The 72,089-nt window shown below is 36.0% G+C and overlaps 7 protein-coding genes and 1 pseudogene across 12 annotated transcripts; 3 read left to right on the forward strand and 5 right to left on the reverse strand.

Moving 5' to 3' along the window:
* Positions 1-8,465: 8,465 nt before the first annotated feature.
* On the reverse strand, positions 8,466-9,428 carry LOC113352880. The gene has a single exon (XM_026596639.1). The coding sequence runs from the start codon at positions 9,426-9,428 to the stop codon at positions 8,466-8,468; it is 963 nt and encodes a 320-aa protein (XP_026452424.1).
* Positions 9,429-9,884: 456 nt separating this feature from the next.
* On the reverse strand, positions 9,885-14,216 carry LOC113350563 (phosphoenolpyruvate carboxykinase (ATP)-like). Its single transcript, XM_026594710.1, has 13 exons — positions 14,098-14,216; positions 13,691-13,973; positions 13,419-13,609; positions 13,168-13,321; positions 12,994-13,078; positions 12,106-12,206; positions 11,699-11,997; positions 11,386-11,559; positions 11,210-11,275; positions 10,939-11,117; positions 10,673-10,842; positions 10,346-10,514; positions 9,885-10,250 (listed from the first exon to the last, which is right to left on the reverse strand). Exons 2-13 carry the CDS (start codon positions 13,966-13,968, stop codon positions 10,107-10,109), a joined length of 2,010 nt encoding a protein of 669 aa, XP_026450495.1. The 5' UTR covers positions 13,969-13,973; positions 14,098-14,216; the 3' UTR covers positions 9,885-10,106.
* Positions 14,217-16,642: 2,426 nt separating this feature from the next.
* LOC113352881 (F-box protein CPR1-like) lies at positions 16,643-17,806 on the forward strand. Its single transcript, XM_026596640.1, has one exon. The coding sequence runs from the start codon at positions 16,643-16,645 to the stop codon at positions 17,804-17,806; it is 1,164 nt and encodes a 387-aa protein (XP_026452425.1).
* An 873-nt stretch (positions 17,807-18,679) lies between these two features.
* LOC113352883 (F-box protein CPR1-like) lies at positions 18,680-20,420 on the forward strand. The gene is made up of 3 exons (XM_026596641.1): positions 18,680-18,766; positions 18,910-19,363; positions 19,894-20,420. Exons 1-3 carry the CDS (start codon positions 18,680-18,682, stop codon positions 20,418-20,420), a joined length of 1,068 nt encoding a protein of 355 aa, XP_026452426.1.
* Positions 20,421-20,915: 495 nt separating this feature from the next.
* Positions 20,916-22,361, forward strand: LOC113352884 (UDP-glycosyltransferase 91C1-like). The gene has a single exon (XM_026596642.1). The coding sequence runs from the start codon at positions 20,916-20,918 to the stop codon at positions 22,359-22,361; it is 1,446 nt and encodes a 481-aa protein (XP_026452427.1).
* A 107-nt stretch (positions 22,362-22,468) lies between these two features.
* Positions 22,469-24,655, reverse strand: LOC113350564 (uncharacterized protein YfhR-like). Of its 2 annotated transcripts, none has more exons than XM_026594712.1 (7): positions 24,513-24,655; positions 24,141-24,253; positions 23,941-24,023; positions 23,708-23,829; positions 23,330-23,494; positions 23,069-23,138; positions 22,469-22,817 (listed from the first exon to the last, which is right to left on the reverse strand). In XM_026594712.1, exons 1-7 carry the CDS (start codon positions 24,550-24,552, stop codon positions 22,616-22,618), a joined length of 795 nt encoding a protein of 264 aa, XP_026450497.1. In that variant the 5' UTR covers positions 24,553-24,655; the 3' UTR covers positions 22,469-22,615. The 2 variants fall into 2 exon arrangements, with proteins under 2 accessions (XP_026450497.1, XP_026450496.1); XM_026594711.1 differs by having other exon boundaries at positions 23,069-23,159.
* A 5,025-nt stretch (positions 24,656-29,680) lies between these two features.
* On the reverse strand, positions 29,681-33,748 carry LOC113354569 (bidirectional sugar transporter SWEET1-like). Of its 5 annotated transcripts, none has more exons than XR_003361957.1 (7): positions 33,349-33,748; positions 31,659-31,748; positions 31,448-31,503; positions 31,295-31,331; positions 30,930-31,025; positions 30,421-30,519; positions 29,681-29,932 (listed from the first exon to the last, which is right to left on the reverse strand). XR_003361957.1 is itself a non-coding variant. In XM_026597866.1 (7 exons), the coding sequence occupies exons 3-7, from the start codon at positions 31,479-31,481 to the stop codon at positions 30,513-30,515; spliced, it is 240 nt and encodes a 79-aa protein (XP_026453651.1). In that variant the 5' UTR covers positions 31,482-31,503; positions 31,659-31,748; positions 33,349-33,748; the 3' UTR covers positions 29,681-30,512. The 5 variants fall into 5 exon arrangements, 3 of the variants coding, with proteins under 3 accessions (XP_026453651.1, XP_026453649.1, XP_026453650.1); XM_026597866.1 differs by adding an exon at positions 30,671-30,736 and having other exon boundaries at positions 29,681-30,519; XM_026597864.1 differs by having other exon boundaries at positions 30,421-30,736.
* An 851-nt stretch (positions 33,749-34,599) lies between these two features.
* On the reverse strand, positions 34,600-45,045 carry LOC113352885 (annotated as a pseudogene).
* Between the last annotated feature and the right edge of the window lie 27,044 nt (positions 45,046-72,089).

Raw genomic sequence — 72,089 nt, forward strand, 5'->3', positions numbered from 1 at the left:
TGACAAAGGGGGAGATTGTTAGAGCATTGCTCGGTCGAACTCGCAGGCATTGCTATATAAAGCTTGTTTGTCAAGTTTAGTTGCCAAAACTATAAGTCTTGATTTCTAGTCTACTTATAGCTAATTATCGGATTATGATAATAAGTGTAGTTGAGCTGTAGACTTCACGGAGTTCATCGAATGAAGACGAAGAACTACTCAAGGGTACTTGTGGAAATTCATCAACAAAAGTTATATGGAGACTTGAACTCATCTATCACTCAAAATTCTATCTACTATATCTTCTATTTGAGACAAAAGTCGTATTGCTATATAGACTTCAATTATACACATTTGATATTTCGAGCCGAGTTTATCTTGCTTATCTATTTCTCGAAATGTGTGTTGGTAAGCTTTTGCTTTAACCAAATTCATCTTTTATTCCTGATGAAAGTCAAAAGATGATCATGTGAAAATCTCCTTGTAACATGTTACATGATTTGTGTGAGACAATCATTTGATGTAGACTCAGAATGTTTCGTATTGATCATTCGATCACTTGAAAATTGATTTGAAGCTAATAGTTTGTGTGAGACAGCTATTTTCGTCTTCCAAGAATGTTTCAATGATTGGAATGAGGGTTTAGAACATGTAACCATGATTGGATATAAACATAGTGTGTATTCACATGTGTGTAAAGTCCAAAACTAGGAACCATGGTATGCGTACCCATACGCGTACTGGTTGGTTGTTGGAAGTCCTGGAACTAAGTATGCGTACCCGACGTGAGTTCAAGTTCTATGAATTTCTGCTGGAGTTTGGAAGTGTAGTATGGTATGAGTACCCGTACGCGTACTGGCGTAACCAAACTCAGTCCGACTACTTAGGTATGCGTACCCGTTTGCATACTTAAGTATGTTATGTTCTAAAATCGGTTTGTTCATGAACTAATACATTTATATAATAAGGAATGAAATCTTTTGAAAACCGTGGTTATAATGTTTATGAAATGATTCGAGTGAATCAAAATCGATTTTGCTTCAATTGTTTCTTGTATACTTCTATGAGAATATAAACAATTGAACAACTCTCTAACTAGTTTCATTTGAGTCAATTGAACTAGTTGTGATAAAGATGAATAAGGTTGATATGAAAGTGCTCATATGGCTAACCATTGATTGACTATTGTTGAACCAACTAAGTGTACACGTTTAAATACAATTATCTTTATCTAAATGATGGTACATTTTATTTGTGTATAACAAGCTAAGTTCGATATAACGATTGAAAGATATTAACTTGAATCTACTCGGGTTTTTATCCAATAGTGAATATTGAATGCTTTTTAGCAAGGTAACATTGATTGCAAACCCTGATTTCGAGACTATATAAAGGAGAACTCTAGCAACTGGGAAACCTAAAATCCCCACAACTCCTGTGTGATACTAGTTGCGACTAATGTCGATTCTCCTTTAACCGTAGGTTTTTCCCAAAACCCTGTAGGTTAACGACTTGAAGACTTCATTGGGATTATGAAGCCAGCCCAACTATTTTCTCTATAGTTGCGTCTTCTGATCTTGTTGTTTTCTATTGTGATTGAGTACTATGTTCTTTAAGATTTGCTCGAGATTTATTCTCCGATAGGAAAGATTGAAAAGTAGTCACAAACATCTTCGCCTCATCGTTTGTGATTCCACAATATCTTATTTCGTTAATTGATTAAGATTATTGTGAGGTGATTGATAATACTAGGCTGTTCTTCGGGAATATAAGTCCAGTTTATCAGTTAGTTCCTGTTCACCTTGATTTATCTAAAGATGGAACAAAAACACATTTATCTATTCAATAGACTTTTCTGTGTGATACAAATTTGTTTATCAAGTCTTCGACTTTGGTTCGTAGCAACTCTTAGTTGTGGGTGATATCAGCTAAGGGAATCAAGTCCGCAGAATCCGGCGTGGTTCAAGAGGCGTAAGGAACGCGACCGTACCTTGATCAGTGTGAGATTGGTTGGGCTCAACTACATTCAATTCCGAAGTTAACTGGTAGTAGGCTAGTGTCTGTAGAGGCTTAATACAGTGTGGTGTTCAAATCTGGACTAGGTCCTGGTTTTTTTTTGCATTTGCGGTTTCCTCGTTAACAAAATTTCTGGTGTTTGTGTTATTTCTTTTCCGCATTATATTTGGTTATATAATTTAAATATCACAGGTTGTGCGTAAGTTCAATCAATTAGATAATCCAACCTTTGGTTGTTGATATAAATTGATTGACACTTGGATATTGGTTTTTATACCATCCAAGTTATTTCTTATATTCAATTCGTCTCGCAAATTCCTATTTGTTTGATTGCGGATTGAATTGAGAAATTGATATATAACTCTTTGATATACTTTTCTTAAGATTGAGTCTGACTGTATAGTTGATTCTATTGAAAGTATATTGGAGTTAGTCATACAGATTGCTAAGAGAAATATTGGGTGTGGTTGTTATACCCCCGTTTTTTCATATCCAATAATATTAACCAACGTACAACATGTGATATTTCAATTATAAAGATAAAGAATATAATGCGGAAAAATAAATAAAATAGACACTAGAAGTTTTGTTATGGAGGAAACCGCAAATGTAGAAAAACCCCGGGTCCTAGTCCAGATTAAACACCAAACTATATTAAGCCGCTACAGTCACTAGCCTACTACGAATTAACTTCGTACTGGAATTTAGTTGAGTCCTAAAAGGTATCCCACCGATTAAGATACAATCGCGCTCCTTACACCTCTTGAATCCCAGCATGACTCCCTGCAATTAATTTTAGATGACGCAACACCAACTAAGAGTTGCTTCAACTCAATCGAAGACTTTAAACCAAATCTGCCTCCCATAGATTAAGCCTATATAATTTATTTTCTGATTACGACCGAAACAGGTGATCAAAATCAAACATAAGATCAAGGTGATGGAAATCGATATCAATTTGACAAAGGTCTAGCTATCCTCAAAATCCGGACTTATGCAACCCAAAGTGCATCCTAGATTATTATTCACCTCAAAAATAAAACTTGTGGATTCACCAAAATATGAGACGAAGAGAACTTTATCAATATCTATCTTGGTCGTTGGAGCGAGCTCTACAAACAATCAAGATCAGGATAATCAAGTTATCAAGGAAAGATAACTGGACCACGAATCTCGATGAAATCTTTATAGTCGCTAAACCCTAAAAGGGTTTATTGAGAGGAAGACTCTAGATATAACAAATATTTGTGTCAGGATTCAAATATCCCAGTTGCTTGGAGTTCCCATTTTATAGACATTCAAAGCATAGGTTGCTCTAGGTTTAAGCTAAGAACCAAGAAAGCAATATCCACCGTTAATGAAACTTTGAATCTGATTTACATAAACAAGATATACACTATGGTTAGGTGAGATCGGATGCGAACCCTGCACAAAGACTATGTTCAACATGGTTAGACGAAACTAGCCAGTTTGAACTTAAAAGTTTAATCTTCATTTTTCATGAACACATAAGACATTAACTTTGAGTCACAAACATGTGACCAATTAAGTCTAGTGTTTATATAGAATTAATCAAATGTTAATTATCTCAAAGAAATAATTTAAACACACTTGAAATATAATCGACATGAATAGTACATAAACAAGATATACACTATGGTTAGGTGAGATCGGATGCGAACCCTGCACAAAGACTATGTTCAACATGGTTAGCCGAAACTAGCCGGTTTGAACTTAAAAGTTTAATCTTCATTTTTCATGAACACATAAGACATTAACTTTGAGTCACAAACATGTGACCAATTAAGTCTAGTGTTTATATAGAATTAATCAAATGTTAATTATCTCAAAGAAATAATTTAAACACACTTGAAATATAATCGACATGAATAGTAGATATACGAGTACAAATACATAGTAGTTCGTGAGTCAGTTTAGTCACTGTTCGCAAACCGGTTTGAAAACTTTAAACCAAAACTGAGTTCCGGAGTTCATGGAAATTTTAAGGTTTGCGTACCAGTTTGCAAACTTTCCACCAAACCTAAGTTCCGGAGTTCATAGAACTTTTAAGGTTTGCGTACCGGTTTGGAAACTCAAAGACTGTCGTCGGTTCCGTAGTTCACATAACTAAATCATTTTGCGTACTGGTTTGGAAACACTACCGAGTTCAGGTACACAAAATTGTTTTATTTCGCAAACCCGTTTGGATACTCACCCCCGGTTCCCGTAACCATAGTTCAAGAATGGTTTGCATGCAAGGATGCACACTGATCCGGTTCACAGTCACACAAATTTTCATATGATATACATAAAAATATGTTTACCACTAATATGTAAGTCGATATGTATATATCTACTCCGCTACTTGTACGAATACATGTAATACGGGTTCATACTTATAAAAATTTTCCTAGTAAAACTGATACCACTGTATTGAATCTGAATCAATAGTAGTTCTATATTTCTCTAAATTGATTCGAAACATTCCTCAACAACATCAGTGACACATATTACTGTTTTAGGCTATTTCTGAATGATAAAAATATCATTTTGATTCCGAAAAATAAATTGTCCTTAACCGAAATTCATCAAGTATGAACAAATGTTCATTAAGCTTAGCCATTATATTTCAAGAAATTATCAAGATAAACTTGCATGACTCGAAATTCTTGTCTATGCATACTAGTCTAATTAGTTATGCGACATCGTCTCAGATGATAGAAAGTGAATATAACTTGAGATATATGTGGTTCAGTCTTCACTTACCTTTTGTTGATGAAGTTATCCAAAAGCTTCGGTTGATCTTCGCCTTCAAACGGTAGAATGCAATGATGACTGTTGTAATCCTCTGTTTATCAACTACATTTCTATCCTAGTCTGAGACTTAACTAATTGTAGACTAATTTTGAAAACTAAATTTGACAACAAGCTTGAGATAACAACACTTGTGAGTTCGACCGAGAAATTCTCTAAAAACTTTAATGAATATCTTGATAATATATTCGGTTTTGGAATTTCCTTGCTGTCCAAACAACCTTGGTCTATAAATACTTGAGTTTTCATTTCATGCAAACTATCCTAAGAGCCAGGAAAACTTCATTCGTGTTGTTTCTGGTGGAGCCGCCTATCCAGAGAGGAAAGTACTCTAATTAGGTGAAATCTCTTACGACCGCTCGTTTAAAGACTTTTGTGGGATTAAGAAGCTCTACGAGTACCGTTGGTGGAAAACTAGATAATTACATTGTTACTTTAGTTTTCGATTATTGATTTGATTGACTAACTGTTGTTGAAACTTTGATTGCACCTAGTTTAATTATTCTTAAGAGCCTTCTCTTCTGACAAGGGTCATCAAACTAGATCACATTATCGACGAGATCTTTAGAACCATTTTCGAATCTAAATACATCTTGTGATATTCCATTGTTAATAGACTATGTTCTTTATGTAATTGATCACAAGAGGATTCAAGTTTGTGTTGTGCAAGTTATTGAGAAGGCAATTGAAGATTTGAAGACGAAGATGATTTTCTTATTAATTTTCGTATCTTGTGAATTTGTGCACACATATTGTTCGGATGGGATCCAACTAGATCTTGTTTATCTTTGATAGACTTGTGATTATCTAGTTGATAAGATCGACATCACTTTATAGTTATTCTTTGGGTTCTATATTTATTGATTGCGAATTCAGAAATTGATTATTTTGGTAGTCAAGTTTTGGATTGATCTAACCAGACAAAGGAATTTATTAGTTTAAACGGGGACCCTTTGTTGACAACTCTCATATCTTTTACCAAATATTGATTAGAGTGGTTACCAAACAAATTCGTTCCTTTGCTGTTTGGAATACGATCTAAAAGAGTGGTGATTCACGTGCGTGACTCAAGAAGTCGAAGACGCAGGAATACTAAGGAAACTAAGTAGCTATGGTAATCTATTTGGTCTAAACTATACGAAATTGGCATCAAATTTTGTATAGAATCTTAATTATGAGAGTATTCAAAATCGGACTAGGTCCCGGAATTTTTCTTCATTTGCGGTTTCCTCGTTAAAAAAATCTTGTTGTGTTATTTACTTTACTTCCGTATTATAATTGTTTTATATTTAAGTCGAAATAAGAGTTCAGAATGTAAAAACCAACAACTAACATTAATATTTGGAATTTCGTTTTTTCTTCCAGCTTCTTAATATTTTAATTATATAATGCCAATTTTGGTTAAAAATTTAAAGATCAAAAATAAATTATGTCGAAACAAAACGACGTGTGTATCGTCAATATCTAATTATTTAATATCATCATCCTTCTTCATTATTATCGGAGGGATAACATGCACATTTGTAACATAAAGTTGCTGAAGATGACTTCTTTGAGTGTATCATTTTTGAATTTGAGTTTTTGATGTGGATATTGTAAAGCATATATCGATTTATGCATATTTGTCGTACAAAATTCTTGGAGACGACTTCAGTAAATGTATGGGTTTTCATTTTGAGTTGTTAATGTTGATGTTGCGCGCATTTTTGCTACAAATATACACTTGTGCATATTTGTTGCACAAATTACTAAACTTGATTTACATGAGTGTATGAGTTTTTATTTGAGTTGTTTAGTCCTTATTGTGCATATTTGCCAGACAGATTCGCTTGTGCATATTTGTTGCAGCGCTCAAGTTTTATGTTGTTTTTTGAAGTACATTAAGTTATATGTACGTCGTAAAGATTTCCCAACCTCCTAAAAGCGGATAGATCGGTACACATACACTTAAGCTAATTGAATTCTCTTTGAGCTTCACTTGGAATTCTGCAAATTGGTGAGAAGGTTGTTTACAAACTCATTTGTCCAATAAATATTGTTTACTTTAACCTGGAGACTTCTTGGTTCATCATGTGAGTGTTAATAGGAAAAGGTTTAACATGATTCATGAACCGTTGTATTTGTTTTATTTGTGGATATATTTTGCACAAATCTAGTTGTTGTATACTGGAGTTGTTAAATTTTCTATTTTCTTGTGGGTTTGTGTATATTTTCTTCGCTGATGTAATCTATGGATACTTTCTACAAGAATTCCGATTATGGCTAGTTCCTGCAGGCGTTTAATTTTTTTCATATGTATCGGTCACCAAACAATCAATGTTGCTTATATAGATGTATTGATATTCCTTGAATATATAAAATATCTGGAAAATCAAAAAGAATTTTTTAACTCTTACAGAAAGATAATTAACATCCTGGATAATAGATGAAATCTACAAAAATTGTATGAACAAATATAGAAAATAAAGAAAAATCGTTTAGACAATAAAAAAAATTCTAGAACTTGAAAAATTTGATGTTCGTATTTATGCTCATTGAGTATCTCTTTTAATTAAAAAGCTTTCGGAATATCTAAAATTTATCAAATTCCAACGTATGATTTGTGAGATATGTATGTTTAAGTTTGCTTGACAGTTATACCTTGAAGTATATACACAAGAGTATTCCTACATTATATCTTATTTGATGACATCATCAAACATCTTTATTCTGATTTTTAGTATATCTTTCTTGACCTTCTATTTCAAGTGGGCTCAATTTTTCTGAAGCTCTTTTCAATCTCAAGACCATGAGAATGAGAAAATGTGAGGAGAGGGTCAAATACTTAATTCCCATTTTTATATTAACGTCATACATTTGATGTATTTTTGTTTTATGTTACTAATTTTTACAATTTTGACACTACCAAAAATATTTTCAATATTGTTATACATATTTGCCCTGCAAAAGAAATAAATTACAAAAATATTAAGCTTTAAATAATAAGTGGAATTACAAAACCGAGTGTGATGGTAGAAATCAAGTGGTCGGATGGTGTTCATGCTCCCTTACACTGATTACCAAATAAACTCCCATTCGAAGATCCCTCTGTCACTGTATCCATGAACAAGAGTATCAGTGACTCTAGTGAAATCCTCCGGGTTCATTGCATTGAAGATTGATTCCGATCTCTCTCTCTCGTCTAATAAGACTTCGGTGGGCCTAACTTTTGGTGGGCTTATGAATGAATGAACCAGTGAAAACCTCAAGTACTTGACGGTCGGAATTCCCAGATTTTTCTGAAATTTTCGGTAGCCAATAAGAAGGGTAATCATGGTAAAACAAAAGAGATTTTGAATACCTTGTTTTTGCGAAGGATATAGAGAGATGGAAAGATGGTATTGGACCATTGGTATGAGATGACAAATTGCTAGCCATGGAAACATAACTACATGAAGTTTTTTTTCTTGGAGATTTGGTGTTTGTAATGCATCCATTGATTGATATGATATGGAGGAGAACAGAGGAATAAGTTCTCGAGAATATTTTGAGCTATGATTCATGAGAAGTGCCTCCCATTGTTATGTTGTGGTCTACCAGAAAGAGTGTACAACATAGACAAATAAATTCTCTTAAAAACACACACATAAATTAGTTAAACCAGTAATAAATTTTTATTAATGAGAAGTGTAGATGACAACAAAACAAGGAAGAACAGCTTCTGGATTAAAAACAAATAGTTCATCAAATTTGCCAAAACCTCTTTCGTAACAACCAGCACCAACAGCATCATAACTTTCCTCCACCGCCACATTGGTGTTTTCATCCTCTTCTGTGACATCCTTTACTCTACCAGCAATCACACGACAAACAAGCATAGCTCTTGAATTATTCCAATCCACACCACCAAAACTACTATGTGCCTTCCCACATGTTGCTGTAGTATGCACTCCTTCCAGTCCTTTCATATTGCACCCGGGAAATCCATGACTTAGTACTGAACAAACACCACAATCTACAAAGTCGCATAAACTAGTAGTAGAATGACCGACCGAACAAGCTAAACTTGTGCACTGAAATCTCAATTGTTCATTGCCATCAGCTGCACATCTTGGATTTCTGTTTGCGTTGCATCTACTTAGCTTCTGAGCTGATTCTCTACATTCTTCAAACTTTTGGATTCTGGTTTGTGTATTATGGACTTTTAGAATCCGTTCGATTTTGCAGATCGGCTCGTCTTTCCTTAACCAGCTTGATTTGAATATCATCTCTATTGTATCCCGACCTAAATCTTCTGGTCCCAACTCTGACACTGAAATAGAAGAAGTTGTTTTTGAATTAGGGTAAGCCCCATTGCCATGAAGACCAACATTCTGAACTGGACTATGATCATCCATATGATGAACTCTATTATTTTCATGACTAACATCTCTACTGAGCTTACAAGTAGAAGCACAAGAAGAATTTAACTTCGAGTGCGCACCATATTGCACTGGTATACATGCTATAGATTTTCTGATTTGGTTCCACGAAGATAAGGAAATTAAACTTTTGATTTGCTTCCATGAAGATTGGGGTTTTCTCAGTCGTGGGGTTTTCTTTAGACTACTACTAGTATTAGGTTTGGGTGAGAAAGCCATGAGCAAGAACCAGAAAAGATGGTGAACCAAGAAGAGAGAGCGCAAGAGAAGTAATGTGTAATGTGCTCTGGGATGTAGTGACTAATGGGTTTATATATGTGAAGCCAGATTATGGTTAGTTTCTATATTTCATATCCCATTCTTCTTGATGCCCAAGTTTTAGTCCGGTTTCTGTATTTCATGAGTTTCTATATTTCAACTCATCACGCGGTTTGCAAACGTTCGAAAGAGGAAACGCACAACCAGGAAATAAAAAATGAACAACAAAGGGGAAAGAAAGAGAGGGTTTCGCTGTTTTATATGCTTCATTACTACTGCCGAACTGAATTCTTTGAGATCCAACATAAGAGAAACGCGCAACTATTGGGTAATATTAAGTTATTATTAACAACTCAAAATGGACATAGAAAACATTGATGCTTTCATTACATATATTATTAATCATACAGTAGCGAACGCTTGCGAAAGCATGTTTTACATATATAAACTAAGACAGACTCCAACATAACAATAAATAGAGAACATTACAAATCGACCAACAGTCCTCCACCAACAAACTCTAATCACCAATCTCATACTAACAAACAACTAATCTTATTGTCTTTTCATCATTATCTTTTTATTATTATTACATTCTCCTATCTTATGATCTCACGTAGTCATCGTCTAAAAGATTGATCAGAATACAGGACCCGCAGCAAGGATCTCTTCTGTAAGCTTGTTGTCTTTACCAATCTTGTAGTTTGCAAATACATCAAAGTTCTTCCTGAATAGTCCACCAAGCTTCAACAAGGTCTCCTTGTAGGCAGCTTTATCTGACCACTGAATTCGCAACAGAACAATCAAAAAGGTGCACATTGTTAATTTCATGTAAACCATTCAAGAGTCTGAAAGAGAAGAGGTAAAACTGCTCTTACAGTGTTCACTGGGTCCAAGATTTCTGATGGAACTCCATCGACTTCAGTAGGAATCTCGAGTCCAAATACTTCGGTCTTCTTGAACTTTGCATTCAGGAGACCGCCAGAATGGATTGCGTCAATGATCTTTCGGGTGTAGGGCAACCTAATGCGGTTACCTGAACCATAGCTGCAAAAGAAGGAATGATGTTTTAAGATATCACGGTGGTGAACAAAACCACATATATAATCTACCAACGGGTGTTCATGCATAGGGTAGGATAGGATGATTTCTAACATCCCAGGGCTTTAGAATTCTACTGAACACAAATCTGACTTATGACCTACCTTCCACCAGACCATCCAGTGTTGACGAGCCACCCCGTAGCACCGTGCTTCTGCATCTTCTCAGCAAGCATAGCAGCATATTTGGTAGGATGCAACATAATGAATGCTGCTCCAAAACAGGCCGAGAATGTTGCCTGTGGTTCCTTGATTCCTTCCTCTGTTCCAGCAACCTGTTTCGAAATTGTTAAAATCAGATACCTAGTAAGTAGAGAGATTTCCCAATAGCATTACAGGAAAGTAAGTGGTAGAGTCGTATAAATGTGTACCAGAGCAGTGTATCCACTAATAAAGTGATACATGGTTTGCGCCAGGTTCAGTTTGCTCACTGGTGGGAGCACACCAAAAGCATCACATGCCAAAAGAATGACATTCTTAGGGTGTGGACCGACACATGGTATCTTCGCGTTGGGGATGTATTCAATGGGGTACGCAGCACGAGTATTCTCTGAAAGAAACAAATAGATTGGATAGAGGATGTTATAGCGCCATTATAGGATGTAAACTAAATTGTGTACGCTTCAGATTCATACTATTTACCTGTCACAGATTTGTCTGTATAGTCCACCTCTCGGCTGTGCTCATCAAATACAATATTTTCCAACACTGTCAAAAACCCACAAGATATTGTTAATAAGTACTACTAACAAAGATCACAAAACCATGATACGTATCAAAACGGAAGTTGTTAATGAATGACTGTAAAAGAGGAGTACCTGCTCCAAACTTGATAGCGTTGAAGATATCGGGTTCTTTTTCTCCCGAGAGATCAATGCACTTGGCATAGCATCCACCTTCAATGTTTGAAACACCATTCTCACTCCAACAGTGCTCATCGTCTCCAATTAAATACCTATTGTGGTCGGTAGACAAAGTTGTCTTTCCAGTACCTACAAATGGGATAAACAAATTAAGGATTAATTAACAACAATGCTAAAAATGGGAATAGCGATAAGAATACTTACGCAGAGAGCAATCAAAGGGAAATTGATGGCTCAATGTCACGTTGATCAATTGTTAATACTGTACCTGATAAACCAAAGAAGAGGGCGACATCGCCATCTTTTCCCATATTGCAACCAGAGTGCAGGGAGAGAATTTGGCGCTTGGGCATGAGGTAATGCATAACGCTGAAAAGACCCTTCTTCATTTCCCCGGCATACTGGGTACCGAGGATAACCATTTCCCTCCTATCAAGATTAAGATCTATACTAGTGGAGGAAGTCATGTAATGTGTATAACGATTACATGGAAACTGACCAGCATTGTAAATAGTGAAGTCTGGAGTACCGAAATCCTCCAGCTCTTCAGGTGTGGGTCGAATACACCTGCCAACCCACACAGTTATCATTTGTATACTAAACCTAGTCATGCATACGAATGTAAATTTTGCTTCTGCTTCCATAGCTAAAGATTACTCGTCAATTTTGACTTACATGTTGTGCATAAACAAGGAGTGATAAGCTCTAGCTGATACAATACGGACTTTGATTTTGTTTTCAGGATCCCAGTTCAAGAATTGATCATTCACAAACACCTGAAGTCCCATAAACAAACACCTTAGAAATTAAATCAAAAATCGATTATATAGTACAACACCAAGATAACTAGGTCACATGATCAAACTCAAAGTCCCATAAACTGCTGCAATGAGTGGAAATAGTAAATTAGAACTGGACGTATATCCGTGATCTTCTGAAACTTCGATACTAACTGATAAAGCTGCCGCAAAAGGTCAGCTTAATTAGAAATGGAGCATAACCAGACTGACTGGGTAAGATTTTGCACACAAAACAAGGTTTCGAAAATCAAAGCAGCTGACACCATTTTATCAAAGCAGCTTACACAATAGTAATACTACTACTGCTGTTACTATCTCTAGTGTTAACGTGTGATTTCCTGTAACAAACTTGTTGTCATGACTCATTAGTTCAACTCTTTGGCATTTATTTCTTCAACCATTTTATCTAGATTTTTCTGGTTTCCTACTCATTGAATTCTTGGGATGGAGGAATTTTGTCATAACTAAAGAAATTTATGGGTCACCATATTCGGTCTATTATCTTTAGAACAGGACAAATAATGGGAGTGTGGTCAATCAACTGATTGAGGGTAGTATTGTCCCTATATTCAGAAAAAGCCAAGAAAGATACCATCATAGACGGTAGACACCACAATAGTAAATAAATAAATAAAACTGCTAATAAGACAGAGCTGAGAAACTGCTACGCGTTCTGTTCATTATTTCATGGAAAACCCCAATATAGAAAGCGTGTGATGTGTACTAAGTAACGCAATCCATTTTTATTTTTTTTACTATATACCTTATCCAGTGAGTTCAAGTAATCCACCGCTCTTTCTCTGTTAACCAAGAAGGTGTGTTCATCCATTTCAATGTTTGGTGAGCCCCTGTAAACAAACAACAAACAGATTGAAGTTTCATTTTTACAATTAATTAGGGAGGAAATAGAGATATAGGAAGTAGGAGTAGTACTTACTTCCCCCACCAGAGCTCATCCTCAGTTGTTTCATCTCTAACAACTCTTTTATCTCTTGGAGATCTACCAGTTTTTGCACCTGATAGAGTTGCTAATGCTCCACTTGATGTTATGAACGATCCATGTTCATACTTAATCGCCTGCTCATACAGCTCTGATGATTGACAAACAGAACATAATTAACATATTATACAAAAAGCAAAAGAAAGATTTACCACATCCCCTGATCGTTAATGGTGATGGGTACGTACCTGCAGGTGAGAGATTGTATAGGATATGGGTGAACTTGAGAGCACTGTCGCTGATGCTGAGAGTGGGTGTGATATGGTGATGATGATGTGAGACATGTGAAGCCTTTGGGGGTTCAGCTGCTCCTTTCTTTGCTGGATCTCCTTTCACCACTTTCGGTCCAGTCTCCCTTGTTAGTGATGCTAAAGAAGCACTGAACACGTACAAGAAACACTTATTAGGTTTTGAATTATGAATTTTGATTATTATTACTAAGCATGTGCATGTTTTATACCTTATGGATTGAAGTTGTTGAATACTGCGATCTTCTTCAGCAAACAAAGCTCCTTGAGAACCTTTGGTAGGAGTAGTAGGAGCAGATTTTTTCTTCTGAAAGGAATGAAGTTCATTTAGAGTCTGAGCTTTCACGGGAGCTGAGGTATCATCATGACATATTCCATTTGGTTTCTTTTCATGTGTTTGTATCTTTGCTAATCCATTTCTTGCAAGAACTCCATTTCCATTAGCAGTACCAACAAAACTGAATTCTGCACCGTTACAGTTTCCTGCCATTTTCTCTGCACATGAAAGATTCGGGTTATAACACGAATTCTTTTGAATCCGAAAATAACATAATACTATTACAGAAGATATTATCAAGAAAAGAGTATTGAAGGAGGTGTAGAGAATGAGAGATCAAACCAGAAAGGTGCGAGCTCAAACGAACTGGAAGGGATAAACTCTAAAACGAATATGAGACGAAAGAAAACGAAGGAAACGACCATGCAATGTATAAAGTAAGGAGAGAAAAAGAAGTGATGTATGGAGGGATGAGAAAAACAGAGGAATTGGGTCTTCCTTTTAAAGCCTTTTTTTTTTTTCTCTTGTTTAAACTTAACCATATCCATAGTAACCATGATTTTTGAACTAAACTTAGGTTAAATGGATAACGATGAAGTAGAATAAAAAATTTCCATGACATATGCACATACTAGGTGTGCCCCGTATATGGATGGTGGGAGGGTGGGAAATGGAAAAGATAAGGATGTTTCGTTGATAATGGATGGGGTGGAAAAAGAATGGGCGGTGAGGTGAAACGAGAGCTATATATGCATGATGTGGTGTCCTTTTGTTATGACAAGTAGCAACTGATTTTTGTTTCATCTCATTTTAGATCATGCCTCAGAATGACAATTTAAGGGATTTAATTAAGTAATGATCAATTAGATGAGCAAAAGCCGAACCCACAAATTATTTATTACCTAGTATGCTCGATTCATTTTTTCCAATCTCTCTGATTCTTCTCATTACGAGTTGAGAAACAACGTCATTTGGGTTGTGATTCTTTTGAAGGATTGAGAATTGCGCGTGTGGGTGGGGTCAAATCTCCGCCACCGCTTTAAAAACAGCACCGAAGCTGCAAGGGCATATAGCTTTAACACATATCCACTTTGTTGGTCCTGTGCTAGCTAGTTGAATGGAGAAGCCCCCATTCTGCTGCGACCATCACTTATTCTAAGTTGACGTTTATTTTACTTTCTTGTATGCATGAGGTTCTGATACCAAATATACGGCGAATGATGAGTTATATTGGAAAAAAAGAAACAACAACTAGCGTATACTATCTCAGAGTTGCACAAAGCAAATTCTCTAAGTATTATCATGTCATAGACTCATATGTGTTGAAGTTAATATGATCAATGAAAACTATTTACTTGCTTAGTTACAATCCCATCTCAACAGAGAATCTACACCATGTAAAGATTTTTTAGAGATTTCCCTGCAACACAGTCAACACTCCATTGAATAATAATAATATGTAACAATGGCTTGAAAAGGGACCAGTGAACGTAGTTTGTTAGAGATAGACAGAAGTTGTGGACTTGGGGGAGGTATTATTTGGTTAATGCCTTAAGCCAGCTAGCATCTACACTACAACTGATAGGTGAAACTTCAATAGTTGAATACGTATGGGTTATCTTGGGATGGTGGTGGGGATTTTATGTTTGAAGTTTGGACATGGGAGTTATGGTGGATTTTTAGTTCCAAGCATTGAGGATATTTGTCCATACTCAAATCTCTCCACCAGTTTTGATGGTCCTACTCTTATCCTCCTATCCTGATGATGTCATTGATATGTATTAGTTATTTTGATTGTGTACATCAAAAAATAAGCCAAAAAAATGCATGCTTCCAGCTTTATGGGAGCTGTGCAGCTCGTCGGATCCATTTGTTCAAAGATTGCATTATTGTTGGCACCCTACCGTGGTATGTCTTTATAGTCTAGTTTGGTATTTTTCTAAAACTTATCTGCATTCCTCTGTTCTCCTCCATCTAATCAAACCATGTATGAACAAAACCAAGATCCCGAAGAAAAACTCCATATAGTTATTATTTTTACATGGCTAGCAATTCGTCATCTATTACCATTTTTCCATCTGTCAATATCCTTAGCGAAAAAAGGTATTCAATTATTCAAATATCTTTTGTCAAAAAATCTCCAAAAAATCCCAATTATCCCATCAAATTTATCTTCATTTATAACTTCAGTTCCACTTCCATTACACATGCATCTTCCATGGGTATATATGATGCTTTACTTGATAGTGTTATATTTATATCATTATAGACTGATGCAAAACCAATTTGAAGAAGTGAAAAAAGGAACACCAAATGCTATAAGCCATGATTAACTTCTTCATGGCAACACTCAGCAAAGAAACTGGTACTTGTACACCTGTCTACTTGTTTCTTTTTCTGCTTCTTATTGTCCCGGTAAGAAACTGAGTAAAGAAAATAATTATACATCTGTATCCTTTGTTGTTGCTGTAGTAAGATATATAAACGCTTGACATCCAAGAAGTTTAAAGTTGGAATAGATGTTCGCATATTGCTGTCCCACCGTACACACGAGGGGCCTCTCTAAGCCTACCAGAAAATAATGCCTTCCCAGTGACACACACTATGACCTCCGTATTGCAAGTACTGGCCACAAAAGGGTTTTCTTGCTTGGAAAAAAAAAAAAATAGTTATGAGAGCGATTACCTTTTGGATCATTAATGTCCGACAAATACTTTACTCGTGAGGTGTGGGTTTAGCCGGAACTATGAGTTAGGGTTTTCACCTTGTCTTTATAAGGTACGTATTTGGGATTACATGCGCTATACGTATACATGCTCAAAAACACCCTACCTTCATCTCGAAAATTCCAATAGCTATCTATACAAAGAAGAAAAACAAAAGCGCAATGGCAACACCGGCTAGCCTTCCTGAAGATATTATCATCAATATACTTTTGAAGTTATCACTCAAATCAATCGCTCAGTTCAAGTGTGTAGCCAAACCCTGGTATGAAATGGTCAAAAACCCTAAATTTATTAAGATGCATCGTCAACGTGATGTTCGAAACTACAAATTTAGTGTTCTGCTTGAATCATCAAAGACAAATTCTTACTATGATAAGGATGGGTGTCATTATACTATAGATTTTGATGTAACATCCTCAACTTACCATATGGCTGTTCAAACTTATCTCCCACGGAATATGTTTGTACTTGATTCTCAACTCATTGATTCATGTGGCCTGATCGGCTTATCCACCCGTAATCCTGATAGGGATATACTCGGAATGATTTGTTTGTGGAATCCGTCTACTCAAGAATACCTGAATGTACCGACACCAACATCAATTCGTGGCAAATCAAAGACTTTGTCTCAATATGGGGTGTGTTATGATTGGAAAATTCATGATTACAAGTTATTCTTAATAGTGACCAAACGATATGACGAGATTTTCCCTGAAGTTTGGGTTAGTAGATTAGGCTCAAATATCTGGAAACGCATTGGAAACGTACCTTATGATCATAGTCATGTGCCTGACAAAAACATATATGGAATTGTTCATTGGATAAAACATACAAAAGTTATAGTTTCGTATGATATAGTTGAAGAGCGAACCAGAGACGAATTCCAAATACCAAGTTGCTATCTAGATGATGAATGGTACTCGTTTTATCGCATGGATGTGGGTTTTCTGGGGGAAGACCTTTACCTGTCAGTTAATATTATATGGTATGATTGCAACATCGATCTATGGGTGATGAAAGATTATGGAGTTATAGATTCATGGACCAAAATTTTCAGTATTTCCAAAACTTCAACAAATTTTCGATCATTACGGCCACTGCATTATCTGAACAAGGATTGTGATATTTTATTACACGGAAACGTAAAATACTCATACGAGGATGTTTTAGTCTCTTGTGACCCAAAAAATGGAAGACTAAAGACTTTTGATATCCCATGCAAACCTAAACATTTTTATCCGACAACTTTTGTTGGAAGTCTAGTTTCATTCAAGTCGGCTGAATTTGTAGAAGCTACCAAAACAATATCCAAGGTGGATATATAACACTCCTGACTATTATATGTTCTTTTTGTGGACAGTTAAGCGTGCAAAATCTGGATCTTTCCAGTTACCAAGGTGTAGCTGGGGCACATATTTTCCTTTGTGGCTTGTGTTTGTCCGCAGCTGTGTTGCTTGGTTTTGTTTATCGTTTTAGTTGAGATGGTTGAACAAGATAGTACGGTGACTTTTCTAATTAATGATGGTTTAAACAAGTATTTTTCTCTGTTTTTACTTTTTTTCTAAGGGAACACCTCGCGCAGGTGCATGACAAGGCTAACGTCAGGGAGATAGAGTCTCAGGTTTCTCAGAAGACATAATAATTTACCCGTGACTAGCACCAAAGACTGCGAGAGATTAATTTTTCTTGCTTCGTTTTTTCTTGATCAGTATGGCACTGACTTGCCTGGAACTCCATTATGTACTAGGCCAAGTTTATAAACTAGAATCAATCTATTACGTTTTCATCTTCTATATTCCTTGCCTTTTTTTTTTTTGAAATAGTTGTTGACCTCTTTATGTTTGAGCAATAAGATCGTACATTTGATTATTCTGAATGAAAAGAACCTGGAAGAAGTTCTGTTTGAGCAGAGTTGTACAAGTCTTAATCCACTTTGGATTATGTTGGAGTATCTGTATCAGAATTCTAGGGAGTCCCGGATTCCAAATATGCATGGGTTTGGTTTTTTATAAGTAAACCGTGTATACCTTGATCGGTAAGTTACGTATCTGGGACTGCATGCATGCGCTATATATATATATATATATATATATATATATATATATATATATATATATATATATATATATATATATATATGCACACCACCATACCTTCACCTTAGAAATTGAAGCAACGGAAAAGAAAAGAAACGCACAATGGCGACATTAGCGAGCATTCCTGAGGATATTATCATGGATATACTTTCGAAGTTATCAGTCGAATCCATCTCTCGTTTCAGATGTGTATGCAAACATTGGTATGAATTGTTCAAAAACCCAAAGTTTATTAGGACGCACCTTCAACATGCTATTGAGAACAACAAATTTAGTGTCCTACTTAATACATATCTAGGCTGTTCCATAGATCCAGTTAATTACTCGGATAGGGATGTTTATTATACATAGATTTTGATGTAACATCCTCATCTTACCATATGGTTGTTGCGACTAATATCCCACGTGATGATACGTTTGTACTTGACTCTCTACTTACTGATTCATGCGATGGCCTAATCGGTTCATCCACCTGTGACCCTAATGGGTATACACTCGGAATGATCTGCTTGTGGAATTTATCAACTCGAGAATACAAGAACATACCGAGACCAGCATCTGACATATCCCATACGAACTTCTCCAGATATGGGGTTTGTTACGACCGGAAAATCGATGATTACAAGTTGTTTAGAATTGTGGCTGATACCCGATTTAGTATTACTTCTGAAGTTTGGGTTAGTAGATTAGGTACAAATTCATGGAATAGCATTGGAAACATACCTTATCATATACATCGTATTAAGATTTCGATGAAGCCTTTAAATGGAATTATTCATTGGATAGGTAAGACCAATGTAGTTAATATCGAATATCGGTTCATCTCGGCCGGGACCGATACACTGGTACGATTTTATATCGGGGATATTATCGTTGAAATATCGGTATAATATCGGTTCTAGATTTAGAGACTATAATTTTATATTAAACATTTTCTCCACACATTTTCGGATAAGATATAATAGATAACATCAATTTTATCAAAAAAACAAAAAAGTAACTTTAGTAACTTGCTTCGAGAGCTACATGCACCTCTACTACCACCTGGAAGACTTTCTTCGCCAAAATTACCCTTAAACTTTATAGAAAACGACCAATACCGTCTCATATCGGGAAATGTAGGAAAATTTCGTATCAACCGATACGGCCGATATTCGACCGATACAGCCGATATTATCGGGCGAATATTGTATCCCCGATATCCTTCTTATTGTATCGTTCTGGGCCGATATCCGAAATATCCCCAATATATCGGCCGATACGGCCGATATTGACTACATTGGGTAAGACTAAAGTTATAATTTTGTTCGATATAGTTGAAGAGCGAACTAAAGATATTGAAGAGCGAATTAAAGAGATCCAAATGCCCAGTTGCTATTTAAACAATGAATGGTACTCGTCTAATGAGATGGAAGTGGGTGTCTTGGGGGAGGACCTATTCCTATACATTAATGGTACGTCTGGCAAGGGGAACCTCGATCTATGGGTGATGAAAGATTATGGACTTACATATTCTTGGACCAAAATTTTCAGCGTTTCGAAAGATGTGACCAGTTTTCATTCATTAAGGCCTCTGCATTATCTCAATAAGCATCGAGAGATTCTATTACACGGTGTACGTTTAGAAGGCAAGGATGATTTAGTCTCATATGATCCCAGAAGTATAAGACTTGTGAATCTTGATATCACATGCATGCCAAAACATTTTAATGCGACTGCTTTTGATGAAAGTCTAGTTTTACTCGATTCGGATGAATTCCTAAAGGCCACAAAATATCTAAGGTGGTGGATACCAGTTCTGCAGGCACTTATAAGATTTTTACGCTGGCAGTTGAGCGAGTGAAATCCTGGTATTTGGAGTTTCGAAGTCGTGGATGGAGCATATATATGATCTATATTGTTTTCTGGCTTGTACTTGTTTGGAGCTATTTGTCAACGGGCATGGGACCTAGAAATTTTATTTATATGAAGCATGATGCATTGATAACATGAGAAGTCATGCATCCAAAACCTTCCAAGGGTCAAGCATGATGCATTGATAATTTGTACAGTTTGTTTCTTCATTTCCGTCCAGAAGTCACATCTTATGTGATCTTTAAAGAAAGCCGTATATCCTTTTTTCCAAATCGTAGTGGGTTTGTTATAGTGTTCATACTTGATACCACTATGAATCGAATAGGGTTCGCTGAAAAGGTCAATAAAGGAAACCAATTATTGTTTTAAAAGGATAGAGACGTGTAGAAGTGTAGTTGGCTTTGCGTTTTTAACTCCCAGTAAATTAGGAGTAGAGATAAAAAGCTTTTCAGTGTAATCCTCTGCTTATCTGTTCTCCTCAATCATGGATGAACAAAAACCAGAGCTAGAGAAAAAACTTCATGTAGTTGTATTTCCATGGCTAGCAATTGGCCATCTAATACCATTTTTCCATCTCTGTATATCCTTAGCCAGAAAAGGTGTTCAAATCTCATTTGTTTCAACTCCAAATAACCTCCAGAAGATACCAAAAATCCCACAAAATTTATCTTCATTAATAACTTTAGTTTCTCTTCCATTAAACCATGATCAGAACTTACCAGAATCAGCTGAATCTTCAAACGATATACCAATTGAGAAAACCCAGTATCTCAAGAAAGCTTTCGATGGATTAGAATTACCACTTACTAATTATCTTATCAATTCTAAACCAGATTATATTATCCATGATTACGCTTCTTATTGGGTACCGAAAATTTCGGGAAATCTGGGAATTCCTTGTGTGTTTTTTGCGGTTTTCACGGGTTCATTCATGGGCTTTATTGGCCCGCCGGAAGTGTTGTTGGATGAAGAGAGAGATCGGAATCTGAAACCGGAGGATTTTACTACTACTCCGAAATGGATCACTTTTCCGACTGATATTGTGTATCGGACTCATGAATTGTTAGAGTACTTCAAGGGTGCTCCACCACAGGATGATCAAACTCATGATGTTGATGATCTTGAAAATGATGGATATAAAGCTGTTCCGGATACACGTCGGTTTGGGATGGTAATTCGGGACAGTAATTTTATTGCGATAAGAAGTTCACCTGAGTTTGAATCGGACTGGTTGAGTCTACTCCACCAGCTTTATCAAAAACCAGTGATTCCGTTAGGATTTCTACCACCACCACTTGTGGAAGATAAAGAGGAAAGCAACAATTGGGTGGAAATTAAAACCTGGCTAGACAAGCAAAAACAAGGGTCAGTGATTTATGTTGCTTTAGGAACAGAAGCGGCACTGAGTCAAGAACAAGTGAACGAGTTAGCCATTGGTTTGGAATCGACCGGGTTACCCTTCTTTTGGGTACTAAGGAAACCACTCAATAACTCGGAACAATCCTTACCATTGGGATTTGAAGATCGAACGAGTGGACGTGGTCTGGTTTATATGAAGTGGGCGCCCCAAGTAAAAATACTTGGGCATCCGAGTATTGGCGGGTTCTTGACTCACTGCGGTTATAACTCGGTTATAGAAGGTCTAGCTTTTGGACGAGTTCTAGTTTTGCTACCAATGCTAAATGATCAAGGTTTGAATTCTAGATTGCTGGATGGGAAAAAGGCTGGAATAGAAGTACATAGGAACGAACGAGACGGATCGTTTTCTAGTGAGTCATTAGCCGAGGCGGTCAAAATTGCCATGGCAGGAGATGAAGGGCAAGTTCTTAGAAACAATGCCAAAGAGATGATCGAGATATTTGGGAATGAGAAGCTGAATGTTTCATATGTAAATGATTTTGTTCAGTTCCTCAAAAAACATAAGAATTAGGGAACTACACTGCACTGTTTTCTTCTGTTCTCTTATAAGAGTATTATGCAATATTTCAATTCGGTTAACCCGATTAATGAACCACTTTTACTAAACATTGAGATGTGTTTTAACTTTGAAGTGAAGGGAGCTGTAAACAGTTCCTCTGGATATTACATTTTAGCAAACGCTTAATAGCGAAGGTACAATTTTATGAAATAGTTTAAGGCACTGAGTTTTATTAGCAATAACTTTTAGATGTTAGCCAACATACTCTATATGAAGGTTGAAGCTGGTCCTCCGAGACAGTCCACTATGAAGTCCATCACCACCTCAACTAGCTCAGATTGATGATTACTGTAACCATGATCGGCGCCTTCAATAATATGCAACTTGTGATTGGGTATGACTTTAGCAAACTCAAATGCCTCTTCCACAGGTATACATTTATCAGCAGATCCATGAACAGTTAACACCCTGTTTAGTAGAAATTAAATTAAGTTATCAAGTTAAATGTCCGTAAAATCAAGAACAAGTAAGATACCACAGAAGCACTGACGGACCTATAGCTGGGCTAACCTGGGCTTTAGCCCAGGTAGCCGTCACAGCCCAAAATCCTAAAAATTTGAAATGTTATGCTCGACAAGGCTATTAGCCCGGACAAAAAAAATAATTAAGAGTTCTTGGGTCCGTCCCTGCACAGAAGAACACATGAAGACAAGACCAACCTGCAGTCCGTTGGAATTGAGAGGCATATGGCATGCATATCAGTAGCAAGGCGTTCCATTAAACTCTCCTCTGTCACACGGTATATAACTCCTACAGGTCAATCAACTTCATCACACATGCAACTAATTTAAGCAACATAACAAAAGAGTCGATAAAGCTTAAGGGTGGAATTGGGGTATGCATACCACCACATCCCTTAGTAAAAATTTATTATCCTGGTATTACTCAAGGTCACCTTGTGATATAGTAATTCAAGTTACCTTCATCGCCTTCAAAATCCAAAAACCCATTTGCCTTGATTCTTTCCATATAGTCTTTACCCAACACGTCCTCAGTTCCTCTTTCCACTTTAAAGCGTCCACAAACAGTCACAACTGTTGCTACATCATGATACCTAGAAGCATACACGAGCACTGAATCTCCTCCTGTGAGAATCCTTTATTCATCAGTTATGGACCAAAGCTTTAGAGAAAGCAAAAAATGTTTAGTATCTCCATGATCATCAAACATCCTAAAAAACCAACACAAACTTTAGCAGTTACATACGCTAATGAGGAGAGGCGAAATCATTCAGCGTCAACCAGCAGAATCTAAGAAGCTCCTAACATTATAGGTAGCATATATAGTGATCAGATTACCTTTACTGTGACCAAGGATTCCACCAATTACCCGTTGCAACCCTGAGAAATACTTGACTACAGAATGCAAATCATCAGCCTCTTTATTGTAATTACCATACTCAAACGTCCCTTCACTTTCCCTAAAAGAAAAAAAAAGTATAATTAAGTTTAAAATTCTATCAGTCGATCAAAGAAATTTCTTGACATACTTTTAGATGGATGTACTGAAATATAAAGTTTAAAATGTATACCCGTTCCCTGAGAAGTCAAAGCAGAAAACACTGATTCCTTTTTTTGTTAAAGCATCCGTGAGGTTAAAATTAACCGGACATTCCTGTATAACAAAAATGGTAGATACCTACTTAACCGGACATAGAGACCCGAGAGAGCAACTATGAAGTAGTTTACAACTACCATGTTAAGAGACAAAAACAGTAGAGAAGTTTATTACCTTTTTGGCTGCAGATCCATGGCATAGGATGATAATTTCTTTTGAACTCGTTTCGTATAGCACGCCCACAAGCTTTTCACCATACTTGTTCTTGATGATAACTCGCTCAATCACTAATAAATCGAAATTAAAATCATTTGGAGGATAAAAATCAAAATCAGACTACATGAATGAGCTTCGGATATATGTTGTATTAATCTTACATTCTTATATGCCATTTTATCAACCCAATTCAAGAAAAGAAACGAAACCTTTAGTCTAATTTTGTGAGACTATTTAATTTACGGAAACGATTAATATTATAAATTCAAAGAGTTATGGTAAAGAAAATTAGATCATTAACAAAAGAATCTTGTACTCAGCACTGATTACCTGAGTTTTGTTCTTTCACGGAAGAAGATGAATCAGCCATCCTTGATATGTTGATCCAATTGGCGTTGAGGGAGTGCAGGATGAAGGAGACTGAACTCTTGAAATTGATGGGAACCGTTTGGTTATTGGTTCTGTAATCTTGAAAAGTCCCACTTCCACTTGATAAATATTCTTTTCTTCTAGCATCATTGGAAAATTGTTCCCACTATTTATTTATTTATTTATATATATATATATGCATTGTAAATGTTATTCTCACTGACTAATTCAATTACTAAGTAATCATTATGAATTTTTATTTGATTAATTGAGTGTTAGGAATGTTTACAAGATAGATTCAAGTATTACAACAATCTTACTTGAAACCTAGATTACTTTCTCTCTCTATTTCTTGATCAAGACTTCTCTTATAATGCCAACACCCTGAGGTAAAGGAAACTTGATGCATTGATGAAATGTTGATGCAACAGCTAATATACCATGCAACCATGGTCTTCCAATGAGAGCATTATACGGCGACTCAACATCTACTACGCAGAATGTGATATCTGTAGGTAAATTTTGTAGAAGAATTCGCGTAGTCACTTCCCCTTTAGGTTTATTCGCATAACCATTAAAGCCATAGATTTTGTATGTCGAAGGGATTAACTCATCGTCTCTTCCATCCATGGTTTTATATGTATGATAAAACATAATATCTACAGAACTTCCAGTATCTACAAGTATCCTATTTATCACCCAGGTGTTTTTCTCGTTTTCTTCCTCATCTTCTTCCAATGGATTTGGATTAATTCCCAATCGCACCACCAATGGACATTCATGTAGTTCTCCTCCTCTTGGTGTTTCATCTGCGTTGAACGAGATCTTCTGCTTTTGTCATTCTTTCAAGGGTGATATTTTTGCCAGGTTAAGAATTTCCCTTCCTTTAGCATCTCTTGCATATACTGGACTTAAGACATTATCATAAAAATCTTCTATGTTTTTGAACGAGTGTATAATCGAGTTACAATATAAATTCTTTGCCTTCGCGCCCACCTCAATAACAAATGTATTTCTGTCCTTCTCCTTTGCATATGTATTTCCTTGAGGTGGTGGTGGTGGTAAATTCCTTGGTTGTTTTAGTAAGAAATGGTCCAACTTTTCTTGCTCAGGCATTCGCAATATAATCTTCCTCACATTTCTACAGTTGCTTGTTGTGTGACCATGGAATCTATGATAGACACAAAATTATTTACTCCTCCTCCTTGGCAGTGGCTCTTCGCCTACATTATGTGGTTCTGGAATATCATCCATTAGAGAGAAGCTTCCCATACTTTATCTGCCATAGTATTCAACTTTGGCAAATTTATTTGTTCCCACACTATTCTTCCAGTTTTCTTTTTATAATGTGTTTGTTGTCCTGCAGAACTTCCTGGTTGAACTGTATCAGTACCTCCACGATTTTGAAGTTGCTTATCTCTGTACTCTTTATCAAACTCCGCCTGATCTGCACTGCCCATAGCCACTAATTTTTGTTCCATCTCTGCATTATTCCTTCCCTAATTTCCCTGCGATGTACTCGCAACAACATTTGTCAGTCTCGGAAGTAAACTTGTATTTCCACCTTTTGAATCAGATATTGCAACCTGATAAGACTCCATATCTCTTTGCTTTTCCTCAAGTGCTATGTATTCTTCTTGAAATTCGCGCAGCTCCGATTGTTATTGCATCCTTTATTCTGAAGATTTGGGTATATAATAGATCTGTTGCAAAGAGAACATTAATGAATGCAAGAATAAGATGTCGCTCATCCACCCGTCTTCCCATTTCACTACACATGGTTCTCCAACGTGTTGTTAGATGACGCAAACTCTCATTTGTTCTTCTGTGAAGTCTGAATGCTGTCTCAATCCTTGGTTTGGATAGATTATTACTTATGTACTCCCCCAAGAAGACATTTTGTAAGTGATGAAACGAACCAATGGATTCTACAGGTAGTCCTTCAAACCACTTCAAAGCTTCACCTGCTAAACTTGCAGCAAAATATTTGCACATTACGGCATCATTATTTTCCCATTGTAATAAAGATCTTGTATAAGCTTTCACATGTTGTATCGCACATGCACTTCCATCAAATATACTTGTAAATGCCGGTAAACTGCACTTAGAAGGTATGAGTGCTCTCTGAATTTCCTTTGTAAATGGAGTTTTTCCAGCTTCCTCCACTGCTGCCTCTAGTTGTCTTCTTCCATCATTTCTTTTTGTAGTCATCATTTCTCTTAACTCTGCCATCTCCTTAAGAATTTCTTTGCTTAATGATTGATCCAAATCCTCTCGCATGGGTCTTTTTAATCATGCTTTTATCTATCTTTTTTCATGATTTTTTTGGCGTATTGCTTCTTGTATCTCCTGTTGTTCAGCTTCTTCTCTTCTCCGCCTACGCCTTTCAGTATTTGCGTCAATTTGTACTCTATCCTGTCTTTCTTCATTGCCTATGCGATTATATCGATGTCTTGATATTTCTCTTTCTTGTGGGGTAACTCGACCTTGTTATGTATCATCTATGCGATGACACTCGTGTTTCCTAACTCGATTATCATAATCAATTTGACGCAATTCGCTTTGTAATTCTCCTTCTTCTAATTATTCCCTTCTTCTCTGTCTATCTCTCGCACGAGCAATCTCTCGTTCGCGCTCATATTCGTCTCTTAATATTTCTCTGCCATGTAATATCATATGTCCTTGCCTTGGATCCTCTTCTTCCCTTTCAAAATTAGTATGTGCACGACGAAGAAGTTCACGTGGGTGTTCATACCGATTAGTTGCTAAGCCAAATATACGTCTCCTTTCCCTTTGATCTTCCAAATTTTCATCTTCTTGCGAATTTTCTTCAATGACTTCCAAGTGTTTCCTTCACCTATCATTTCCTCGATTAGATTGACTCTGTCAGGAAGAACTTCTACTTGATCTTGACCTTGAGCGTGTGGCACTCCTTGACCTTTGTTCTTGTAGTCTAAGATTCTCTTCTCGTAAATCATCATTTTGACGGATTAGATTCGCACGCTCTTCTTCTTCTCTCTTTCTTTCAATTAGTAATCTTTTCCTAAGCTCTGCAATCGTCATATTACCTTCACTCGCTGTAATTGGTCCTTCGTTCTCAATTCTCTGTCCTTCGTCTGTAGAATCCGTCATTGCAGTATGGACACTCACTCTATCATAATCTATATCATTATTTTGTCCTTGTTCTCGCTGAGATCCAATTGGAATTTCTGTTCTTTGATGTTCATCCACTCTTTCTTGTTCTTGCTCAAGATTTGTAATTCGTCTTCATTCAAAAATTCTGTTACTTCTTCTAGTTGTCATTCCTTCAACAACAGATTCAATCCTTACATTTTTAGATCTCACTTTTTTTCTTAAAATCTATGATATACTACCAGGAATTATCATCCAGAGCTGTTTCTGGCGCTAAAAATGTAGTTGTAGGTTTTCTTACAACTACACTCCACTAACTAATCAATTACTAAGTAATCATATGAATTCTTATTTGAGTAATTGAGTGTTAGGAATGTTTACAAGATAGATTCAAGTATTACAACAATCTTACTTGAAACCTAGATTTACTTTCTCTCTCTATTTCTTGATCAAGACTGCTCTTAGAACTCTACAAGTAATGACCTCTCTCCTTTATATAGGATTTTACATAGTGGATGACAGCTAAGAAACCCATTATTTTCGGGATCACTATGCGACACATTCGCTCATATACAATCGCTCATCTTAGCATAGCGTACCTCTTCGCACAGTTCTTTACACTTTACGCATGACTTTGCTGACATCATATGGTGCGTCATCTAAACTTTGTTGTGTGCGATGCTCTTCGCTTAGGTTATATTCCTTACTTCGCTTGATTACTAACGTGTGCGATATTTTACTCCTACAGTCACCATCAATACCACTAGCGAGAATATCATTACTACCTAGAGAAGAGTGTCGTCCCAGTAGCATTTCGATAGGGAGAGAAGCCTTTTGTTCTTGTATTTGTGGTAACTTTAGTTTGTTATATTTTTATAAAATTGATTGCCTTATATTTCTACTTTCCTCCTTAATTCTATGAATATCTTCCTCTTCTTGTTCAACACTTTCTCCATAATCAGTTTGTGTATTCTTTTTATGGCGTTTCATAACTTTTGTTACTTCATATTGATCACAACTTCTATCGTGTTTACGTGCAACATTGAACTCCTCCCCAGCCATGATAATTGTTAAATCAAAATCTTTAACTAAGCTACCGCTCTATTCAATCAACTCAATCCCTTTATATTTATATAGAAGTCTCAGAACCCAAATATAAGACTACTTCTAGAACTCGGATTGGTTTCTTAATTTTATCATCTAGCGCCGCAACCAAAGGCGGTTTACATAATTCAGTCAATTTCTATCTTTTATTTACACTAAAGGCGGTTTCCATAATTCAATCAAGAAAAGCTTATTTCGTTTTGGATTATCAAGTCCTTATTGAGTATCATTTCACTTTTTTCTTGGATTTTCTTATTCATAATAATTCCAAAGCTGAAATAAAACAAGAAAAGTGAAATGGTACTCAATAAGGAAATGGTACTCAATAAGGACTTGATAATCCTTTCTCTTGGATTGTTTTAATGGTACTCAATAAGCTTGTCCTTATTGATTACCATTTCACCTTTTTCTTAAAGTTGGAAAGTCTTGGATTGTTTTATCATCAAACCAAAACAAGTATACAAATCCAATCTTTTCCTTATCTATCATAATTCCATTTTAAGAGCAAATACCAAAATCACCACGCGTGGCACATAACAAAATAGAAGGCCTCTTGGGACGGTCAAGAAACGTCCCAAAAGGCCTAAAGACGTCCCAAGAAGGTATTAGGGACGGTTGTCGTATCGTCCCTAGATCCACCGTCACTAATGCTACTAGGGACGGCTTTTCCTATTAGGGACGGTTATGATTAGCCGTCACTAATACTTCTAGGGACGGATAGTTTCTCTAGGGTCGGTTATAGCATCCGTCCCAAATGTTTTTCATAACCGTCCCTAGAATCAAATTCCAACGGTAAGATAATTACTAAATTGTAACGCCTTAAAAGCGTTGTAAAATTTAGAAATACACTTTTTGAGTTTCTTTGGCAGGATGCCTTTCCCTTTACCCTTTTAAACATTCATTCACATAACATTGCGCCAAAAGACATTCTCATTCATGAAATCAGGTTCACAAAAATGATCCAGTCATTTACAACAACAAATCTCGTACAACAAAAAAAAATTAACTCTGCAAAAACAATCAAAAGGTGATGTTCTCAGACTACCAAAGTTTTATATAACATGGACATAAATGGTGCACCATCTACATTGGGAATGTATTTGATTGCTTCTTCTCCAGAACGACCTGTTATCATCGTCGAAATTCTGCAGCAAACCAAAGTTAGTATAGGATTTCATCGATCGATGTACACGGAGAACGAAACCGAAGTATCTAACCTAGATAAGGGTGCCTCACTGTAGAGTGAAATTCGAATAAAAGAATTCCTAGAACCAAATTATCAGCATCTCAGGTTGGCTCAAATCGTTTTTTACTGAAAATAACTAAACAAATGGCATCTTAACTTACATACTCAGTTCATGGTTACGAGAAAATGACCAAACCAAATAGGGCATAACAGTAAATAGTAATGGGACAGGGATGGAGGAATAAATACTCAGTTTATGGGTTTGCATTTCTAGTTTGTGTTATGCCTTTGGAGGAGTTCTAACTCACCCCAATTAGAACATTTGGGATAATGCCCATACCGTTGGCACATGGCACCAAAATTTCCATCGAGCTCCCAGTATGCTGCCACATTTACTATCACTTAACCAAGTAATCAAACGAGTTGGATATAAGTTTGGTAAGATACCTCGAGTCCTTCATTGTTTCGGTTTGGTAGCAGTACTGCAACTTTAGCACTTATTTCCCATATTTGCGCTACCAATAACCACCATCTATACTTTACACTCTGTTTGAACAACAATGAAGTGATTGCAAATGAACTACTAAGAAAAACATTTTCCATATGCGAAGTTTTTACATGAATAACAAGATTCCAGATCTCAATGCATGTTGGGTCATCATTTTTGAACAACGAAGCAGAATCTTGGTTACCAAACCTATCAAAATGAGTCTGTGCAGGTTCCACCACAAGGACCAGTATTGCCCATCTCCCAGAAGTTATCCTAATGAAGGCATAACAAGGAAAAAAAGTATACGGGAGCTCAACATACTACTAGCAGTCTCATTTTTGAATCGCATATTCTCATGTTACAAAGAATTGTTATACCTATACTATTCTTTATTCCATTCATTCTGAAATGGAATCGCGCACAACAATCATGTTATAGAGAGATAGAGAGGTAGAGAGAGTTATACCATCCAGAGAGAAGGAAATTGAGCAAGGTCATGATGTAAGGAACACCAGAGAATTGTCGATTCCCTTTGGTTTTTCTGATTCTACGGAATGTCACTCTGCAAGTTATGAAGAAATAGAAATAGATTGAAATTATTGGTCAAAATAAATTACTAAGAGGAATTGACGATCACCATTGGTGTCTGTAAAACAAGAAATATGATAATTCAAGAAACCTAATTAAGCAAACATGAAAAGTAATTAACCCAAAATTTGTTTTTAGAATCCGAAAGAAGACATTAATGTCTAAATTCTCTAAGACCTTAATGAAATTTCTCAGCCCTTTAATGGACAAGATCAAAAGAACATAGGGAGAGAGATAACTTACAGTGGAGACAAGAAGAGAAACAGAGCAGTTGCATTCCCTGTTTCAGAGAGACATCATACTCCAAAATTAACGAAATCAACAAAGAAAACCACATACACAAATAACAAAAAGAAGGAAGCAATTTAGCTAATGATTGAATTTTTATAAACCTACCATAGATTCCAAAGACGAAACGGAGGATATTCATAATTGATTAATGATTAATCTTCCTGCTCTTGTTTAATTGAGAAAGATGATGATGAAGAAGATGAAGAAACGAAATTGAAGAAGTAAGTAAAACCATCAAGAAACACACTCTGTAAAGAAAGAAACGAGAAACTTTCAAGAAAATTTTTACTCTCAAGATCAAACTGAAGAGCTTTACCTCTTTTGCATATCCCATATGTGGCTTGGAGCCACAAGCTTGTTGAACTATTTGTTTGGACCAATTTTTTTTAATCTTCGCCGCCGACTTCTGTTTCAAAACAAAACAATAATAACAAATGATGATTACTGTGAGCCTTGCACTAGTGGGTAAATGATGAAAGGGATAATAAGAACATGGATAAATAGACAGTTGCAGAAGTACATGACTATGACTTCTATCTCCCAGGAAAGAGCAATGGGGATATTATTTCTCCTTCGATTCCTAAAGTGCATCTCCAGGTAATGAAAACAATATTATTTCTATTGGGTGTAAATTTACCTTTACATTTGGGATAATGTCCATACCCAAAAACGTAAAACATACCCAAATTAGTAATGGATTACTTGGTGATAGTAAGTTACTAGCGATCGATGATTATGAGCACGCAAGTTAGCGAATGATCCTGCGATTATATGAACCTAATTGCCAATACCAGCAATATGCACCTGGCTTAACACGCATTCATATCATATATAGGATTTAAAAAAATGACATGTCAGAAACTTAAGTACAGGACGTTAGAACTGGTGGCGAGGAAACTGTGGAACCATCAGAAGAAAGGTCCCATCTCAATGACTATAAAGAGCAATAACGGAATGCAACAATTGATCGTAATATGTGATTCACCGGCACCTGGTGTTTAGATATGGATGCAACAATTTAAAAGTGTAGGATAATAAAGATTAAGGTTTTCTCTTTTCCTTTTCCTCACTGAACAGATACTTAGTAAGTTAAGTAATAATTAATATCAGTAAATAAATAATTGGTATTACGAATCTACAAAAAGGTCATTATTGCTAACATGTTCCTATGCATCTTGATTTGATTTTATCAGCATCAAAATATCCAAGTGGGGTTTGCTTGTGGCGCTACAAAGCAGTAATTACCAATTATTTCGTTCCCATGTTAGGATCACAAATTAAAGGCAAAGATCATTACTTATACTATATGGCAATGTGAACGAATATTTGGATGGAGTGAAATTGAGAGAAGAATTTTGTTTTACATTCTTTAGTCACATTCAGTAGGTGGGGGAGTAAATTATTTACTTATGAATTCACATTGAGTAGAAGGTTTGTGTAGATATGGCACAGTGAACAATTGCCATATTTTGAAAAAATTCAAAAGGAGTAACAAAAGAACTAACCATGAATAAGTGAACGAAATACCAAAAATATTTGCAGGTCTGCTAAAATTTGAACATAAGCACACATTGTACCAAGTAAACAAACAGGTGATGTACATGCTACCACAAGTTCTCAGTTTATAAGGGTAAACAAAACCACAAGTTCCCAGTCTAATAAGCGGTAAACAAATTGACTAATGTAAGCAAGTAAACAAAATCACAAGTTCCCAGTCTAATAAGGGTAAACAAATTGACTAATGTAAGCAAGTAAACAAATAATCCATTCAACCAAGTATGAGCTTCACATCTAGCATGCATGTGCCCTTAATCATGTAATACAAAATTATATCAACTCAAAATTATCAAACTCAATCAATAGTATTCTCTAATTGAACCGGAGAAATAACAAATTTCACCTCAAAATCGAGCAAATTAATTTGATTTTCCCGACATAAACCTTCAATTGTTCATTTCAAACAGCAAACTGGAAAAATTCAAAGGGATTTAGAAAGAAATTCTTACCCTAAGTTGCACGATGAAAACCTGCTGGATTTGAACGAGTTAGCGGAGACGGAGAAGAAATTGAAGATTTCACATAAGCAGTTTCTCTTTAATTTAGGGTTTGCAAAAACACATTCTTCTCAGTGTGCTTATGAGCAGAAGAGGATTCGAGGAAGAAGATGATTTGGTTACAGATCTGGGAGGAGGAAACTACGCATTCCTTTTCTGTCTCTTTACTTCGATTAAAAAGTGGGGCTATGTTTCACTGATGTGGGGAGCAAAATAGCTAACTTACCGACGACATAATACTAGAGACGGCTAAGAAAATTATTGGGATGTTTCGTGCCCACCGTCCCAAAAACACACTACTAGGGACGGCTAATAAAAAATTATTGGGACGTTTTGTACCCACCGTCCCAAAAACACATCACTAGGGACGGTTAGAGGGGTACGTCCCAACTACAATTTTTTAGGGATGTTTTGTTGAGCAATGGCTATCCCTAGAAGCCTTCTTTTTTGTAGTGACACTCTTACATTAGGCCTTGGCACAAAAAACTCCAAAGCTGTTGTATTTGTTTTTGAATCAGAAAATATGAAGTTATCCGTGGATCGCTTATGGCCGTCGGAAATTCCATTAGGAGAAGTTAACAGAAAGCTCGTGCGCGGTTTGAACGGGTGCGAGATAGCTCGAAAAGGGTGCATCACTTTCTATGTATTTGCGAAGGTGAACGTTATTGGGTTCTCGCGTGCTCAAAACTGATTACCTGAGTTTTGTTCTTTCATGGAAGAAGATGAATCAGCCATCCTTGATATGTTCATCCGATTGGCGTTGAGGGAGTGCAGAATTAAGGAGACTGAACTCTTGAAGTTGCAGGGGATTGTTGTGTTATTGGTTCTGCAATCTGGAAAAGTCCCTCTTCCACTTGATAAATATTATTTTCTTTTAGCATCTATGGAAATTTGTTCGCATTATTTATTTATTTATATATTCATTGTATAAAGGTGATTCCCACTCATTAAGAATCTAGTACTCGGATACAAAAATGTATTATTACATGGAAAAGATCTAGCGGCGGTAGTACATCAAGAAAATTCATAGAATATAAGCACAAGACCTCCTATAATGAAAAGCTTATTAGGAGAGGCGCTAATTGTCCGCAAAGGTGATGGTGTTTGCCTGAAAAGATTCATTGATATAGTCCACCACTACCTCCACTATTCAGATAGATGTTTATGTTTATTGTAACCATGATCAGCCCTTTTAATTATGTGCTATTTGTGATTTGCTATGACTTTGGCAAACTCGTGCGCATCTGCAACTGGTACTATTTTATCCGCATAACCGTGAACAATCAACACCCTACACAAATTTGCATGAAAGTTAAGCACTTTCATTGTCCAGAAAAAAGAAATTCAATTGCATATCTATTGACTCATACTAACATGAAAAATGCAGAATACATGTGCATGATTTTAAGATAGAGCGTACATCCACCTGCAATCTTTTCCAATTGACAAGCATAATGCACCCATATCAATAGCGCGGCGTTCCATCAAACTCTCTTTCATCAGGCGATACTGGAAATTTCCTGCAATAGATATAATCAGATCACACCTTATTTGATATCAGTGCACAAATCCAAAAATCGAAAGATAAAAAATTGATGGGACTGACATATTCTAATCATGTATGGACTATGAAAATTCGAAACCAGCGGCAGACGCTGGGAATTACCATCTTTGCCTTTTACATCAATAAATCCATCTTTCTCAATTCTTTCCATATAATCTTTACCCAAGCGTTCTGCAATGCCTTCAAATCATAGCGTCCGGACACATTTACGACTGTTTGTACATCATGATACTTTGAAGCATATATGAGCACCACATCTCCTCCTGTGAAAAGCTCATTCAGTAACAATATTTCGAAGAAGCGGGAACATATAGCAATCTGGAAGACGGAATTAGATAATGTTCAACTATAGATCGATGAACATTATGTAAATATGTAAACCACATTACATCTGATAACATCCCCTGACTTCGAAATGGTTATGGTGTAATAACTTGTACATAAGCAAAGAAAAGCACTTGCCTTTACTATGCCCAACAAGCGCACCTACGACACGCTTCATTCCAAAAAAGTGTAGAACTATCGAACGCAAATCATCAGCCTCCTTGATGTATTCATCATGTTGTGTACCTTCACTTCCCCTAAAAATTGTACAACAAATTCAATACAAATTGGTTATGCCTTCTTTAATTTCTAAATATCAAGGGCTTTTGTGCATGATAGACAGATTAATGATGGTATCTTAATACCGGCGGAACTTATTGATTCTAGAAAGAGAGAAGATAAACCAGGTATCTTGTGCAAAGTGGATTTTTAAAAAGCCTTTGATAACGTCAATTGGGGTTGTATTGACAAGGTGCTTGATTACTGTGGTTTTGGTCATGTGTGGAGGAGTTGGATTAAGTGGTGTGTTTCTTTTGCGAGATTCTCCATACTTATCAATGGCGAAGCTTCTTCTATGTTCAGGTCACAAAAAGGGATTCGTCAAGGTGATCCCATCTCCCCTTTCCTCTTTATTTTGGTGGATGAAATCCTCTCTTTGATGCTCAAAAAAGCTGCGGCAAGTGGACTTATCTCTGATTTTCAAGTGGCTCCAGGTGGTACTATTGTTCATCATCTTCAGTTCGCTGATAACCTGGTGGTTTTTCTAGATGACTCAATTGAGCAGGTAACTAATTTAAAACATATTCTTTTTGCTTTTGAATTAGTATCAGGCTTAAGAGTTAATTTTCGAAAAAGCGCTATTGTTGGTATTGGTTCTTATCATAATGGCGTTATGTGTGCTGATTCTTTTGGTTGCAATCATGCTAAGGTACCCATAAATTATTTAGGCATACCGTTGGGCAGTAAATCCAAAAGTAAGCCTATTTGGGACATAATCATCCAAAGAATCCAGCAGAAACTTTCTACTTGGAAAAAAATACCTTTCAAAAGGACAAAGATTGTTGTTGGTAAATAGTGTTTTGGCTAGCTTGCCAATTTATTATCTTTCTATGTTTCAAATGTCTGTTTCTGTTATGAAAGAGATTGAAAAAATTATGCGAAACTTTATATGAGGTTCTTCTGCTACAACAAACTTTATATGGGTGATCCCAACAAACTTTATATGGGTTTCTTGGACAAAGGCTACCCTATCTAAGAAAAGAGGAGGAATTGGTGTTAAGAAGTAAAGTTGGTCAATAAATCCTTGCATTGTAAGTGGATACGGAGGTATGGCGCTGAGAAGAACTCTCTCTGGAGGAAGATTGTTTATCAGAAATTTGGAGGTAACTCTAACTCTTTTCTTCCTAATTATACTTCTTAATCAGTGGGTCATAGTCTATGGGAAGGAATTTTAAAATCCATGAGTCATATCGTGCAAAACATTAAGTTTCAAGTGAATAATGGTAGTAATGTTTTGTTTTGGAATGATAGATTGATAGGTCAAGACACTTTGCAAGTCTCTTTTCCTTCTCTATATAAATTTTTTAGGAACAAATACGCTTCTATTAAGGAGTGTGTATCTGCAGACTATGCTTGGAATTTTGATTTCTGTAAAAATCTGAATGTGACGGAACTAGGTGACATTATTACTTTACTTCAGATAATTGGTGAACCTACTTCCATCTTAAGTAACCCTGATTTAGAGGATGATAGAATTTGGGATGCTGGAGGAGATTTTAGTGTATCTAATTGTTATACCTCTTTAGACATCGAGGGAATCCTAAAATTCCTTTGAAAGTCTGTTTTTTGCTTTGGACCCTTTGTTATAAAGGTGCTCCCACTTTGGATTATTTAGTTAAGGCTGGAAAGGCAGATTCAGATATATGATGTTTCTGTAATGTGGCAACAGAGACAAATATGCATTTTTTTCTTCATTGTTCGGAAACTACAAGGGTATGGAACTATTTCTTATCTTCTTTTGATCATGATTGGGTATTTGCGGAAAGTGTTAAAGTTTTTCTATGGGAATGGCCTAATAAAAAAGGTTGAAATATGAAGAAGAAATTATGGGTTTTTTTCCATTTGCAGTCTGGTGGACGATTTGGCAAGAAAGAAATGCCAGATTGTATGGCGGAAGGAGGAGAAATTTTGATCAACTTATTATTGCGATAAAGTGTACCCTCTTTAACTGGGCTATGCCTTTTAAGATTTTTGATGGATACTCTTTAAGCACTGTTATTTGTAATTGGGAGTCATTGATCAGCAATTGCTAATTACTAGCTTTTTGTTTTTTCTTTTGGAAATTGTCACTTCTGGTGACCTTTGTCTCTTAATATAATTTGCCCTTTCTGTGTCAAAAAAAAAAAATTCAATAGAAAGGTTAGCTGAACTACTCATTATAATCACCATGAACATAAATAAGTATCTGCAAGTCAGATTGAAAGAACATACCCTGTCCCAGAAAAATCAAACCGGAATACACTAATTCTTGCCTTGTTAAAGCCTCGGCTAAGTTCGTGTTAATCCCTGAAACCTTATGTGATCGAAATCCATGGCACAAGATGACAACTTTTGTAGAACCGGTTTCGTGTAAGATGCCAACAAGATTTTCACCATACTTGTTCTTTACAATAACTGTTTGTTCCTCAACAATAACAGATGATGATTGAGCGGCCATTAAGAGAAAGATGATGACGAAGAGTGGTGATGTAATGGGGATACTAATACCAGAAAATCATCTAAAATCTTTTGATATAACCCTATATATAAACTATATACTCCCTCCGTCCCACTATTAAGTGACCTAGTTCAAATTTGCACAATTTTTAAGGCAAGCAAGGAGAAAAGTATTTTTAAGCATTTTTTACAATTATACCCTTATGGATAATAAATAGTGAAATTTGAAATGATTTATCTCTCAAACTACACCACTGATGTTCGCAATCTTCGTACCATTGAAAAGCATTTTAAAACACCTACGTAACGAATATAAACATGACTATCAAATTATGCATATTTCTTATAATAAATTAAAAGGATAATTTTAGAAATATCACCTTGTTTAGTGATATAGGTCACTTAATGGTGGAAAAAAATCTAAAATTAATCACTTATTAGTGGGACGGAGGAAGTATATACCTGTTGTAAAATAATTGTATTGATTAGGTAGCAAAAATAGTTCTCCAGCATGTATTTATACAGTTTCAAGAGTCTTATCAAAAAAGGAAACACAACAAACTAAGGAAATAAAATAGAAAATACTTAACATCTGGCATGACAGAATTGAGTTACTAAATCGATTTAATGTTTGGCCTTACTCGTTTTTTAATATGATTGTTCTTGTAAAAGGAGGAGATAGAGAAGGAGACACAAAATAGAGGGAAAGAAGAGAGAGAGAAATTTCATTAATCATCTATTAATCAGTAGTATATACAAACATTAGAGCCTCTATTTATAGGGCTGGACACAAGGGCATTCCAGTAATAAATAAGATTTACTCTAGATATTCTTAACTTAATTACACGTTTATAACACTCCCCCGGATGACATTGTGTTTAAGTTAATTGCCTCGTTAAAACCTTGTCAGGAAACCCCAAAAGGACAAAACCTGATCGAAGGGAAAAGAGTACAATTGTGAGTAAACTTATAACGAAGCTGGACATGCATATGTTACCTCATTAAAACCTTGACAAGGAAACCCCAGTGGGACAAAACCTTGACGAAGGAAAAAGATTACAACGTGATATCCCAGTAAAATACCTTTTACTATGATGCTCCCCCTGATAAGTACTTCGGTGAAATCCTGGCTTGCAAATCTTCGAGTCGACACTTTCCCGATTTCGATGAACGAATTTCTTGAATGCTAGAGATAGTAATGATTTCGTGAGAAATCTTCCAGTTGATGAAGACTTATTTTGTGTTAGTCTTCTAATAGTAGTGTTCTCGAGTCTTCATGCTTCTTTCAAATAATTAAGTACTTGTGTCTTGGGTTGCTGATTTCTTGGAGATGATTTCCAGAAATAGTTGATGTAGTTTCTTCAACAAAGTGCCAAGATATGAATACCTTATCATACGTGAACAAAAATCATATTTAGAAGTAAATCCAAATTCTCAGGAGATGATTAAGTTGATTTGGTTTAATCAAATGTGGGCATCCACTAAACAAACAAAATTTATACAACTCCCCCTTGGATGACCATCAGTTGAATTAAATTACCTCACTAAAACCTTGCCAGTAAAACCCAATGGGAAAATTTTTGGACGAAGGAAAAAGAGCACAATATCAACATTTCAAAAAATATTAACGTCGGTAAGATGTTGCCTTGTTAAAACCTTTTCATGAAAATTACATGGGACAGAACCTGAAACGAAGGGAAAAGAGTACAACTTTTGACGTGTTTATCGATGCTAACCCAACTATATGAGTTTTTCAAAAAATAAGCATCAAAATAATAACTCTAGTCTACCTCAAAGAAGAGTTTAAGCTAGCATAATTCTAACTACAGATTTAAGGAAAAAAAGAAAAAAAAATGAATATATGCTGCTAAAGCGTGGATTTATGTGTTTTTAAGGACTCCTCAAGAGACCTATAATGTTGATATCATCAACTAACTAATCCGGATTTTTGGTTTTGACCAATTTTCTAAAAACACATAAAGGATTGTTAAAACCTAACACAATCGAGAAAGGTGGTTGTCTGAATACAGTAAAACCTCTATAAAAGAATACTCTATAAGGGAATAAACTCCATAAATGAATAAAAAATTCTGGTCCGAATTTGGCTTAATCTTTGTAAAATTTACTTCTATATAAGAATAAACTCCATATAAGAATAATTTTATATGGTCCCAAAAATATTCTGAAACAGAGGTTATATTGTATAATTTGAATCCTCTAAGGATTACAAATTTGAATATGTTCTCAGTCACATTTTTGTGTAAATGAAATATGACCACGCCAAAAGCATTATACATAGAGAACAAAAATTTATTAAATCACAATCCTAGGGTCTGAGCAAAAATGAAACCCTTAAAGTCGTTTTTACAACGAAAAATTTCTCGTATAATGCATTATGACTACACTAGCCTGTAATTAATAGGCTTGGCATTTTTAAAGTGTTATATTTCGGATCCAAAAGTTGTGTCAATCGAGAAATTAATCCAACCTAATTTGGATTATATGCCAACCAATCACATATGTCGATTTTCTCTGCAGAGGGGTTCAAAACCACCATTATTTATTTCAGTAGTTACTTTAAATGAATATTCGACAGTATATTAACTAATTACGACCCCACAAAATTCTCAAGTGTATGCATATCTTAAAAAAAATCATAGGATTGCTAGTACCAGCGCCCACGGGCATTATAATCTCCTCCTCTTCAAATGAGAAGATAATAACATTGAGAATGTGAATCGTGTTTTTGGTACACTCAAATGGAGCACTACCAGTAGCATATTATGGAACACTACTTATTTTACTAGATGTGACTGGATTTTCCTCTTAAAGATGCAAACGCTTATGTAAAAGCAAATGTGATACTTCACGCCTAGTCAATAGCAGCCTTTTTCAATTTGATCATGATGGGAGAGAAACTGATATAACATTCAAGTTAATTAACACCTGGTAGTGTATAGTCTCCCCCTAATTATGGCGGAAATATTTTCATCTTATAAAAATGAAAAATAAATTTCGTAAAGTATTATCCGATTGATTCGAGGACATATACTCATAGTAAATTCTGGATGTTAAGAATACCAGTTTGAACAGTAGATATTGACTCCATGAGCCATAAAAAAAATTTGTCCAAAATTGTAATCTACTGAAGATATAAATTGAATACCAAATATGGATTTTATTGGTTACAACCAAAACATATAAAATATGCAAAGATATTTCCAAAAAAAAAATTGTAACCTATAGGGACAACAAGATAATGATTCATAATGAGAATTTTGGACACTCCTTTTTCAAAAGAAATTAAATCAAGATCAATTTAGTCACTTCTAGGACTAATGATATAGACTAACAAGTCGGGTGCACCCATTGATATTTTGTGTCCTACCGTGTTCCAACTACAAGTGGAACAATTTCAAAAAAAAAATTTGGAGATTTACCATAAGGAAAAGAAAAAAGAAATGCTCAATTTCTCTCACGAACGCAAAAATTCCTCGTTTAATTGGTGTTTGCAATTGCTTTATCCCTTTAGGATATATAGGGAAAAATCACACCAATTGGCTTATATGATTCTTTTTAAGAAGATAAAGAAATCACTTGTCATTGAATTTAGAAAAATCCATGGTTTCCAATAGGAAATAGAAACCGACGGTATTGGTAGAAAGAACCAAACTATTTTGGCATCTCATATAAGCAATAGAGAAAAAAAAGATACCAGTTCGTTTTTACGATTCATGAAAATCATATTGAAGGAGAAAGAAATAAAATGTTGCGCTTTTAGTCATCGCATAAGGACAATCCACTTTGTAGTTAAACAAATGGTTTCTTGTAAAGGGATAGAAACCAGATAAAAAAATAAAATAAATCATATGATCTTCATCAAATAGACGAAGATGCCAAAATTAATTGGCCGTAGGTTTTTCAACCATGCATATGATTAACTACCGTAAAGGTAGCTAAATCGCGATGACACCAATATTTGGTGATTACAGTTTCATTAAAGGAATAGAAACCGTATACCATCTTTTGATGAATCTTTTTTTCTATAATAAAAATCAAATTTATTATCAGATTTCTTTTTTTTCTATAATAGGGAAAATCAGAGGAAAAAAAATCAAATTTATTACCAAATTTATATGGAGTTGTTAGACAATAACCTTGGAAAAAAAATTACCGAGCATAAAAGCCCGTAGAAACTTACCTTAGCTCTGGTTGCACACGAAACATATGAGTTTATGAAGATATAACATAGTGGCGGAAGATATAAAATACTGCCGGCCGATGGACCTAGAGAGGCTTTCGGACGTTCACTCAATCCATGTAACAAATACTAAAGAATCATCTTCATTATCGTTTTCTTCAGATAGTCATTAAACGAGAATATGTACCCAAACACTTTCTATGATTTTATAAGTAAAAAAAGAAAAGGATACATAACTTCATGAATGAAAATAAAATAAATAAAGATGTAATCTTTTCAATATCCAACCACTTCCAAATAGTGGAAGAATAGGATTACGTTTAGATTTTCTATGAATAAAATAATTCGTGTCATAAAACTGAAAAGGGAAATAAAAATTAGGCATGTATTGATCACGCAACAAATAAAACCCAGACGTTTATTCCTCTTGTAAAACTTTGCTTTGCCTATTAATAAAGACAAATCGATGAAGGGGATAACATAAACAAAACTAAAGAAATCAGTGATTAGAGCGACGTGCATGATAGGTCTTGTAAAAGGAGAAGATAGAAAAGGAGACACAAAATAGAGGGAAGAAGAGAGAGAGAAATTCTATTAATCAGTAGTATATACAAACATTAGAGCCTCTATTTATAGAGCTGGACACAAGGACATCCCAGTAATAAATAAGATTTACCCTAGATATTATTAACTTAATTACACGTTTGTAACAGTTGTTTTTTTTTATCTCTTTTAAGCTGTCCATGAGCGGGTTCGAATCGGTGACCTCAGTCAGGGCTGGTGGTGGTTATTAGTAGGTTGCGTTGCTTTGCTCTGCATGGTGTCCTTTTTGCAAATTGATTTTATTATTGTATTCTAATCAAAACAACAAACATCCAAATCAAGGTCCTCTATATAGCAGAAATATCTTCTCAGTTTGTCTGTTTTGTCTTGACATTTTATTTTGTAATGTCAAGTTAGCTCCAATGCCTGAGCTCTGATGCCCAGATTGCCTGAGGTTGATTATGGCAATGCACTGCCATGTTTTTTTATCTTTTTTCTTCTGATGGAGCATGTTTTTTGTCTCAAAAAGTAACTCTGTACAGGTTCGACATTGACTGTTGATACTACATGGGTGGGAACATTAGGGCGTTATTGTTATCATCGATTATTTTGCATAGTTGGTTTCGTCAAAGAACTTCACGGAAGCTTAGACAAGTGGGTGTTGCAATATCATATCTTATGGGATGATAGTTTTAGTAGAATTACAGAAAGTGATTTTCATTAAAAGAGAAACATATTAGAGTTTTATACGGCTACATGTGAAACTAACCAGACAACACATGACAGGCTGGACACTGTCCTGACCAATGCAAACTAGACACGTCAGTCGTACACTGACAACAGTAAGTACACTAAAAATGTGTATAGAGTGTAACAACACTGTTATGTAGATAATCGTGTTCTACTAGCCTCCCTCAAACTGAAGAGGAGAAATCACCTTCAGTTTGTTCTTCAGAAAAGCCAACCTTGGTCCTGCAAGTCCCTTTGTAAATATATCAGTCAGTTGTTGAACAGTAGAGATATAAGAAACCCTCAGAGATTTGGACTGCACTAATTCTCTGATAAAATGATAATCTATAGCTAGATGTTTCATTCTGTTGTGGAGAACACGGTTTTAAGTAAGATATATTGAGATTTTATTATCACATGGTAGTTGAGGAGAAGTAGGCAGAAAAATGTACAGGTCCTTGAGAAGCTGACATACCCATAAGATTCTGCAGCTTTGGAAGCCAAACACTTATAATCTGCTTCTGTGGAGCTTCTAGAGACAATTGGTTTCTTTTTAGCAGTCTAAAATATTGGATTGTTGCCAAAGAATACAAAAGCTACTTGTTGATCTTATAATATCTGGGTCACCTCCCCAATTAACATCAATGTAGCCAAAGATAGTTGTAAGTCCTTTATTGAACAATATGTCATGACCCAAAGTCCCTTTGATATATCTGAGTATTCTTTTTGCTTCTGACAAGTGAGTAGTAGTATGTGAGTGCATAAATTGGCATACGTGATTTACAGAGTAAGTGATTTCAGGTCTAGACCAAGTAAGGTATTGCAAAGCCCCCAAAAGTGATCTATACTCAGTTGGATTTTTGAAGCAATTCACCATCTTTTGCAGTTAGTTTGCTACCAGGTTGACAAGGAGAACCCACTCTCTGAACAAAAAGAGAAGTATCGGCTAAGGATGGTTTGAAACCCAGTTGAACAAGTACCTTTAACAATTTTACATACCAGACCTTTCGTGCCTGCTTGAGCCCATAAAGAAACTTATGTAATTTGCATACACAATTGGGTGTTCTTTGTCTTGAAATCCAGGAGGCTGCATCATATAAACTTCTTCTTGTAATTAAGTCACCATGCATAAATGCATTGCTTACATCTATTTGCTTTATATCCAAATTGAAGTTAATTGCTAGAGAGATAACTATCCTAATAGTTGTTGGCTTAACAACAAGACTGAATGTTTCTGTGTAGTCCAATCCTTCCATATGGTTAAATCCTTTAGCTACTAACCTGGATTTGTACTTTTCAATAGTCCCATCTGGTTTATATTTAAGTCTGAAGACCCATTTACATCCAAAAACTTCTGAGACGCACGAGGAGGTACCTTGGTCCATGTATTAGCTTGTTGAAGTGCTTCACGTTCAACAAACATAGAGTTTCTCCACTTAGGAAGTTTATTGGCTTGTGTAAAAAAAGTTGGAACTGGTGGTGAAAATGTTGAAAGTAAAGCTGCAGGTAACACATGTTTGGTGGGAATGAAAGTTTTGGGTTTAAAGATACCATGTTTTGCTCTTGTAGTCATAGAATGTGTTTATGTTAGAGAGTTTGAAGTATCAGAGGTGAAAAAGCGGGGGTCTAACAACCACACCCAATATTTCGCTTAGCAATTTATATGGACTAACTCTAATATACTTTCAAGAGAATCAACAAGACAGACAGACTCAATCTTAAGAAAAGTATATCAAAGAGTTATATCTTTATTTCTCAAAAATTCAATCCGCAATCAAACAAATAGGAATTTTCTAGCCCGATTGAATATAAGAAATAACTTGGACGGTATCAAAAACCAATATCCAAGTGTCAATCAATTTAATCAGCAACCAAAGGTTGGATTCACAATCGATTGAACTTACGCACAACCTGTGATATTTCAATTATATAAACAAATATATTGCGTAAAATAAATAACACATACACTAGAAGTTTTTTTAATGAGGAAACCGCAAATGCAGAAAAACCCCGGGACCTAGTCCATATTTGAACACTACACTGTATTAAGCCCATATAGACACTAACTACTCCAAGCTAACTTCGGACTGGAATGTAGTTGATCCCTGACCAATCTCATAGTGATCAAGGTACAGTTGTGTTCCTTACGCCTCTAGAACCACGCCGGATTCTGTGCACTTGATTCCCTTGGTTGATCACACCCACAACTAAGAGTTGCTACGACCCAAAGTCGAAGAATTGATAAACCAATATGTCTCACACAGAAAAGTCTATTATATAGATAAATATGTGTCCTACAGATAAACCTATGAGTTTTGTTCCGTCTTTTGATAAATCAAGGTGAACAGGAACCAATTGATATACCAGACTTATATTCCCGAAGAACATCCTAGAAATATCAGTCACCTCACAATAATATTAATCGTATGGTAGCGAAACAGATATTGTGGAATCACAAACAATGAGACGAAGATGTATGTGACTACTTTTTATCTTGCCTATCGGAGAAGATAGTACTCAATCACGATAGAAAACAACAAGATCATAGCTTGCAACTACGGAGAAAATAGTTGGGTCTGGCTTCACAATCCCAATGAAGTCTTCAAGTCGTTAACCTACAGGGTTTCATGAAAAACCTAAGGTTAAAGGAAAATCGACTCTAGTCGCAACTAGTATCACACAGGAGATGTGAGGATTAGGTTTCCCAATTGATAGAGTTCTCCTTTATATAGTCTTCAAATAAGGGTTTGCAATCAATGCTACCTTGGATACAAAGCATCCAATATTCACCGTTAGATGAAAACCTGATTAGACTCAAGTTAAAATCTTTCAACTGTTAGATCGAACTTATCTTGTTACACACAAATGAAAAGTGACTTCCTTTAGATATGAGTAACCGTACCTAAACGTATGCACCTTTGTTGGCTCAACATTAGTTAACCGAAGTTAGCCATATGAACACTTTCATATCAACCTTATTCATCTTAACTATAACTAGTTCAAATGACTCAAATGAAACTAGTTCTAGAGTTGTTCAATTGTTTATATTCTCATAGAAGAATACAAGACACAATTGAAGACAAAACCGATTTTGATTCACTCGAATCAAGTCAGAAATTCCCGTACCTGAACCTCATGCCAGTACGTGTACCGGTATGCGTACAAGGTTCCCGGACTTTCACTAAACCAGCCAGTACCCATACGGGTATGAATACCATGGATCCCGAACTTGGATTACATATATGCAAGTACGGATACTATGCTTATACCAATTGTTCTAAACTCTTATTTCAACCATTGAAACATTCTCGGAAGACGGGAATAGCTGTCTCACACAAACTATTAGGTTTAAAGAAATTTTCAAGCGATCGAATGATCAATATGAAACATTCACACAAATCACGTAAGATGTTACCAGGAAATTTTCACATGATTATCTTTTGACTTTCGTCAAGAATATAAGATGAACTTGGTTAAAGATAAAGCTTACCAACACATATTTTGAGAAATATGTAAGCAAGTTAAACTCAGCTCGAAATACCAAATGTGTATAATTGAAGTCTATATAGCTATATGACTTTTGTCTCAAATAGGAGATAGAGTAGATAGACTTTTGAGTAATAGATGAGTTCAAGTCTCCACATACATTTTGTTGATGAAGTTCCACAAGCTCCCCTTAGTAGTTCTCCATCTTCAATCGATGAACTCCGTGAAGTCTAATGCTCAACTAAAGTTTATATCAACTACACTTCACATGATATTACTACATGAAATCTTTAGCTATATGTAGACTAGAAATCAAGACTTACAGTTTTGTCAACTAAACTTGACAAAAGCTTGAGATAGCAACGCTTGCGAGTTCGACCGAGCATTTCTCTAACAATCTCCCCCTTTGTCGATTTTAGTGACAAAACTATAATTACATATGGAATATAAAATAAATTAACTTTTTAGATCTCAATTCAAATGCTTGATTTCTTTGGTTCTTCAACATTACTCGAAATCTTCGTCACTTCCAAGTACTCCAGTGATCCTGAATGTGTTCAACTCAGCATCATAGTTGTTGAAGATCCGTAGCTATAATAATGAGAAACAGTTGCTCTCAATCAGTTTTATACAGTGTCATAGTATTATTACACAACATTAAAATACAATTGTATCACAACTTTGACAAAAATACTATGGTGATATGTATCCCCACCCCACACCCCCCCACCCCAGTTAATACTTCATCTCACATGAAAACCACTCCCTCTTACATAATGATCCGTAAACAACATATATTTGTAGTGTGAATAACACATTAATTCTCCCCCTTTTTGTCAATAAAAATTGGCAAAGGTAGGAAAACTAGTGGGATCCTAATGAAATTTCCATAGAGATACTTCATGACCAATAGAGAACAACATATCAACTTTGTTTAGATGAAATCATATACCCGAAACTAAATGCATTCATAAAGGAGTTTATAAAGATACAAGAAAACTCCTACAGTAAGAACTCTCCACAAAGATTTTTAAATTAAGCATAAGTTCAATTAAGAACTCTCCCCCATAAAATGTCATTCCCTAAAGAACAACAATGGCGACCTTACTTTCACAAGAAAAGAAGGATTTCTTTGGACATTAACAAATCAAATGAAACATAAATTTGTATCCAAAATACTCAATTAAATTAACCACAAGAGAACCCATGATTAATTTAATCGGAAATGCTTAACATAAGAAAACTTATGGAGCCACACAGTACTTTCACATAGAAGTGGATCATGGAAAGACCAATATTGCGGAATATTCAAAGATTCATTATATTTTTCATCAATATTTGCATAGAGACATGTAATAGACTTAATCTTTGGAGATAAAAGTTCATCCTATCTTAATCTTTGGAGATAAAAGTTCATCCTATCTTCCATCAATATTTGCATAATGACATAATAGGCTTAAATTTTGTTGTCAAAAGTTCATTCAATCTTTTATCAATATTTTGCATAATGACATATGAAAGACTTAACTTTTGACATATATGGGACAATCATAGTTCACGGACGCAAACACACATATCCCATAACAAGTTTCAATATATAAAACCATAAAGATTAATACTGCAAAATCATCTTCCAAATAAACTTTAAAATGTAAATAAATAAATCTAAAAACATTGCAAGATGAAAATTGTTGGAAATAGCTATGTGTACTCACAATAATAAACATTCCAAACCCTAGTTATCCTTCTTAAAACACAAGAATAAATTCTCATAAGAATTTTCCTAGACATTAAGGCCTCTAAAAAAATCTTTATCATATGTCCTCGAACTCCTTGTCGTCAACAGCCATGGGAACATAAGGTTCATGAAGAAATGAGTCAATTCCAACAAACCTTCTAGACTGATGCCGAACCTGGGGCCTTCAGAATTTCGAGAGTCCTAAAAACAATAGCCTTTTTGTTTCCTGAATCTCCTTTCTTGTTTCCTTCAACTCTTCAAGAACCCAGAGAACTTATGTTGATTAGAAGAAATGGCTCTTGGTTTTCTCACACTCCTCCTTTTTCTTTTCAAAGTTGAAGGTACGGGAGATTCATCTTTTCGCTTCATGATTGATGGATTAACAATCATATTAACAACTTTTCCATCAAAAGACATAATGCTTGGATTCTCCATACCAGTATGAGATTGTGAGAGGAATTCACAAATCAGACTCAACAAGCAATCTTGTGATAAAAAGAGTTTTCAGAGAAGGAAAAAGGAATGTAGGGTTACAAAACCTTTATACACTAAAAGAATTCACGTACACATGACTCACAACCCTAAAGAAGGCAGTGTTAGAGCATAACTCGATCTACCTCGCATGCGTTTCTATATCAAGCATGTTTGTCAATGTTAGTGATCAAAACTATGAGTCTTGATTTCTAGTCTACATAGCTAAGTCTCGGACTAGGATAGAAAAGTGTATTTGAGCTCAAGGACTTCATGGCGATTCATCATACAACGACGAAGATCTACTCAAGGAACCGTGGAACTTCATCAACAAAAAGGTATGTGGAGACTTGAACTTATCTATCACTCAAAAGTCTATCTACTCTATCTCCTACTTCTTATGAGACAAAAGTCGTATGCTATATAGACTGGATTATACATATTTGATATTTCGAGCCGAGTATATCTCTCATATCTATATATTGAAATCATGTGTTGGTAAAGCGTTTCGCTTTGATCGGGTTTATCTTCACCTAATGACGAAAGTCATAATGTTTCAATCACTTTGAAAATCGCTTTGACGAGAAATAGTGTAACAACTATATAACGTCCTCTAAGAATGTTTCAATGGTTGGAATGAGAGTTTAGGTCTATATAACCAATGATGGATATAAGCATTGTGTGGTAACACATATGTGCATAAATCTTATTCCTTAATCCGAAGTTTGCGAACTTTATTGATTGAGAGAAACCGGAGGAACTGGTTTTGCCAAGTCCGCGAACTGACGGAAGTTCTCTTGCCGACAATTTCTGCTGGGGTTTTCCAAAAAATCGTTTGCGTGTATAGTCCGCGAACCTAGTCCGCGAACTGGCGGAAGTCTCCTTGCCGAGATTTTCTGCTGAGTTTGGAAAACTCTGCCGGTTGCCTTAAGTCCGCGAACTTGTTTGCGAACTTGAGTAGGTTATGATCTAAAGATGTGCTCTGAACATGAAACTTAAATTACCAAGGAATGCAGTATGCAAACTGTGGATATAAAGTTCATGAGCCATTCAATCGAATCGGATCATCTTTGTTTCAATTGTGTCTTGTGTAGTTACATAAGATCTCATAGAAATTCAACGACTCTCTAACTAGTTCATTTGAGTCAATTGAACTAGTTATGGTGAAGAAGAATAAGGTTAATATGAAATGCTCATATGGTTAACCTTTTGGGTCACTATGTTGAACCAACATACACGTACACGTTTGAGCACGGTTTTCACAAAGCCAGTAAACGTATTTCTCAAGTGTGTGTGACAAGCTAAGTTTTCGATCTAACGGTTGAGAAATATTAGCTTGAATCTAGCATTGGGAAAAACTAATCCCCACACGTCTGTGTGCTACTAGTGCGCTCTCTAGAGTCGATTCTCCTCTAACCTTTAATTTTCTTCTCTAAAAACAGGTTAACGACTTAAAGACTTCATTGGGATTGTGAAGCCAGACCGATACTACTTTTATCGTAGTTGTGTGATCTGATCTTGCATCTTATACCGTACGAGTACAATCTTATTGATTGTCTTGAGATCGTGAGAGTTCTACGATAGGCAATATAAATAAGTCACAAACATCTTCGTCTCACTGTTTGTGATTCCTCAATGTCCTCTTGTTTATACAAGTAAGACTGTTGAGAGGTGATTGATTAATCTAGGCTGTTCTTCGGGAATATAAGACCGGATTATCAATTGGTTCATGTTCACCTTGATTTCATATCATAAGACGGAACAAAAACCTAGGGTTCTTCTGTGGGAGACAGATTTATCCTTTGATAGAATTTTCTGTGCGAGACAGATTTGTTTATTATCAAGTCTGCGATTTTGGGTTGCAGCAACTCTTGGTTGTGGGTGAGATCAGCTAAGGGAATCAAGTGCACAGTGTCCTGCTGGGATCAGAGGCGTAGGAGTACAACTGTACCTTGAATTAGTGGGAGACTAATTGGGGTTCTACTATAGTCCAGTCCGAAGTTAGCTTGGAGTTGGCTAGTGTCTGTAGCGGCTTAATACAGTGTGTATTCTATCTGGACTAGGTCCCGGGGTTTTTCTGCATTTGCGGTTTCCTTGTTAACAAAATTCTGGTGTCTTTGTTATTTCTATTTCCGCATTATATTTGTTATATAATTGAAAAAATACAGGTTGTGCGTTTGTGATCATCAATTGGGAATCCGACCTTTGGTTGTTGATTGATATTGATTGATCCTTGGACATTGGTCTTTGGTACCGTCCAAGTATTCCTTGTGTTTTATTAGGACTCGCTGATTTCTATTAGCTTGAGTAATATCAAAAACAAGAGAGAAATATTAACTCCTTGAGATACTTTTATCTAGATTAAGTCTGACTGTCTAGTTGATTCTCTAACAAAGTATTTCGAAGTTAGTCCATACAGATTGCTAAGCGAAATATTGGGTGGTGCTGTTAGACCCCCGCTTTTTCAGGCAGAATTGTCGATTTATCCCTCTTTTATTGCTCAAACAGAGTAAAGTCCTTTCAATATCAATTATATATGAAAATATGGAAGAAATTCAAAAGGTGAAAACAAGACCAAAAACAAGAAATAATAAAAAACCTTTTCTCTTTTCCTAAAGCCTGAAGAGTGCAAACCCTTATCTCTTTTTGAACCAGGCACATGAGACAAGATACACAACCAACACGTTTAAGTTGTGATGGGTGAACAATAATATGTCTACCATAACCTTCTTAAATTGAATTCTTAGAACCTAGTTTCACAGACTGTTTAGACCGAATTCTTTTCTCTGGTGGTCTAATTTTTTCTTTGGAAATAACTTCTTTGAAGAAGAGATGAGATTGCATGCCTCAGATGACTTCTGAACAAGTTTGATCTTGTTTGCTAATCGATTTGCTCTTCGTTGAAGTTTGTTGACATATATTATCTTATGTTTGTACTTGAAACATTTGGAGAGTTCATGATCCTTGAGAGTACATTAAGAACATGTCAATGTGGAGGATGGTTCAGACGTCATAGCTGTGCAGGCTGCTAGACAAACGGTAGAACCTAAAAAATTGGACATAGAATTTCCAGTAGACAAACAAAAATCCATTTTATCCCTCCAAGATGGTTGAAGTTTCTCCCGAAAGAATATCGAGATTGATGTACGTATTTCTACAATTATCAAAATCAATATTTTCACAGAGGAGTGCAACACTTGATTTTTCGTCTTCATTAGAATCATAGTGATCAGACATTTCATCAAGAGTTGCAGCAAGACCTTTGTTTCTAAGGGTGCACACGGTACGGTACGGTTCGTCTCGGCTCTTGCCGAGGCCGAGTACCTGTACCTTCCTAGCCTCGGTTCCGAAATTTTGGACCGGTACCTGTATCTTGTACCTCGGTTTCAGTACCATTCGGTACACGTACGGTACCAGGTACGGTTCCGGTACTAATCGGTACTTTTTCAGACATATATTCCTGTCATTTTCCCAGATAATGGTTATTTTCAATGATGTTGTAGTAAAAGGTTCGTTGAGACTTGTGAAGGAAGATTTTTTTAGACTTCATTTTTATAAATAAAAATAACAACTCAATTAAAAAGTGTTTTAAAAATTATGGAGAGACCGGGGCTAGGATTCCACCATTGGTCGATATTAGTGATTTAATAAAACAATAATTATGCAACTCAAAATTCAAATGGATTCTATTATTATTGCCTAGACATGTAGATTTTCAAAAGAATAGATGTAATCCAAGCATAGAATATCAAAACCCTAAAGCAAGCATATTCTATCAAGAGAAAATACACCTAACTAATTAAAATCATATAATCAAGTTTTAATTCAAAGCAAAAATCATAATAGAGTTGTTATAATTAATTAAAAATAGAAATGTATCACTTTTACCGAAACAACGGCTTCCTCCATAGCCTCGAGGATTGGGGTCTAGCTCCGCATATTGGAAACACACTAAGAATAATATTTTATTGCTCAAAAGTGTTTACAAGTGATGAAATGGGAGAAGATAATGATTAAACCGGGTTTGCTGTAAACGATACCCAAACTCTCCATCCCCTCACTGATACCCAAGACACTCTTATTTATACTGTGAAGCCAATCTTAGGTCGACAATCATCTCAATTACTCCAAAAGATATTTGCAGTTAATGAAAGTATTTCACGGGAATATTTCCTTTCCATTTTCACACGTCTTCTGAGTTGTATGGTATATCCAAATCTTCTCATTTAATTGAGCCAAATAATGAAGAGAATATCTTCAATTAATTCCGTAAATAATTCCTTCCCTGTTTTCGAAAATATCCAAAAGTATACGATTCCCTTCCATTCAAGACACGTACAAAATCTTAATGTCATGGTAAGAAGATAATCATGTCTTAAAGACACAAATATCCCCATAATATCATGACCAGAATCTCACACAGTTGAGATTTCTTTGCCCGCCAAATATCTTTCCCGTGAAGAAGAAGATGGGTGCCCCCTATCCGGTCCTGGGGTGCGAATAGCAGATGCCATGAGGGGTGTCTCTGATTAGCTGCTTGGGTGCAAATATCCTTTGGGTACCCCTTATCATTTGGGAGCCCCTTATCCAAAAGTGAGAGTCCGAATAACACGTTCCTTCCAGTGCTTTAAACGACTTTTCGAGCCGATTTTTCCAAGAATGTTTATTTCCAAAAATACCTAAAAACACATAAAATACCATAATAAGTACAAAAAACGAGTACCAACAATACATGAAATTAAGGACAACATAGACACAAAAATGTGTCTATCAAATACCCCCAAACTTATTATTTGCTAGTCCTCGAGCAAAACTAATCTAGAAAATAAAATGACTACACTTAGCACGTGCAGCAAGCCGTTAAACCGCTAGGTGGCCCTAGCGGCGGAGTGTTGTCTCCGGAGGGTTTACCATAGGTACACCAACAAAACCTTTACTCCATACCCTAGCTATCTATGTGGAACCTTGGAAGGAACTAAAGAATCTCCTTGGTTGGCATACTTATTGACTACAGGAGGAAGTACCCTGATGCGAAATTCCAATTGTTGTACACGAGTTTGCACTCAAGCATACTAAAATTCATATAAAGTGACATAGCTCTACTCAGATAGTTTCTAGACATCATAAACCGGAGTCAACCAATCACATGGATAGATTAAGAAGATGGATGTAGAGAAAAACGTAGATGATGTTAACTAAGGTGAACCTATCCTAATGGACTGAGATACTGGTCTGGACTAATATCAACACACCGGCATATACAAGGGAACCAATGGTCGATAATCCTAACTCTAGGTCAACTCAGCTGGCATATACAAGGGTACCAGTGGTCGACTTTATTGTATTTATTCTGGTTGGTCTGGTGGTCTGGTCTCAATTTTTTATTTTTTTTTGATCTCAGTCACTCTATTTCACCCTAGCAATGGTAAAAAGAAAAAAAAACTGATCAGGATTCTTTCGATGTGTCCATCACGAGGATATGGTGAAACCACCATGTTTTCTTTTTTTTTCTAACACCTGAGCTCTGTGCTTTTATGAATAGACTCTTCTAGATGTTTCCATCTAATCAGATTGGTTCCTCAACTCCTACAACCAAAATGCTTCCATCCACTTAGATTGGTTAGTGTCATCCTTAATAAACATAAATTTCTAGGCTCTGGAGTTTATTTATTGCAGCTAACAAAAAGTTTCTTCCCCACCCCCAAACTTAAATCTAACATTGTCCTCAATGTTCTAAAAATGAAATTAAAAGCATGAACAAGGAGAAACTGTTACCACTTGAGGAAAAGAAACAAGGAAGGATATTACCGTGTCGTATGAGCGCGGGTGCCTCCCAGTAAATGCTAAATTTAAAGTCTCTAGCTAGACATCAAATACCTCAAAAAGGATTGCCACCTCCCAAAGTCGTATACCAATAGTCGAAACAATTGTGGGTCCACAAGACCAAATAGAGCTAACACAAATATGAGACAACAACATGGTTCAAAAAATGAAAAGGAGCACATCCTCGTCTAAGGTTTCTGTCAAGACAACTGGGTTTATCTGGGTAGCATAATTGAGCTTCTTATGTGTATCTTGATAAATAGATTCATCCGAAAAATGGGTCTCTAATACCTGAGTTACCTCCTGGACAGTATCAGGTGGATCGGGTTGCGGAGTCTGAATAGACTCAAGTGATATCTCAGATGCACAAAGCTCGAGTCCCAAGTTAGGGACTCTAATTAGGGATACGTGACAATCATAAGAACCATCACTACCCCCAAACTTAGGGTTTTCACTACTCACAGACAAACCTCTAACTATTGCTTGAATTTCCGGATCTTCAGAGTCCTTAAAATACTCAAGAGATTCTTCCAAAGATTGATCACACATCTGGTCTAAGAGAATGGTTTCCTCAAATTCATCTAAAGAATCTCCCAATAGAGTATCATGCCAATTATCCTGAACTAAAGTGCTAATCATATTCACTTCTTCTAATTCATCATTCTCAAAAGGTTGTCTAGTAACATTAAAGACATTTAGTTCAGTGGTCATATTACCAAAGGATATGTTCATAAGTCCGGTTCTACAGTTGATGACAGCGTTAGCTGTGGCTAAAAATGGGCGACCTAAAATCACCGGGATTTGAGCACTTGGGTCCTGAACTGGCTGGGTGTCTAAAACAACAAAATCCACTGGATAAATAAACTTATCAACCTCAATCAGAACATCCTCTATGACACCACGAGGGACTTTGACAGACCTATCAGCTAATTGTAGTGTCATTTTGGTCGGTTTCAACTTACCAAGACCTAGCTGGGTGTATACATGATACGGGAGTAAGTTAACACTATCCTAAGTCAAGTAATGCCTTATCGACAGTGTGGTTACCAATTGCACAAGATATGGTAGGGCATCCAGGGTCCTTATACTTAGGGGGTGTTTGGTTTAGAAGAATTGAACTTACTTGACCAGCTAAAAAGGCTTTCTTATGAACATTAAGCTTACGCTTTCTTGTACAAAGATCTTTAAGGAACTTGGCATAAGCAGGCATCTGCCTAATTGCTTCTAATAAAGGAATGTTGATGTTCACCTGCTTAAATATTTCCATTATCTCGTTGAAAGTTGACTCCTTCTTTGTTGGGGTTAACAACTGAGGATATGGGGCTCTAGGCAAAGATAGTCCTATCAGGAATTTCTTGGGACTCCTTAGAAATTGTTTCAGTTTCCTCAGTTATGGGTTCCTCTTGGGAAGTAGAGGGTGGAACTACAGTATGTTCACTAGGCATGGCTACCTTATTGTCTACTGTTTTACCGCTCCTGAGGGTTTTTATCGAGTTCACATGGTTTGATGATTCCTCACCAACTAAAGATATTTGATGGACCCCCTAGGATTGGCTTGAGTTTGACTAGGAAACTTACCTTCTTCTCTCTCACTTAAATACTTAGCTATTTGGCCGACTTGAAGTTCTAATTTAGCAAGAGTCTGGGAATTATCCTTATGGTTCTGCATGGTTTCTTGTTGAAAGCTAAGGTGGTTAGCTGATAACATATCATGGTTCTTTACTAACATAGTAAGAGCTTCTTCTAAGGTAGAGATCTTTTTCTCAGAAGTGTTCTGAAACTGGGTTTGACCTGAAGGGTTCTGAGTATAACCAAAACCTGGGGGAGGCTGAGTATTACTAGGCTGACCTTGATTCTGGCCCTTGGACCAAGAAAAATTAGGATGGTTTCTCCAACCAGGGTTGTAGGTCTCTGAGTATGGGTCAAACTTCTGACGGTTCTCGAACCTAGCATTGTTATAGACACATGGGCTTGCTCTTCACTAACATGACCTTCCCAAAACGAGTTATTGGGTTCTACTCCACAACTAGAGACTTGAGAGGCTCTAATCCTATCATCAGTTTCAACAAGAGACCTATGTTTAGGCTGATTCAATTCCAAAGCTTCTAACCTTCTAGACAAAGCAGCAAACTTAGCATCTGACCCGAAGCTTGTATCTACCACATTGGTGCTACTTCTATTGACCAAGAGTCTTTTAGGGGGTTCAACACAAGACTCCCACTGTTGGGATTTTTCAGCAATAGCTCCTAAGAAGGTAAAAGCATCATCAGCATTTTTATTAGTGAATCACCAGCGCACATGACTCAACCATGGCTTGGTAGAATAGTCTAACCATTATAAATAATTTCTACAAGTTTCATCTTATCAAATCCATGGTGAGCCACTGGGATAGGAGATCATTGAATCTCTCTAAAACCTATAGAGAGACTCTCCCTCTTGTTGCACACTAGCACTAATTTTCTGCCTAACAGCTGCAGTTTTATGCTTAGGGAGAATTTCATATAGAAAGCAGCAATAAGTTCCTGCCATGTTTCAATGGATTCAGATGGTAGGTTGTTCAGCTAGGTCTGGCTTTATCTCTCAAGGAAAAGGGGAACATTTTAAGTTTCAAAACTTATCAGTAAGGTCTTTTATTCTAACTGTCCCACAAATTTCCTCAAAGTCCCTAATATGAAAATAAGGGTTCTCTCATTTTCCTAAGAATATAGGGATCATCTGAAGAATACTAGGTTTTATCTCGAAATTAGCTGTATGGCTGGCAATTTAATGCACGAAGCTCGGTTGGTCCTAGTTGGGAACATGTAATCTTTCAAAGTTTGTCATCGCTGGCACAGCTGAAGTACTAGGGGTACTTTCTTCACAGAGAGACATATTTTCAAAACTGATAGTTTCCAAAAACGGGGCTCTCAAAGAAGAGTCTTCGATCTCCCCGCCTCACAAGAAGAAACTATTAGTTTTATCACTAATCAAACGACCTAGAGTGTTTCTTTTCCAAGCCCGCTCTCTAATAACCTCGGGCATACACTAGAAAAACAAAAGAAAAAGAAAGTCCTAAAAGGAAGGTAAGTTTTATGCAAACACAAACAAGGCTGACTTCACCACAACAAACCTACTTATTTCTAGCAAACAAAAAGCATGATGGCTCCACTTAGATTGTTTCTAGACCAGCTTCTAATCCTTCGAAAAGGAATTCGTTACAATTTAAGCAAACCCCTCTGGAATCAATCCGAGTAAAAGTAAGTTGAATAGAGGCGAGGGAAGCTGCATGGAGATTTCATACCCAAGGCCTCACCGCATTACAAGGCGGGCCAGTCACGCATTCAACTCACAGAAACCATCATGAACTTCGAAGTATGCTTAAAAGAGTAACCAATATTTTTCGAACGACTTTCCTTTTAAGCTTGTTACCCTATAGGTCTCGTTCTAGTCAGTATTTTAAGCTTAGGTTCGCGTTTGGTATCGTTTTCCTAAGGCGGGCAAGAAGATAACGGTGATGAAATCCGAACCCTTATCTTGTATGGCCAGTCCTTTCCCTTTACTAGGAAATTAAAGCAGTCGTATTCAGTTCCTCGACATATATTCACACGAAGGAAGACAGTAACTCGCTGACAGGGGATTCACGAGTGTTTCGACAAACTTACCTTCCGTTCCAGACGGGGGATGAACCACTGAAGTCGACTCGGGCCACGACTCCTATGTCATGTACGAACCCGAGGGGCCGAGGCGATATCGCAATCGTCGTCCTTCTCTGCAAACAGTTTAATATTTAATACTACCCTTCCGTAGGGTTTAAAAAAAAGAATTTCCAAAGTCCAAGTCCAAAGTCCAAAAAAATAAAGTGCAAAAGAAAAAGAAAAGTTTAAAAAAATATATCTAAAAAAAAAATGTCTCTTTTTTTTTCTCTTTTTTTTTATTAAATAAAAAAAATCTTCTTCTTTCGCTCCTTTCGTTTTGCCTTTTACTCCAAGTCTTTAAGTATTCACCAAAAGCTTTGGCAAAATATTCTTTCGCTCCAATTCCAAATTCTGTAAGTAAAAGACAAAAACCCAAAAACGTAAAGAAGAACAAATAAAAACCTAAAAAAGAAAAAAAAATCTAAAAACTCTAGCCTAAAGACAAGTCCGTTGTAGGATCAGAATTTCGCGACAACGATACGCTCGCGAAATTCTTAACAACGCATTACAAAAATGTCGCAGAGCACTTTGAGAAACGATACAATATGTGATATTAGCTTAAACATAAGAAAAATGTAATAACTTTGCGAAGATTAGAAGATCTGCGAAATTAACATTTGTAAGCTTGCGATATTACCGCAAGCCAGATCCGAAATTAGGGGAAATGTTAGTTGTACATTAGCTGTCATCCACTATGTAAACACTTATATAAAGAGAAAGGCAAGAGAGAGAAAAGAGAGATAATCAGAAAGATAGACACACTTTAGGAGAGGATACATTCTGTAGAGAGAGAAAGTAGAATTGGTTGTATTATTATTATCTCCTTCTTCTTCCTCCTTCAAGAACCTAGAGCTCCAAATACTCATTAATGGAGTCTCCATGCAATCAAGATGTAATTACAAATAATCATAGTAAAGCCTAACCCCGCGGATGTAGATCAAATTGATCGAACCACGTAAACCTTGTGTCTCTTTACAATTTTAGCATTCTTATCATCATTTTTATGTTTAGATCTACAAATTATTATAAGGGGTGTGTTGTAGGATTTCCTGCAACTATATAATGGTGTTAGAAACAGGGAACGAGTAAAGGATTTATCCTTCTTGTAACTTGTTGATTCAAGAAATTTTCATGAAGATTAGCTACTGTTCATATTTTTCTAGATCTACAAAATTTAGGTTCAAAAATGGAAATTTTATGGAAGAAATCACACTTTCAGAGAGTAAACATCACCAACAATTCAAAGACATGAAAAGAGTGAGAGAAAAAAATTAGTTGTTGTGGTGAAATTTAAGGAGAAAATGGAAGTTTCAGTGGAAGATTTTCATGTTCAGGAGAAGAAGGCAAATGTGAAAGAAGTTAAGGAAGGACGAAAAAAAGATAAGAGGCAGATGCTGCAATTTCTATCACAAATAGAAATTCGCACAGATGGTTTGAGCTGGAGCGAGTAAGCGATAGGTCACGGGTTCGAATTTCGCAGAGACACATATTTTTCATTTTCTTCTCATTTGCATGGGAGAATAAAAGAATAAGAGAAAAACATTGTGCGTTTATTTCGCAAAGAGATTCTTGAACAGTTGGTCAAGCGAACAATATGTACGTTCGTGGTCGCAAGTTTGAACTTCCTTGCAATCATAGTTTTTTTCTTTTTACAAATAGCGAAAAAATGAATAATTTCGCAATATTGTTTCATTAGTTCGCAAACAAGAGGTAGCACAGTTGGTCAAGCTTCGCTAGAGTGAGTTGTAAGACTCGAGTTCGAATACCTCATCAAGCTTAATTTTTCGCACATTTTTGAAATCCTAAAGTCGAAGAAATGGAATAAAGTACAGCATTGTGTGTTTCTTTCGCAAGCAACAAGTAGCGCAGATGGTCAGAGAAGGAGTATGCAAACTAGAGGACATGGGTTCGATTCTCCCTGCGACCAAATAATTTTTGCTTCGCAAATATTCATTTCGCAAAGTTGATATTTGATTACTTCGCACAGTCTTTGATTATTTCGCAAGAGAGGGTTAGCACAGTTGGTCAGGAGGCATGAATGCAAGCAGCAGGTCGCGGGATCAATTCTTGCTTCTCGCATGTTTATTTTTATTATGCGAAATTTATACATAATTGCCTCTTACACAGTTGGAATTTGATTACTTCGCAAGAACTTTGATTATTTCGCAAAAGAGGCTTAGCACAGTTGGTATGGTGCGCGAAATTCATACATTTCAAGGCATTTATTCACTTCTTTGATAACAACAGCAACTCACATGAAAGATAAGTACCACTTCCTTGAACATTTTACTTTATACTAAGAACAAATAACAATATTTTTGATTTGATTTACAAAAAAGCGATTCAATCGCATGATTACAAAGATTATAAAGATTACTAAGATTTCAAGATTACAAAGACTTCAAAATTACAAAGATTGCGAGATTTCAAAATTACAGAAAACTGAGAAAATTTAATTTGTATGTTTCTCTAGAATATTTATTTTACAGAGAATAAAAAGATTTTTGATTTGATTTACAAAATGCGAAACAATCGCAGAATTACAAAGATTTCACAATTACAAAGATTTCAAAATTATAATGTATTAGAATTTCTCTTGAATATTTACTTTGCTTCAAATGATATGATATTATGAGAATGAAAGAATAAAAGAACAAAGAAACGCGAAAATTTCGCAAGAGAAAAACTAAGATCCATAAAAATCTAAGATTAGAATTGGGCGAACCTTTATGGCGTACACCCTAGTTCGCGAATAAAATTCCGCAAGAGGAAAATGTAAGACCTAAAGTACGTCATAGAAGGGGGTACCTGTAGCATGAGTTAGGGAAAAGGTTACACCGCCCCTGGAACCTGAGTCATGGAGATTTGGGGTCAATAAAGCCCATCCGGGAGAGGCACCTTGGATTCTCAGCCTAAGCATATGAATTGGGTTGGGCGACTAAGGTAATAAGGACTCTCCCAAGGAGTGCAGAATCTGATCATGACGTCGAGGTACACGGTTGAGTCAAAAGTTTCAGGGCGTTTGAAGCGCACCTTGCCATTCTTGAAAAGTCTTGGCTTATACTGCACTCGGCCCGAAGAAAACCCCACTTAGGGTGCAGTCTCGTAACCATAAGCCCTATAGGTAAAAGGGATAAGAGGCTGTGAAAACAAGTGGTTGTTGTTAAGACCGGATGGGAGGAGATAACCTTGTATGGTAGAAGTACGCCTCCATGAAGGGGAAACCAGGGGGGAGATAAGGACGGAATCCTCCATTAGGGAGCTGATAAGTGTTTTAAGACGCAAATGTCATGAGGCTTTTTACTCGCAATGGTATTAAGGCTTGTCATATTTGTGCAACAATCCTGAAGAGGCAATAATACTAGAGAAAAAGATAAGACGAGATCAATGGGTCATTACATGAAAGTGTGAAGACGTCCTGCGATTTCGTCGCAAGACGGCAATGTCATGGGGCTTTATTTTCGTAAGAATATTTAGGCCTGTCATATTGTCGCAACAATCCTGAAGAGGCAATAATACAAAAGAAAAAGTTAAGGCAAGATCAATGGGTTTTTGCATGAAAGTGCAAAGACGTTTTGCGATTTTGTCGCAATGACAAGAGGTGGCAAAATAAGACCTTTAACTAGGAAGGCAAAATAAGACCACATAAGAAAATGAGTAAGAAAGTAAGCTTGTGAGAATGATTATATGTAAGCAAACAAGCTTGCGAATATGTACATGGAAATGAAACTAAGGCAGTGAAAATGCCGCATACTTGATATTATGATCATACTGTTATGAGATACTAATAGTGCAGGAAAAAGGAAAGATGAAACACAAGTAAGAACTTGTGAGGAACAATAACTACACGAAGAGGAATGCATACACTAAAGAAAAATCCAGAGAAATGGAGAATGGAGGTAATTTAAAGCTACATCAGTTTTAGCGTGCAAAATGAGCTAAGTAACGCAAACATTAGCTATACATTGCAATAGATAAGCATTCTCATCATACAAGCATCATACTCGCATCATAAAAGCATTGCATAAGCATTTCATAGCATAAACATGGCATACACATTTCATAACATAATCATCACATAAGCATTATATTCGCACAAGTACTCTACAAAACTGTACGGAATAATATTGCAGAACTTCGCAATAATATCGCAGAATTATTCAGAATTTCGCAGAATTATTCATAATTTCGCAGGATTATTCAGAATTTCGCAGGATTATTCAGAATTTCGCAGAATTATTCAGAATTTCGCAGAATTGTTCAGAATTTAGTAGAATTTTTCAGAATTTCGCAGGATTATTCAGAATTTTGCAGAATGTGTCAGAATTTCGCAAAATGTGTCAGAATTTCGTAGGATTATTCAGAGTTTCGTAGGATTATTCAGAATGTGTCATAATTTCGCAGAATGTGTCAGAATTTTGCAGAATGTGATTATTTCGTAGAATGTGATTATTCTGAACGATATGATCATTTCGTTCAATTATTTCGCACAATTATAAGCAACTTGAAGAGATTATACTATCGCATGAGCACAAAACATGAGACAGAGGAAAGATGAGAATGAAGAAATAATTCGCACATTCAACATTTTCTCAAAGATTCTACCCTCATAGATAAAGAACAGAGGCAACTATGGATTACCAAGAAAACATTTTATGTTCTTTATCTTCTCGGCAAGAATCACCAAAAATAGAGTAACAATTTCGCATAAATAGAGGCAATACTTATTATTATCATTCAAGGACGGATACTTCTTATATTTCGAGAATTGAATATTTCTTATACTTCATCAAGGATACTTCATACTTCTTATACTTCTTCAAGGATACTTCATACTTCACATACTTCAAAAGATGATACTTCTTATTTACTTCGCAACGCTACGGAACTTCACAAAAGAATAGAGGCAAGTACGTACTTAGTCCAGTATTCTTTCGCTCGTTCCTTCATCAAAAAAGATCAAAGACTACTCCAACAACACGTATCTCTCTCCAACAACTACAACAATGGATTTTTTCCTGAAGATCGCTCTTCAAGCAATATTCAAGAAAAAAGAGGCAAGATGTAGGATCAGAATTTCGCGACAACGATACGCTCGCGAAATTCTTAACAACGCATTACAAAAATGTCGCAGAGCACTTTGAGAAACGATACAATAGGTTATATTAGCTTAAACATAAAAAAATGTAATAACTTTGCGAAGATTAGAAGATCTGCGAAATTAACATTTGTAAGCTTGCGATACTACCGCAAGCCAGATCTGAAATTAGGGGAAATGTTAGTTGTACATTAGCTGTCATCCACTATGTAAACACTTATATAAAGAAAAAGGCAAGAGAGAGAAAGGAGAGATAATCAGAAAGAGAGACACACTTTAGGAGAGGATACATTCTGTAGAGAGAGAAAGTAGAATTGGTTGTATTATTATTATCTCCTTCTTCTTCCTTCTTCAAGAACCTAGAGCTCCAAATACTCATTAATGGAGTCTCCATGTAATCAAGATGTAATTATAAATAATCATAGTAAAACCTAACCCAGTGGATGTAGATCAAATTGATCGAACCACGTAAACCTTGTGTCTCTTTACAATTTTAGCATTCTTATCATCATTTTTATGTTTAGATCTACAAATTATTATAAGGGGTGTGTTGTAGGATTTCCTGCAACTACTTCCGCGTCAGCGGCGCTAAAAATTAATGGTTATTTTCAATGATATTGTAGTAAAAGATTCGTTGAGACTTGTGAAGGAAGATTTTTTTAGACTTAATTTTTATAAATAATAATAACAAACTCAATTAAAAAGTGTTGTAAAAATTATGGAGAGACCGGGGCTAGGATTCCACCATTGGTCGATATTAGTGATTTAATAAAACAATAATTATGCAATTCAACATTCAAATTGATTCTAATAGTATTGCCTAGACATGTAGATTTCAAAAGAATAGATGTTAATCCAAGCATAGAATATCAAAACCCTAAAGCAAGCATATTCTATCAAGAGAAAATACACCTAACTAATCAAGTTTTAATTCAAAGAAAAAAATCATAATAGAGTTGTTATTATTAATTAAAAATAGAAATGTATCACTTTTACCGAAACAACGGCTTCCTCCATAGCCCCAAGGATTGGGGTCTAGCTCCGCATATTGGAAACACACTCAGAATAATTTTTCATTGCTCAAAAGTGTTTACAAGTGATGAAATGGGAGAAGATAATGATTAAACTGGGTTTGCTCTAAACGATCCCCAAACTCTCCATCCCCTCACTGATACCCAAGACACTCTTTTTTATACTGTGAAGCCAATCTTAGGTCGACAATCATCTCAATTACTCCAAAAGATATTTGCAGTTAATGAAAGTACTTCACGGGAATATTTCCTCTCCATTTTCACACGTCTTCTGAGTTGTATTGTATATCCAAATCTTCTCATTTAATTGAGCCAAATAATGAAGAGAATATCTTCAATTAATTCCGTGAATAATTCCTTCCCTGTTTTCGAAAATATCCAAAAGTATACGATTTCCTTCCATTCAAGACACGTACAAAATATTACTGTCATGGTAAGAAGATAATCATGTCTTAAAGACACAAATATCCCCATAATATCATGACCAGAATCTCACACAGTTGAGATTTCTTTTCCCGCCAAATATCTTTCCCGTGAAGAAGAAGATGGGTGCCCCCTTATCCGGTCCTAGGGTGCGAATAACAGATGCCATGAGGGGTTCTATGATTAGCTGCTTGGGTGCATATATCCTTTGGGTACCCCTTATCATTTGGGCGCCCCTTATCCAAAAGTGAGAGTCTGAATAACACGTTCCTTCCGGTGCTTTAGACGACTTTTCGAGCCGAATTTTCCAAGATGTTTATTTCCAAAAATACCTAAAAACACATAAAATACCATAATAAGTACAAAAATCGAGTACCAACAATACATAAATTAAGGACAACGTAGACACAAAAATGTGTCTATCACCAGACAATCTAAGTACCTGTTGTACCTGTTTTTCAATATATTAAGCAATATCTCAATCAAAGAACAAAGAAACAACTAATAAGTAGCAATCATACTAGCAAACCAAAGTTCCAAACAACCAAACTCTTGAAAATCTGAAAAAAGAACAAGTAGCAGTAGCACACATACACACACACTGAGTCACTGACCAACACAAACAATACTACAAGTCTACAATAGTTTTAATTCTTAACTTTTACTGTCTTAACCAACACAAACAATGCACTGGTGGTGGCATTATCAAGTAGCAGTGCTGCAGTAGCAATGACTGGATAGTGGTGGCAATGACAAATACAAAGTCTTGAATCTTGATCTTCTAATCCATGGCAGCAGCACTTGTGATGCCATTATTGTTGATAGGACCAAGTAACGCTGTAAAAACAAGTAATAGCAGTTAGTAACTATTAGTCTATATCTATTATTGCCAAACACAAGTAATAATGTAATATGTATATTAGTATATGTTAGTATGTTACCTTCTTCAAGTTCAATATTGTCTTCTGGCATGTACTCAGATAGAAGATCAAGATGTATTATCTTCCTTAGCCAGCTTTGTGTGCAAAGTAATGCTTCAACTGTCCTTGTAGATAAAGAGCTTCTACAAGGACTTAACACTCGCTTTCATGTGCTAAAAGCAGATTCAGAGGCAACAGACGACACATGAATGGCTAGTATATCCTTAGCCATATGTGCAAGTATCTTATACTTGTTACTGTTGGTCTTCCACCAACCCAACAGGTCAAACTCATCATCACCATCTTCTCCTTCACCTTCTTCATACTTTTCAATGAAATATATATCCAACTATGTTTTTCCCACATCATCATCTTGGTTGCTCTTATGCCTCTTACTCCTTGACATAAACTCTTTCATACGACTTGGCCCTGCCCCTGGTTTACTTACCACTGATTTGGCTTGTCCCTGCATAGAAGTACTTGACTCCTCCTCATGAACTGAATACACATCCTTATATTCTTCAAATAGAATCTTAAAATACAATAACACACTCCTCATAATAAGTTCAACCTTTGGTGACTTCTTCCTATACAAACACTCAAGAGAAAATTCTAGTCCTTTATCTTTCTCTCTAGGATCCAACAACATGGAAAAAAAGGTTGTAGAGTTCATCTTTGCATAATCACCCCAATATTTGTTATACTTCTTAAACATTTTTCCATCCATAGTAGCAATAAAAGGATCTTCATCTACATTATCTCTAAACTCAACTAGTTGTATCACCAGTAATTAATTTGGTAAACAATACAAACCAGTACTAATTCAAAACCCTAGGTTCCAGAAATCAAAATAGAAGAACTGATTCAACTGATTCAACACTTACCCTTGGTTAACGATTTCTCCTTCTTCTTCTGGATCGAGAGGTGGTAAGTAATGGAGTTAACAATGGAGAAGAGAAGATTCAGAAGAAAAATGTCTCGTCCCTGTAATGGAGTTCTTCTCCTTCTCAGAGAGAGAGAGGGGAGACGGAAAAAAAACGGAAATGAGAAGCGAAACCCTAGCCCTATAATGTTCGATTATATATCACCCTTTAATCTAACGGTTATTACTGATTTATTATCCCCTAAATATAACGGATACTACTACTTGGTACATTCGGTCCGGGGCGGCACGGGACTTGGATTGGACCGTGTACCTATACCCCCAGAGGCCGGTTCCTATTTTTTGGATCGGTACCTGTACTCCCTTCCTCGGTTTGGTAAAAAACAGGTACGGTTCCAGCGGTTCCGGGACGGTCTGTCTCGGTTCCTGTGCACCCTTATTTGTTTCCAATGTATTTTATACGATTTGTAGACTCATTTGAAAAATGACCAAAGCCTTTACACTTGAAGCACTGTGGCATATCCTCATCTATCGTCAGCATCCCTGTTTTTAGGAGGAACACAATTATGAGATTTAACTGATGACTTAAGTTTATCTTTGGTGAACCTTTTACTTCTCTTCAAAAGAAGATCTCTAAATTGTCTTGTGATCAAAGAGACTGACTTGTCAAGATCTTGATATGATGAATCAGTCTCAGAAGGATCATCTTCAGAGATGCCAACACTTTTACTTTTATCAAGTAATTTAGTGTTCTTTTGTGATTTGAAAGCAATATCCTTTCCAGATTTGGATACATGCTCATGAAAAAAATCTTTAACTTCCCAACGAGAGCATTTCTGGAAAGCACGTCAAGGTTATTTCCTTCAACGATGGCATGTTTCTTAGAATCGTATCTAGATGACAATGATCTGAGAATTTTCATCACAATGTCCTTTCAGAAATAGTCTTACCCAACACAAAAGATGCATTAACAATTTCAGACACTTTGTGATTAAAATCATCACATGAATCTTCATCTGCTATACGAAGGTTTTCCCAATCAGAATTTAGGTTTTGAAGCCTAGCTTCTTTTTCACAGGTTTTCCCTTCAAATACGATTTCTAAGATATCCCAAGCATCTTTAGACCGAGTGCAACTATTCACATGGCGCTGAAGATATTGGGTAATAGCATGGATGATTGCATTCAATCCGTCAGAATTTTGCTTTGCAGCAAGAATTTCGACAGCATCATAATCACTAATATCCTTTGGAACAGTTACAGTGCCTATTATAACAAATGGAGGATTGTAGCCATTAACAACAAAACCCATGATTGAAAATCACGTGCTTGAAGAAAGGCACGCATAGCGGTTTTCCACCACAAGTAATTCTATCCATCGAAGACTGGAGGTACGTTTATAGAGATAACACTTCTGTACATAGAGTCAGATCGCTACAAACACAAACTTATAAGGTCTTAAACGTGTTTGCCTGCTCTGATACCAATTGAAAAGGCAGAGTTCTAACAACCACACCCAATATTTCACTTAGCAATCTGTATGGACTAATTCCAATATACTTTCAAGAGAATCAACTAGACAGACAAACTCAATCTTAAGAAAAGTATATCAAAGAGTTATATCTCTATTTCTCAATTCAATCCGCAATCAAACAAATCAGAATTTGCAATCCCGATTGAATATAAGAAATAACTTGGACGGTATCAAAAACCAATATCCAAGTTTCAATCAATTTAATCAACAACCAAAGGTTGGATTCACAATTGATTGAACTTACGCATAACCTGTGATATTTCAATTATATAAACAAATATAATGCGGAAAAACAATAACACAGATACCAGAAGTTTTGTTAACGAGGAAACCGCAAATGCAAAAAAATCCGGGACCTAGTCCAAATTTGAAAACCACATTGTATTAAGCCACTACAGACACTAGTCTACTCCAAGTTAACTTCGGACTGGAATGTAGTTGAACCCTAACCAATCTCACACTGATCAAGGTACACTTACGCTCCTTACGCCTCTAGAACCATGTCGTATTCTGCGCACTTGATTCCCTTAGATGACCTCACCCACAACTAAGAGTTGCTACGACCCAAAGTCGAAGACTTGATAAACCAATTTGTCTCACACAGAAAAGTTTATTATATATATAAATCTGTCTCCCACAGATAAACCTATGAGTTTTATTCCGTCTTTGATAAATCAAGGTGAACAGGAACCAATTGATATACCAGACTTATATTCCCGAAGATCGAACAGCCTAGAAATATTAATCACCTCACAATAATCTTAATCGTATGGTAGCGAAACAAGATATTTTGGAATCACAAACGATGAGACGAAGATGTTTGTGACTAGTTTTTATCTTACTTATCGGAGATTAAATCTCGAGCAAATCTTATAGAAGATAGTACTCAATCACGATATAAAACAGCAAGATCAGAACAAGCAACTACAAAGAAAATAGTTGGGTTTGGTTTCACAATCCCAATGAATTTTTCAAGTCGTTAACCTACAGGGTTTTGGAAAAAACCTAAGGTTTAAGGAAAATCAACTCTAGTCGCAACTAGCATAGTCTTCAAATCAGGGTTTGCAATTAATGCTACCTTGCTAATAAAGCATTCAATATTCACCGTTGGATGAAAACCTGATTAGACTCAAGCTAATATCTTTCAACCGTTAGATCGAACTTAGCTTGTTACACACAAATGAAAAGTGACTTCAATTTGATATGAGTAATCGTACCTAAACGTGTGCAACTTTGTTGGCTCAACAATAATTAACAGAAGTTAGCCATATAAACACTTCCATATCAACCTTATTCATCTTAACCATAACTAGTTCAAATGACTCGAATAAAATTAGTTCTGGAGTTGTTTAATTGTTTATATTCTCATAGAAGTATACAAGACACAATTGAAGCAAAATCGATTTTGATTCACCCGAATCAAGTCATGAACATTATAGCCACGATTTGCGAAAGATTTTATTCCTTATTATATAAATGTATTAGTTCATGAACAAACTGATTTTAGAACATTATCCACCCAGGTATGCAAACGAGTACGCATACCTAAATGGCCGGACTAAGTTTGGGTTCGCCTTTATGCGAATGGGTACGTATATCTTCCAAACTCAGCAGAAATTCCCGGACCTGAACCTCACATCAGTATGCGTACCGGTATGTGTACAAGGTTCCCAGACTTTCACTAAACCAACCAGTACGCGTACGGGTATGCATACCATGGTTCCCGGACTTGGATTACATATATGCAATTCGCATACTATGCTTATACCCAATTGTTTTGAACTCTTATTTCAACCATTGAAACATTCTCAGAAGACGGGAATAGCTTTCTCACACAAACTATTAGCTTCAAAGCAATTTTCAAGTGATCGAATGATCAATACGAAACATTTCGAGTCTACATCAAATGACTATCTCACACAAATCATCTAAGATGTTACCAGGCGATGTTTACATGAGCATCTTTTGACTTTCGACAAGAATATAAGATGAACTTGGTTAGCTTACCAACACATATTTCGAGAAATATGTAAGCAAGTTAAACTCAGCTCGAAATATCATATGTGTATAAATGGAGTCTATATAGCTATACGACTTTTGTCTCAAATAGGAGATAGAGTAGATAGACTTTTGAGTGATAGATGAGTTCAAGTCTCCACATAACTTTTGTTGATGAAGTTCCACAATATCCCCTTAGTAGTTCTCCGTCTTCAATCGATGAACGTCGTGAGTCTAATATTCAACTACACTTTTTATCCTAATCCGAGACTTAGCTATAAGTAGACTAGAAATCAAGACTTATAGTTTTGGAAACTAAACTTGAAAACAAGCTTGAGATAGCAACGCTTGCGAGTTCGACCGAGCAGTGCTCTAACAAGAAGTAATTGGAGATGAAATAATATCAACATTATTCAGATCTGACTGAAATCACCTGATTCATATGGATCTGACTCTATATGTTTATCTTTTGAGTCAGATGTGACTCATCTGACTCAAACGGGTTTGTGTCAAGGGTTAGCTCTGAGTCAGGTCGGGAGTCAGATTGGACTCAAAATAAAAAAAAAACGGTTTGACATCTAAATCATGCCGAGTCAGGGGCCGAGATGGATCCAAACACCGAGTCAGCATAAAATAAACACCCTCTAAGGAAATCTAAGGTTTTCTCTAGTCGATGAAAGACGCAAAAATAATTAAAACTTTGTTTTAATTGATTGAGGACGTTTCAGTCTTTTTAGTCGACTCAGAATTTAAGCCCATGAATCATGTGTGTTTTGAGTCCTGACCCAGGGGTCCGAGTAAGGGGTTTATCGCAGTCAGATATGGCAGAGAGTAAAAAACAAAAGATTTGGCATCTGATTCGGGGAGACTGGAGCCGAGTTAGATCCAAACATTGTGTCAGCAACAAACAAGCATGTTGCTGGTCTAACCTACCATGTCATTTTCATTATACTTTATCCATTCAGAATCTTAATGTATCTTCCAGTCTTAACGTGGAAATGTTTATTTTGTATGTGAATTCATAAACATACACGTCTAACAACATTTGATAGACATGAACAAAAATATACTCAAGAGATGTTGCAGAGTTTAATTGTCCCAAAATGGATCATATCGTGGATATGTGTCTAGACAAGAGAAAATCTGATGAGCCACTAGTTTAGTTTGTAAGAGTAAGTTTTATGGTGGAAGAATTTCATATTCTAAGATGCATGCCAACTCTTTACTAAAAATAAATCATGGGAGAACAAGATCTAGTGATAAAGACTTATAAAACGACAAGGGAAACAATGTTAAGCGTCATTTTGATTGTAAATCATCGGATATAATGATGAATTTGAAAAGATGATGGTACCCAAATACCCCACAAACTTTTAATTTATCCACCTATAATTCCTCTACCGAATGTGATCGTGTATGGACAGAGTCGAGACAATACAACAATTCTTTTCACACTTCGTGTGACCGTCTATGGATATGAGATCGAGACAATAAAATAACAATATCACTTGTGTGATTGACTATGGATACACGATCGAG

Source organism: Papaver somniferum, chromosome 2, assembly GCF_003573695.1.
Source record: "Papaver somniferum cultivar HN1 chromosome 2, ASM357369v1, whole genome shotgun sequence".
Taxonomy (NCBI): domain Eukaryota; kingdom Viridiplantae; phylum Streptophyta; class Magnoliopsida; order Ranunculales; family Papaveraceae; genus Papaver; species Papaver somniferum.

Coding starts and splice junctions, on each gene's coding strand:
- LOC113350564 (XM_026594711.1), bottom strand. CDS start 24,552: ATGGCTGATTCATCTTCTTCCGTGAAAGAACAAAACTCAG. Junction 23,495..23,707: donor AATCCTTGGTCACAGTAAAG/GTAATCTGATCA, acceptor GGATTCTCACAG/GAGGAGATTCAGTGCTCGTG. Junction 22,818..23,068: donor TCAATTCCAACGGACTGCAG/GTTGGTCTTGTC, acceptor TCTACTAAACAG/GGTGTTAACTGTTCATGGAT.
- LOC113352883 (XM_026596641.1), top strand. CDS start 18,680: ATGGCGACATTAGCGAGCATTCCTGAGGATATTATCATGGATATACTT. Junction 18,767..18,909: donor CCATCTCTCGTTTCAGATGT/GTATGCAAACAT, acceptor TTACTCGGATAG/GGATGTTTATTATACATAGA. Junction 19,364..19,893: donor TGGAATTATTCATTGGATAG/GTAAGACCAATG, acceptor TGTTCGATATAG/TTGAAGAGCGAACTAAAGAT.
- LOC113354569 (XM_026597864.1), bottom strand. CDS start 31,481: ATGAATATCCTCCGTTTCGTCTTTGGAATCTATG. Junction 31,026..31,294: donor TTTCTCTTCTTGTCTCCACT/GTAAGTTATCTC, acceptor CATAACTTGCAG/AGTGACATTCCGTAGAATCA. Junction 30,737..30,929: donor AATTTCCTTCTCTCTGGATG/GTATAACTCTCT, acceptor TGCCTTCATTAG/GATAACTTCTGGGAGATGGG.
- LOC113352880 (XM_026596639.1), bottom strand. CDS start 9,428: ATGGCTTTCTCACCCAAACCTAATACTAGTAGTAGTCTAAAGAAAACC.
- LOC113352881 (XM_026596640.1), top strand. CDS start 16,643: ATGGCAACACCGGCTAGCCTTCCTGAAGATATTATCATCAATATACTT.
- LOC113352884 (XM_026596642.1), top strand. CDS start 20,916: ATGGATGAACAAAAACCAGAGCTAGAGAAAAAACTTCATGTAGTTGTA.
- LOC113350563 (XM_026594710.1), bottom strand. CDS start 13,968: ATGGCAGGAAACTGTAACGGTGCAGAATTCAGTTTTGTTGGTACTGCT. Junction 12,207..12,993: donor ACTTGAACTCACTGGATAAG/GTATATAGTAAA, acceptor ATGGGACTTCAG/GTGTTTGTGAATGATCAATT. Junction 10,843..10,938: donor TTAGTGGATACACTGCTCTG/GTACACATTTAT, acceptor ATTTCGAAACAG/GTTGCTGGAACAGAGGAAGG.